Source organism: Lycium barbarum, chromosome 1 (genome assembly GCF_019175385.1).
Source record: "Lycium barbarum isolate Lr01 chromosome 1, ASM1917538v2, whole genome shotgun sequence".
NCBI classification, from domain to species: domain Eukaryota; kingdom Viridiplantae; phylum Streptophyta; class Magnoliopsida; order Solanales; family Solanaceae; genus Lycium; species Lycium barbarum.
This window is the reverse complement of record NC_083337.1, coordinates 100,896,957-100,969,045: the sequence shown is the minus strand read 5'-3', so window position 1 is coordinate 100,969,045 and position 72,089 is coordinate 100,896,957. Positions and strand designations below refer to the sequence as shown.

The 72,089-nt window shown below is 37.0% G+C and overlaps 2 protein-coding genes, 1 long non-coding RNA gene and 1 pseudogene across 3 annotated transcripts; 3 read left to right on the top strand and 1 right to left on the bottom strand.

The window, feature by feature from the left end:
* The first annotated feature begins 31,673 nt into the window (after positions 1–31,673).
* LOC132636410 (GDT1-like protein 3) lies at positions 31,674–39,144 on the top strand (annotated as a pseudogene).
* On the bottom strand, positions 35,773–37,737 carry LOC132636417 (uncharacterized). The gene is made up of 3 exons (XR_009581253.1): positions 37,238–37,737; positions 36,820–36,891; positions 35,773–36,064 (listed from the first exon to the last, which is right to left on the bottom strand). It is a non-coding gene; the product is annotated as an uncharacterized LOC132636417 (long non-coding RNA).
* Positions 39,145–58,113: 18,969 nt separating the features above from the next.
* On the top strand, positions 58,114–59,979 carry LOC132613025 (putative pentatricopeptide repeat-containing protein At5g37570). The gene has a single exon (XM_060327087.1). It carries the CDS (start codon positions 58,114–58,116, stop codon positions 59,977–59,979), a length of 1,866 nt encoding a protein of 621 aa, XP_060183070.1.
* Positions 59,980–65,150: 5,171 nt separating this feature from the next.
* Positions 65,151–71,708, top strand: LOC132613019 (uncharacterized). Its single transcript, XM_060327082.1, has 10 exons — positions 65,151–65,249; positions 65,419–65,510; positions 65,964–66,550; positions 68,406–68,651; positions 68,932–68,996; positions 69,108–69,227; positions 69,327–69,668; positions 69,761–69,985; positions 70,557–70,832; positions 71,388–71,708. Exons 1-10 carry the CDS (start codon positions 65,151–65,153, stop codon positions 71,706–71,708), a joined length of 2,373 nt encoding a protein of 790 aa, XP_060183065.1.
* Positions 71,709–72,089: the final 381 nt, after the last annotated feature.

The following is a 72,089-nucleotide window of genomic DNA, read 5'->3' as shown; positions in this document are numbered from 1 at the left end:
GATGTCCGTTTGACCCCCATAATATACCGTTGGAAAGGTATTTCAAAGCTCTACAACTTTCATCAAGGAAGTTTTCCCAAATTCCAAATACGTTTTGAAATACCCGTATTTTGAAATACGATCCGTATTTAACCATTTGACATCAAAATGTCAAATTCCAGAATGCTCAGAAATCCTTGGTGCCAGTTTACGACTTGAATTACGGCCCGTATACTGAAATACGGTCACTGTTCATGGGCGTAAACCACCATCTTACAACTGAAAAGGAAATTTCCAATTCCCACATTCTTTATCTGGTTTTCTAAGTCTATGATCATGGTCAAAGCTTAGGTTAAAGGTACGGGGTGTTACATTCCGAGGCCACGGGTGAGTCCGTAGGGTGTTTTTACATTAATGTGTTTGTTTTGTCTGTGCTTGTGAGGACTCTGATGAAGTGTAGTGTGGTAGAGTGAAAAACTTTGGAAATTAGCGAGCTCACTGATTCAGTGGCACCGCTGCGGTGGACGATGTACCACTGCAGCAGGGTCGCTGTAGCGGCAGACCTTTCGCCACGGAGGACAGATAGGAAATGGGGATGTCCACCATGGCGGACACTGGACAGCTGTAGCGCTTGCGCTATAGCGGGTCTGTGCTAGCCACAGCGAAAGTGAGCATTTAGTGAAGGTCCGCTATAGCGGGCTCTTGCCCTCTATAGCGAAATCGCTACAGTGATAGAATGACCGCCGCAACGGTCGACGAGGATATAATTCCGATTTTTAAACACTTAGTTCTGAACTCTTTATTCATAAAACTCCAAAATAATTCCCAAGGAGCACCTAGGGAGAAATTCTAAGGCTAGGGCAAGATTATTCTTGAGAGGTAAGTCTCAACCATTCCTTCCTTCATTACGCTTTCATCTCTAATATTATCATCATTTTAATGGGTCTACAATGGTGAATTGAGACTAGAAACCCTAGAACTTAGTAAACCGTTAATAGTTGGTGGGTTATGAATATTATTGTGTGATTATTATCTAAAGGCTTGGGTCATCACTTTCTAATCAAGAATTGAACCGTTAGAGACATGAACTAACTGAATTGAGACTTAGTGTTTCATAAAGTTGGTAGCTTGACCATAGAAACTGCTTATAATAGAGAACCTGATTGAATAACCTTATAAATTGATAGTTTATGGTTGTTAAGGCCAATGTTAGGATGATTTACACTTAGTAAGCATTCACCCATTAGAAGGGGGTAAAGTGGAAGGGATTTCATTGAATTGATATTGTTGACTAGAGTGATTGTGACTTATTTAGCATCTTAATTGCTAGACTTTGAGCGTTTAGAGGCATTACGGAAGGTAAAGGCTATAGCGGAGTGATTCGCATTGTTCCAGATCTACAGTTGAGGTAGGTTACGGTTTACTTGAGTGTCATGACTCGACTAAGGGTCATGACGGGTACCCGGGGCTAACCATCGAGTACCACTCATTCTATCACTCATCATACTCAAAATCATAAGAAAATCATTTCTCATTTGGAAATATAATCACTTTGACATACAATATTCCATACGAAAATGTAGAAAAAGGACAAGAAACATAAAGGATAGATAATTTGACACAACTAAAGACCCAAATTAGCAACCAAAGTTCTTGAATTAACTTGACCTCTAATTTAGGAACTAAAGAGCACCAAACTCTTAGGATGACCAATAGGGATTTGATACGCTAATAACCAATCCTCTCACAAGATTCACAATCTCTAGCTTAGCAAGCTCTCAACACTCAAAAGAGTTCACAATTTCAAGACATCAATATTCAACATAGACTAAGTCTTCCAAATGAAATAGACTACTACTTATACTAAGGTTCAAAAGAAGACAACTACACTATTACACTTTTACCCTTAATAAAGTAAGGGCCTTGTTTGGGTGTCTTCTTTTGGGAACAAAACTTGAATTTGCAAATCTTCAAGTAATAGTCACATTGAAAGTATGACCATCTTCCAACCTCTTCTCCAAACCATCCTCCCATGCTATCATGAACACTTGCAATCCCCGGGAAGGTGTTAGAGTGTATTCAAGTATGTCCCTCCTCATGAACAATGCTTGCATAGCTTGAAGTTCCCTCGCTTGGCTCCTTGTAAAAGGTCTTGATGCCATTCGAGTTGTATCATTCTCCCCTTCTTGAAGAGAATTTGTCCTCAAATTTAAGGGATCAACATCTTGCACCACCATAGGAGAGAGATCACACACATTGAAGGTGTTATGAACTTGGTATTCGGGTGGAAGATCAATTTTGTATGCATTATCATTGAGTCGTTCAAGTACTTCAAATGGACCATCTCCTCTAGGCATCAACTTGGTCTTTCTTTTGTTGGGAAACCTCTCCTTTCGGAAATGTACCCAAACCCAATCACCCGGTTCAAGCACAACTCGTTTGCGGCCCTTGTTTGCTCTCTTGGCCGTTTCTTGATTCTTTTTCTCAAGGTGAAGCCTCACCTTCTCATGCAACTTCTTCATGGCCTCGGCTCGTTTGTTTCCATCTAAACTCAACACAACATCTTGAGATAAAGGGGTTAGATCTAAAGGGGTTAGGGGGTTAAAACCATAAACGACTTCAAAAGGTGACATGCCAATAGTGCTATGAATGACTCTATTGTAAGCAAATTCAACCAAAGGCAATTGATCTTCCCAAGATGTTAATTTTCCTTTAACCATGGCCCTAAGCATAGAACCCAAGGTCCTATTGACAACTTCGGTTTGGCCATCGGTTTGTGGGTGACAAGAGGTAGAAAACAACAATTTAGTACCAAGTCGTCCCCACAATTCTTTCCAAAAGTGGCTAAGGAATTTTGGATCCCTATCGCTCACAATGGTTTTGGGAATACCATGCAACTTTACCACATGTTCAACAAACAAAGAGGCAACATGAGGAGCATCATCAACTTTATGACAAGCAATGAAATGAGCCATTTTAGAAAATCGATCAACCACAACAAAGATGCTATCTTTACCCCTTTTGGTTCTAGGCAAACCCAACACAAAATCCATCGAAATATCAACCCAAGGTTGTTGAGGGGTGGGGAGAGAGGTATACAAACCATGGGGAAGGAGTCTAGACTTGGCGCCGCGACATTCAATGCATTGGCCACAAATCTTAGCCACATCCCTCCGCATATTAGGCCAATAAAATTGTTCCTCAAGAATCCCCAAAGTCTTATCAATCCCAAAATGTCCCATCAATCCCCCATTATGTGCCTCTCTCACAAATAACTCCCTCCAAGAGCTCATGGGCACACATAGTCGCTTGTTCTTGAACAAGAAACCATCAAACTTGGAATAGGGAGTAGAAGACCTATCCCTAATCCACCTCTCCCTTTCCCATTCTTCGCAATCTAGAAAGATTTTGGCAAAGACGGGGTCCTCGGGATACAATGTCTTCAAGCTTTCAAAACCCATCAATTTGGAAGATAAGGTATTAATCAAAACATGTTTCCTTGATAGGGCATCCGCCACTACATTCTCCTTTCCCTTTTTATATTGGATTACATAAGGGAAGGTTTCAAGGAATTCAACCCATTTGGCATGCCTTTTGTTCAACTTACCTTGGGCCTTAAGATGCTTTAAGGACTCATGGTCGGTCCGAATTACAAACTCTTTAGGCCACAAGTAGTGTTGCCAATTTCCCAAAGCACGAATCGAGGCATACAACTCAAGATCATAGGTAGTGTAATTCAAAGTCGCTCCCTTGAGTTTTTCACTAAAATAGGCTATGGGCTTTTGGTCTTGCATTAAAACGGCTCCAATACCCACTTTGCTTGCATCACATTCAATCTCAAATATTTTGTCAAAGTCGGGTAATTGCAACAATGGTGCGGAGCTAAGCATTTGTTTCAAAGTTTCAAAGGCATTAGCTTGCTCCACACCCCAAGAAAAAGGTTTGTCCTTTCGGATTACCTCGGTCAAAGGAGCGGCTATGGTACTAAATCCTTTAACAAAACGCCTATAGAAACTAGCCAAGCCATGAAAGCTTCTTACATCTCCAATGGATTTTGGAGTGGGCCAATTTCTTATGGCTTCTACTTTGGATTCATCAACCTCAACCCCCCTTGAGCTCACGACAAATCCCAAGAAAACAACTTCATCCACACAAAAGGAACATTTATCAACATTGGCATAAAGTTGTTCTTGTCTAAGCACTTCAAACACACATTTCAAATGACTAACATGCTCATCCATGGTTTTGCTATACACCAAAATATCATCAAAATAAACAACCACAAATTTGCCAATAAAAGGTTTCATCACATGATTCATCAATCGCATGAAAGTACTAGGAGCGTTAGTGAGACCAAAAGGCATCACCAACCATTCATATAGACCAAACTTGGTCTTGAATGCGGTTTTCCACTCATCTCTGGGTTTCATCCGAATTTGATGATACCCACTCCTAAGATCTACCTTAGAGAATATGCATGAACCATTTAACTCATCAAGCATGTCATCAAGACGGGGTATGGGATGGCGATACTTTACCGTTATCTTGTTGATGGCCTGACAATCAACACACATGCGCCATGATCCATCTTTCTTTGGCACCAAGATCACGGGCACGGCACAAGGACTCATGCTTTCTCTCACAACTCCCTTTTCAAGGAGCTCATCCACTTGCCTTTGAAGCTCCTTAGTGTCATCCGGGTTAGCTCTATAAGCTGGCTTGTTTGGCAATTGAGACCCCGGAACAAAGTCAATTTGGTGTTCAATTCCCCTCAAGGGTGGTAACCCCTTTGGGAGTTCCGTTGGGAACACATCATCAAATTCCTGCAAAAGAGAAGAAATAGAGCTAGGAAAATAAGGGGTTAGTTCATTAGTGTGCAATGCATAGTCCCTATGCATGAGGAGAATCACCGGTTGACGCTCCCCCAATTCCTCCCTAATTTCCCCACAATTCGCCAAAAGCGACACCTTAGTTTTTCCTCTAAGCTCTCCTTTCTTTCCACTAAACTCTTGAGAACTACTCTCCTCTACTCCCTCGTCCCCCACGTTCTTCTTTTGCAATGCACCATGTCCCTTCTCCTTTAACTCCCTCATTTTTTTATAGATCTCACCCACTTGGGAGGGGGTCATGGGATTCAAGACATGTTTGGCACCATTGTGGCCAAGGGTGTATTGGTTAGTTCGCCCATTATGGTTGACGGACCTATCATATTGCCATGGTCGGCCAAGTAGAAGATGACACGCTTGCATGGGAACAACATCACACAACACCTCATCATGATACTTCCCAACCGCGAATTTGATGATAGCTCGTCTAGTCACCTTCAATTCACCACATTCATTGAGCCATTGAAGTTTGTAAGGGTTTTCATGGCGGGTGGTGGGAAGTTTCAAGAAATCAACAAGGGTGGTATTAGCAACATTGGCACAACTCCCACTATCAATGATCATGATGCTAGTGTTTTCGTTAATGATGCACTTGGAATGGAAGAGATTTTCTCGTTGACTTGGGTCATCCATTGCTTTACTTATCATGGTTCGTCGCACCACATATAGAGGTACAATAGGCTCATCATCACCTTCAACACCATCCCCTTCACTATCATGATGTTCATCCTCATGATTGCCCTCTTCATCCCCTTCCTCACATTCTTCCTCATCCTCACTATAAGTGTCTTTCAAAATAAACGCTCTACGATTAGGGCACTCATTTGCTCTATGACCGAAGCCATGACATTTAAAGCATTGAATAGGAGTTTTCGTACCTCCTTCTTTTGGAGCAAACTTCGGAGGTTGCTTGTCAACTTGCTTCTCAACTTGAGAATTCTTCACAAATGGTTTCTTGGCTTCTTGCATGGGGCCCTTATTCTTTTGCCAATTGGAGGAGAAAGCTCCTCGTTCTTTGTTATGGTTCCATGAACTCACATAGCCCCTTGATTTATTGATTTTGTCCTCCTTGAGACCCTCCTCTATTTCAATAGTCGCTTGAAGGGTTTCTTCAATGCTCCTATAGTTGTGGAGTCTCATTTGGGAGACAATGTCACCATTTAACCCGGCTCGGAACCGAGTCATAGCATTTAACTCATCCTCGTCAAAGTCGATTCTCATCTTGACAATTTGAAACTCATCATAGTATTCTTCCACACTCTTTTTGTTTTGCCTTAAGGTATACACCTTCTTGAGTTGTTCTTGTTTGTAGCGTTCGGTGACATACTTACGCCGCATGGCCTCCTTCAATTCATCCCAAGTAGGTGTGGGCGGGAGTCCAATAATTCTTCTTGCTTTCACTTGAGTTTCCCACCATGTGGAGGCATACCCCTCGAATTGAGCAATGGCGTAAGAAGCCTTTTTCACCTCGGACATGTCATTCGTCAAGAAGATTCTATCACAATGCATCACCCAGTCAAGGAATGTATCGGGATCACTACTTCCTTTGAAGGTTGGGAGAGTAACCTTGATGGAATTGAGACTCGTGTCTCGCCCTCCGCCATAACCGTGATTCCTATTAAAATCTCCATCGTCATCATAACCTTGATGGTCACGACCTTGGTACCCTTCACGAGCTTGGTACCCTCTTTGCCTACCCATGTGAGGGTTAGGACCATGCCTTCCCCCCCCCCCCCCCCTTCCTCGATAACCTCCTTGTGCTTGCCCTCGTGGCCTCCAACCTTGGTCACCATAATGTTCGTGCTCAAGTAGAGCTTCCTCTATCCCTTCCTCATTTGGTTGTTGGATGTTTGGACGGTTTTGGGGTGGCATTGGTGCATTTTGGTGGGGGTCATTTAGGGGTGGGTCATTTGGAGCTTGATCTTGTTGGAGTAGGGTGTTCCGTTGGCCTATGGGAATGTTGTTTGGTGGGGTAAGAGTCGTGTTTTGAGGAGTGTTTTGGGAAGTGGGGTTATATAGATGATGGAAGGTGCCGGGTGACACTGTAGGTGAAGTGCTTCGAGTAGCTCCACTTGTGCCACCTTGGTATTGCACTTGGGGCGAATACGAGACCTCCTTACTACCTCCTTCAATTGCTTCCACCCTACTTCCCAAGTTTTCCATTCGACCACGCATGTTTTCCATTCGACCACCCATACTATCCACTTTATCGTTCAAGGCTTGTAAGGCTCTCATTACATCAGCTAGTGTGAGTTCCCCGGTGGGAACTCGAGTTTCATCCTCCGTAGACATGGTACCTATTAAGACACTCAACAAAGCAAGCAAACACGTTAGATTAGTAAAATCAACTCACAATCGCTCAAGTATGCGCACCTTTGATTGCCTCACAAATTGCTTCCGCCAAAGATTGTGTGCTTGTTAATGTTGACTAGTCACAAAGGTTCAAATTCTACCCTTGGTCGGAATAGATTCTTGTTATCAAAAAGAACGAGGACGACTCAATAAAACAAACGCACTTGAGCCAAGAAATGACAACGAAGTAAAAAAAAGAGAAAAGCACGAAAGAATTGGCACGAAAGAAATGCGGACACAAGAACTAGCAACACAAATAGGAACAACTACTAAATGACTACTAGTTAAGAGACACAAGAAAATGGAATTGCAAAAATCGGGAAAATAACTAAAATTTCGGGTCCGGGTAGGTGATAACTTGAAAACACGAGCGGGAAGCCCCAATTGATCCAAGGTATCAATTTGAAATAATGAAAATTTTTAATTTTCTATACTCTTTTTTTTTTTTTTTTTTTTTTGTTCCCTACCAAAGGATTAGGGACACAATACCATCAACTAAGGATCAAGAAATTTTTGTTTTGAGAAATGAAATCAAAGAGAATTTAAGTCAAAAAAACCTGAAATGTGCAACCCGCGACGCCTGTGCAGCACCTGCGACTCGCGGTTCAACCTGCGATAGTGATCCGCGGCTCGCGGATGATGCAGCCAAGATGCCAACTCTCTGTCACAAGGTGCGACACCACCTGCGACTCGCAGGTGCAACCCGCGATGGTGTTCCGCGACTCGCAGATGAGGCACCCCAAAACGTTCAACTCTCTGTCACAAGGTGCGACACAACCTGCGACTCGCAGGTTCAACATGCGGCTCGCATGTAGTGTCGCATATGGGCCAATTCGATGCTTTTTTTTTTTTTCGCAAAAATCAGAAAACTTTGACAACTTTTGGATCAAATGGCCCTTTGGAGAGTCTTCTTCCTTATGAAGATTTGAAGGTGTTCAAGAACACAAGAACAAGTCAAAAATTCAACTACCCTCAAATCAACTCCAAATTGACTCAAATTTCGGATTTAAGTTCTCTTCAATGTAGAGAACAAAGCCCAATAGGTTTCAACCTTCAACTTCACCTTCTCCAACAAGACCCACTTTCAAGTTCTTGAAGCTTTGAAGCTCAACAATGGTGGAACACAAACCCTAACTCCCAATGGATTCGAAATTGAAGATTTAGACTCTAGAAACACTAAGAAACTCTAATCTAACACCAGATTCAACAAAATCAACAAGAAAATTCAAATTTTTTTTTTTTAATTTCGGTTTTTTTTTTTGTTGAATCAAAACCCAAGATTAGATTTGGTAGAACAAACCTAAACTAAGCTCTGATACCAATTGATACAATATTCCATACGAAAATGTAGAAAAAGGACAAGAAACATAAAGGATTGATAATTTGACACAACTAAAGACCCAAATTAGCAACCAAAGTTCTTGAATTAACTTGACCTCTAATTTAGGAACTAAAGAGCACCAAACTCTTAGGATGACCAATAGGGATTTGATACCCTAATAACCAATCCTCTCACAAGATTCACAATCTCTAGCTTAGCAAGCTCTCAACACTCAAAAGAGTTCACAATTTCAAGACATCAATATTCAACATAGACTAAGTCTTCCAAATGAAATAGACTACTACTTATACTAAGGTTCAAAAGAAGACAACTACACTATTACACTTTTACCCTTAAAGAAGTAAGGGCCTTGTTTGGGTGTCTTCTTTTGGGAACAAAACTTGAATTTGCAAATCTTCAAGTAATAGTCACATTGAAAGTATGACCATCTTCCAACCTCTTCTCCAAACCATCCTCCCATGCTATCATGAACACTTGCAATCCCCGGGAAGGTGTTAGAGTGTATTCAAGTATGTCCCTCCTCATGACCAATGCTTGCATAGCTTGAAGTTCCCTCGCTTGGCTCCTTGTAAAAGGTCTTGATGCCATTCGAGTTGTATCATAAGCTTTTCGGCTATCAAAATAATATATATACATACATAATAGCAACATCGTGAGACCATATAACCCACACCTGCGTATCTACGAGCCTCTACTAGAGTACTAGACATATGGATGGGACAAGACCCCGTCGTGCCCAAAATACATATACATATATATATACACAAAATAATAAACCAAATAGCACCTCCGGAACAATGGAGTGCTCTCAAGTCAGCTAACAGCTCTTACGAGTCTGGATCACCTCCCTGTCTACCTGTGGGCATGAACACAGTGTCCAAAGAAAACGGACGTCAGTACGAACATTGTACTGAGTATGTAAGACATGAATGAAATGAGCATAATAGAAGAATCATAAGTCATGGATGAAGATATAACCTGCGTGAGTTTTACGGGTGAATATATTTCATACATATATTATATATACATATATAGTCATAGTACATGTGTCATCATAGCGCATATATCATCGCATCATAATCATCATCGTTAACCCACGTCCGGGTAACCATCATACGCCGCGCACTAGTGGTGATCATACCCGACCCTCTAGGCTCGGTGTAAACATAACAGCCCGCCTTAGCGGTGACATGCCCGGCTATTAAGGCACGGTGGAATCGTATGCAGCCCGCCTTCGCGATGACATGCCCGGCCAACTAGGCGCGGTGGAATCGTATCGTCATACAACCAATCATAGACTCATCATTATTACTTATCTTATAACATATCATGACTCAACATCATTATACATTTATCATTAAAAACATACATTAGAACTTGAAGGCAACTATGGCTATGTCGGGGTGACATAAGGTCGTGAAACCCCGATTATAGTATGGAGTAATCATCAACATCGTATCTCACCTTGAAGGAACTAACATGTTAAGGTGAGTGTATACAAGGAAAAACATCAATGAAACCACACCTAGAATCATTAGCTTCATGGACATCTTACTTTACTCTAGGACTCTTTATACTTAACTCATCATCATCATTATCTTGCTCGTCGTATCTCTGTTCTTTACCTCATACATATAAAGCTCATTACAGTCATGGACTCATAGTTCCTTTATTTAGGAAGATTATGGAAAATTTAGAAGATGCATATCACAAGAGTCATGCCTTAGAAATAAGGGACTAGCCTTACATACCTCTTTCGTTTAACAATTTTATCGCTTGATCGTTCCCCTTCGATGCTCGCGTTTCTACCTTCAAGAGGATTCGCATCAACATTAGTTAATCGACTATAAGAACGTGTTACTATTTCTAGGGAAAATTGGGCAGCATTTCCTTTATTTATACTACTTTCTCCATATCATATAACAACTCCCAAACATCCATAACAACATTTACAATATAATAGGCAACAATCATCATTCATCTACATTATCCGCATTTCACAATTTCACTCCAATTTCTCCATAATCGTGGTTATAGTTCACTACCGCGTTTTCTCACATATAATACTCACTCCATGTTCTAAATGTCATTTATAGCGGACTTATAATCACAACATACCAATATTTATAATTCACCCAAAACTACTACTCAACAATGACACTATTCACACATTCATGACCTATTTTCTATATCTTTCTACAATCCAAGTGTTATACCTTTTCAACACCTTAAACAACATGGAATGATCATAAAACTCACCTTAGATAATGGAAGAATAATCCTTGAGTGGAAATTCTCTTCTTGCACAAAAACCCTATGTTACACCTTGAAAAATTTCCCGTTAACGTACAGTGAACAAGCTAGCGAAAGGCACGACGTACACGATGCGCTGATAAGTAAGAAATATCATTTGATGATTCTAATCGAGGTTCAAAGACATTTGACGTAGGAGGAGAAGGTTGTCAAGGAAAGCAAGGGATGTGTTGTGTGTCGGGTAAGAATTATGAACGGCAAGTTAATGATGGCTTAAAGATGTCTTGGAGAAGAGTGATAATGTCCCTTAGATTGGTATTGAGGTGTTAATCAAGTGTCAAAAAGGTTCCATAAGGATTGTAGATCAAACGAATCGACGAGAACGAGTTTCGGAGAACTGGCATTATACGGCTAGACATACTGGCCGTATAAAACGTACGGACCGTATGTCCAGCCATATGTCTTGCCCAGAATAAGGGTCCTCACTGGACCAAACATACGGCCAGACATACAGCCCGTATAAAATGTACGGACCGTATGTTGTTCCGTATGTTCTGGTCGGGACAGATTTCAAGTTAATATAAGGACCCCTCTCTCTCATTAATTCATTTCATTTCCACATTTCAAGAATCCTCTAGAACTCTCTCCATTATTCATCCACAAGAACCCAAGGGAAAACCATGATCAACTTCATCAAACCCATAAAATCAAGTGTATAAACCTATTAAAAGTTCATCCACATCAAGAAATCTCAAGGGAAGTGAGTTAGGGTTTTTGGTGCAAGAAGAGAAGTTCCACTCAAGGCTTATTCTTCCATTATCTAAGGTGAGTTTTATGATCATTCCTTGTTGTTTAAGGTGTTTAAATTTAAAAACACATGGATTGTAGAAAGATATAGAAAATGGGTCATAAATGTGGGAATAGTGACATTGTTAGGTAAAAGTTTGGATTGAGTCATTATTATCGATATGTTGTGATTGTAAAAATGTTATGAATGACATTTAGAATGTGGGATAAGTATTATATGTGAGAAAATGCAATAATGAATTATGACCATGATTATGGAGAAATTGGAGTGAAATTGTGAAATGTAGGTAATGTAGATGAATGATGATTGTTGCTTGTGATATTGTGAATGTTGTTATGGATGTTTGAGAGTTGATATATGATATGGGGAAATGTTGTATAAACAAAGGAAATGATGTCTAATTTTCTTTAGTTTTAGTAAGCACGTTTAAGTAATCGATTAGCTAATGTTAACGTGAATTCTCTTGAAGGTAGAAACGTGGGCATCGAAGGAGAACGAGCAAGCGATAGATTAGTTAAACGAAAAAGGTATGTAAGGCTAGTCCTTTCTTTCTATGGCATGAATCCTATGGCATGATTTTTCCTTCTTTTCCATGAATCCTCTACATCCCGGAAAGCTAAGAGTCTATGTTCATGAATAGCCATATGAGATAAGAGATACATTACGAGCCCAATAATGATGATGATGAGCTTAAGTCTAAAGATTCTAGAGTTCATGATACGATGTTCCTATAAAGTTAATGATGTTGTTTATTGTATACACTCACCTTATATACTATTTCCTTCAAGGTGAGGCAGAATACTTGTAAATGTTCCATAATGGAATCGGGGGCTCACGACCTTATGTCACCTCGATAAAGTATAGCTATCTTTGAGTTATTATGCATGCATTATGATGAGTACATGTTGATGATATTACACCGCACTTATATGGCCGGGCAGCACCGCTAAGGCGGACGGCTTATGGATGATTACACCGTGTCTATATGTCACGGGCAGCACCACTAGTGGGCGGCATGAGATGATACCCCGGACGCGGGAGGCCTGGACACAGGCTAATGATTATCACACCGTACCTATATGGACGGGCAGCTTATACATTTATGCATACATGATATGATGATGATTATGAAGTAAGCCAGCATGCATTATTTCTTTTATAATTGACAGTCAGTTACAGTTGCTCCTTATTTGATGCTTCATTTATCTCATTGACGTACTATTATTACTTATGCCTCTCATACTCAGTATAATGTTTGTACTGACGTCCGTTTTCTTTGGACGCTGTATTCATACCCACAGGTAGACAGGGAGGTGATCTTGATCCAGACTCATAGGAGCTATTAGCTGACTTGAGAGCACTTCATTGTTCCGGAGGTGCCTTTGATCATCCTTTTGTGTATATATGTATATTTTGGGCACGACGGGGTCCTGTCCTGTCTCTATGTTTAGTACTCTAGTATAGGCTCGTAGATACGCAGGTGTGGGTTGTATGGTCTCACGATGTTACTACTGTATACATATATATTATCATTTTGATGGCTGAAAGGCTTATGTATATAAAAGTATTTATGTTTCCAAATGAAAAATGATTTTCTTATGATTTGGGTATGAATTTGATAAAAGAACGCTTAATAAGTATGATGAGTAGTAGAAGGAGTGGTGCTCGGTGGTTAGCTCCGGGTATCCGTCACGGCCCCTAGTCGGGTCGTGACACCCTAGCTCACTTCCCTTGAGATTTCTTGGCTTAGATGAACTTTGATATGTTTTCTATGCTTGATTTTGTGGATTTGATGAAGTTGATCATGGATTTCTCTTGGTTTCTTGTGGTTGAAGAGTGGAGAGAATTCTAGAGGATTCTTGAAGTGTGGAGGAGTGAAAATGAAATGAATTAATGAGAGAGGGTCCTTATATAAACATTTACAATCTGTCCCAACCAGATTCTACGAACCAACATACGATCCGTATAATTTATACTGATTCGTATGTCTGGCCGTAGATCTGGTCCAGTGAAGACCCTCATTCTAGGCAGGACATACGGCTGGACATACGGTCCGTATGTTTTATACGACCACTATGTTTGACCGTATAATGCCCAGCTCTTCGAAACTCGTTCTCGTCGACTCGTTTGATCTCCAATCCTTATGGAACCTTTTTAACACTTATTTAACACCTCATTACCGACCTAAGGGATGTTGTAAATCTTCTCCAAAACATCCTTAAGCCATCAATAACTCATTACTCGTAAATTGTCTTCCGATACATAGCATATACCTTGCCTTTAGTGACAACGTCCGTCTCCTACCTCGAATGTCTTTGAAACCTCATTTAGAGTCATCAAATGTTATTTCTTACTTATCAAAATATCGTATACGTCGTGCTCCTCGCTATCCTATTCACTGTACATTAACGGGGAATGTTCCAAGGTGTAACATTCTTCCCCCTTTTTGGAACATTCGTCCTCGAATGTTAAACACTCGGGAATTTTACGAAAATTTCGCCAGAGTTTTCCTTGTAATATGGTACTACCATTCTATCACAACAACCCATAATAATATTTCCTCACAGGGCCACAACACAATAGCACTATAAATTGGCCACACACGACCAAAAGCATGAAAAGAAAGCATACATACCTCATAATCTTGGTGTTTCGTCGTGGATCTCTTCTGGGGGTTGGAACAAATGCGGGTATGTGGATTTCATTTTCTCTTTCGCCTCCCAAGTCATTTCTTCTCGGTTGTTATTTCGCCACAAGACTTTGACTGAAGCTACTTCCTTATTTTGAAGTCTCCGTACTTGCCTGTCTAATATGGCAATGGGAACTTCTTCATATGCTAACTTTTGTCACTTGAACATCATCTATTGGAACAATCCTCGTAGGATCTCCAACACACTTGCGGAGCATAGAGACATGAAAAACTGGATGGACCGATTCAAGCTCTGAAGGCAAGTCCAATTCGTAAGCTACATGACCCACCTTGCGGATAATTTTATAAGGTCCAATGTATCGAGGACTTAATTTCCCTTTCTTGCCAAATCTCATCACCCCTTTCATTGGCAACACCTTCAAAAATACCCAGTCATCAATTTGAAATTCTAAGTCTCGCCGGTGGTTATCTGCATAAGATTTTTGGCGACTTTGGGCTGTCAATAATCGATCTCGGATTACTTTGACTTTCTCTACTGCTTGCTGAATCAATTCAGGGCCTATTAGCTGTACTTCTCCTATTTCAAACCATCCAATTAGGGATCTACACTTCCTTCCATATAAAGCTTCATACGAAGCCATTTGGATACTGGAATGGTAGCTATTGTTGTATGCAAACTCGATTAAAGGTAAGTGATCATCTCAACTACCACCGAAATCTAGTACACATTCCCGTAGCATATCTTCCAAAGTCTGAATAGTACGTTCGGCTTGCCCATCAGTTTGCGGATAGAATGTCGTGTTGAGCTTCAATTGAGTACCTAGACCTTCTTGGAAGAATTTCCAGAACTTTGCTGTAAACTGTGCTCCTCTATCTGTGATAATGGATATTGGAATACCATGGAGTCGCACAATTTCTTTGAGATACAACCTCGCATAATCTTCTGCTGAGTACGTGGTTCTGACTGGAAGAAAATGAGCTGCTTTTGTCAATTTGTCCACAATCACCCATATAGAATCATACTTGCCTTGAGAACGAGGTAACCCCACAATAAAATCCATGTTGACCACTTCCCATTTCCAAGTAGGGATTTCCATTTCTTGCAATAATCCTCCTGGCTTTTGATGTTCAATTTTCACTTGCTGGCAATTTGGACATCAAGCTACAAATTCTACTATGTCTCTCTTCATGCCATCCCACCAATATATCAACTTGAGATCATGATACATCTTGGTTGCACCTGGGTGAATAGAATACCGAGAATAATGAGCTTCTTCTAGAATTCGGCGGCGCAATTCTGCAACATTCGGAACACATAACCTGCCTTGGTATCTAAGAATTCCATCCATGGAAATTTCAAATGGGGACTTCTCTTTTTCATGAGATGTGTCTCTGTAATGGCACAAATGAGGATCTTCATACTGACGCTCTTTCACTTCCATATTCAGGGACAAAACTGTGGGATCATAAATATTGATTCCTGCACCACCTGAATCAATTAAACGTACTCCAAGATTAGCTAGTTGGTGAAGCTCATGAGTCATTTCTTTCTTTCCCGGAGGAACTTCGCATAGGCTGCCCATGGATCGGCGGCTAAGCGCATCAGCTACTACATTTGCCTTTCCGGAGTGGTATAAAATGCTCACATCATAATCTTTCAATAACTCTAACCATCGCCTCTGCCGCAGATTTAACTCCTTCTGTTTGAAAATGTATTGAAGACTCTTGTGATATGTATAAATATCGACATGCACTTCATACAAGTAATGTCTCCACATTTTTAATGCATGAATGACTGCAACCAATTCGAGATCATGAGTTGGATAATTTTTTTCATGTTTCCGCAGCTGTCTCGAAGCATAAGCAATGACTCTACCATGCTGCATTAACACACACCCTAACCCAACACCAGAAGGGGTAGAATTACTGAATGCATCACAGTACACAACATAACCATCTAGCCCTTCTGGAAGTGTTAAGACTGGAGCTGAGGTTAATCTGTCCTTCAACTCTTGGAAGCTGCGGTCACAAGTATCATTCCACTGAAATTTAACTGATTTCTGGGTTAGCTTCGTCAATGGGGCTGAAATAGAGGAAAATCCCTCTACGAACCTTCTATAGTAACCTGCCAATTCCAGAAAACTACGGACTTCTGTAGGCGTCGTAGGCCTTGGCCAAGTCTTCACAGCTTCAATTTTCTGAATATCAACTCGAATACCATCATCTGAAATAACATGACCCAGAAATGTCACAGAATTCAACCAAAACTCGTACTTCAAAAATTTTGCATACAATTCTCGAGTCCGAAGAATCCCAAGAACAATACGTAAATTATCTGCATGCTCTGATTCTGTGCGAGAGTATACCAGAATGTCATCAATGAACACTATCACAAATAAATCCAAGAGGGGCCTGAATACATTATTTATCAAATTCATGAACACTGCTGGAGCATTGGTTAATCCAAACGACATCACCCGATATTCGTAACGGCCATATCTCATTCTGAAAGTTGTTTTGGGAATATCTTCTTCTCTAACTCTCACTTGATGATAACCTGACCTCAAGTCTATTTTTGAAAACCACTTGGCACCCTGTAGTTAATCAAACAAATCATCAATTCTTGGGAGAGGATATTTGTTCTTTATTGTCACCTTATTCAACTGCCTATAATCGATACACATTCGTAGGGAACCATCTTTCTTTCTCACGAACAAGACTGGTGCTCCCCACGGCGATGAACTGGGTCTAATAAACCCCTTCTCAAGGAAATCCTTCAGCTGTGCCTTTAGCTCTTTCAATTCTGCCGGAGCCACTCGATACGGAAGAATAGAGATAGGCTTGGTGTCCGGCAATACATCAATGGCGAAGTCAATCTCCTTTTCCGGAGGAAGGCCTGGAAGTTCATCTGGAAATACATCCGGAAATTCATTCACTACCGGAACGGACTGGAAAGTTGGTGACTTTGCTTCGGTGTCATGTACTCGGACTAAGTGATAAATATAACTTAGCAATCATCTTTCTTGCCTTAAGGCAGGAAATAAACCTACCTTTTGGAGATGTTGTATTACCCTTCCATTCAAGCACGGGCTCCCCCGGAAATTGAAATCGAACCACTTTCATTCGACAATCAACACTAGCATAACATGAGGCCAACCAATCCATACCCATAATCACATCAAAATCTAACATTTCCAGCTCAATTAAATCAGCTTTAGTCTGGCGATCGCATATCACAATTACACAATTTTTATACACTTGCCTAGTTATCACGGGATCACCAACCGGGGTAGATACCTCAAAAGGTTTTATTGGCTCAGGTTTCACCCCAATACGACCAGCAACATACGGAGTAATATAAGATAGAGTAGAACCCGGATCTATCAATGCATATACATCATGGGAAAATATGGATAATGTACCTGTAACCACATCCGGGGAGGACTTAAGATCCTGTCGTCCGGCTAAAGAGTACACACGGGGCTGAGTGGCACTTGAAGTAGATGCTCCTCCTCTGCCTCTACCTCGACCTGCTGAAATCTAGGGAGTCTGTCCTACCGGGCTCACTTAAGAAGAACCAGCTGTTGATCCTGTGGGCTGAACCCCACCTCTACCATACCTCGAGGGACAATCTCGCATCAAATGCCCAGTCTGTCCACAAACATAGCAAGCGTCTGTACCCTGGCGACATAGCCCTGAATGTAATTTACCGCAATGACTACATCGTGGTACTGGTGGTCTCCTTTGACTATGATCACCCCCAAACTGAGAACCCGAAGCTCTCGAACTCTGACCTTGTCCTGAAGGAAAGGAGCGATCAAATCTCCTACCTGTAAATCGTGTAGGTGCACTAGTCACCGACTGGCCTGAGTATTTAGAATGTGTCTGCCTTGATCCCCCTCTATAATCACTGCCTGCCCCCATAGACCTGGCCCTCTTGCTTTGCCTTCTATCAATATCACGATCACCTCTTTGCAGAGGTTGTTGTCCTTCTAAATTCTGGGCTTGGGCTTGTATTCGGGAAATATCCATCCCATCTTGTAACGAAGCCGTCAAGCAATCATTAAATAAATGTAGCCCTAAGCCACTCACAAACCTGTACACCCTATCTCCCATGTCGGCCACCATAGTCGGGGCATATCGAGCCAAAGAATTACACTGAAAGCTATACTCCCGAGCACTCATATTTCCTTGCTTCAAATTTAAAAATATATCCGCTCTAGCTCGGTGGACCTCGGGTGGCAAATAATGGCGGATGAAGGCATCTACAAATTCTTGCCAAACGGGAGGAGGTGCATCCTCTTTTCTTGACAATAACCAATTATTGTACCACAATACTGCCACATCTCGGAGTCTATAAGATGCCAACTCCACTGACTCAGTTTCGGAGGCATGAATAATCTTCAATGTTCTCAGTATCTCATCAATAAAACCTTGCGGGTCTTCATCCGGCTTTGACCCGAAAAACTCCGGAGGATTCAAACTCATGAAATCACGGGCTCTGGTACTGGCTGCTCGATCACTTGGACCCGCATTCTGCCACTGTACCTGGGCGGCAACTAACTGTGTCAATAGATGGATAGCCTCGGTCACTTGTTAACCCGAAGCAACCGGTGGAGGAACTAGAGCTGAAGCTCTTCCTTGTTCTTCTACATTGGGCGGGGCGGAGGAAGTATCAGATGGGGCCCTCTTCTACATTCATTGGCAGCTTCCTTTCTACCCGCCTTTTCATCGTAGTCTTGCCCTTTTGGGCGGCTGTAGCTTTTCCCTTTGGCGGCATTTCTGAAATCATAACACACTATTAGGGAGGAAAAAATCTTATAATACAGCTCTATCGCACGATCTCTTAAGATGAAAGATGGTCATTTTTCCTAAATGCCCTGTAGCCTCCTGTTTATTTGTGTGGCGCGCAACATACCATAAACAAGATTCCACTAGACACGGCTCGTAGAAACTTCCTAGGACTGAACTGCTCTGATATCACTTTTGTCATGACCCCACTAAGGGTCATGATGGGTACCCGGGGCTAACCACCGAGCACCACTCATTCTATCACTCATCATACTCAAAATCATAAGAAAATCATTTCTCATTTGGAAATATAATCACTTTGATATACATAAGCCCTTCGGCTATCAAAATAATATATATACATACATAATAGCAACATCGTGAGACCATATAACCCACACCTGCGTATCTACGAGCCTCTACTAGAGTACTAGACATATGGATGGGACAAGACCCCGTCGTGCCCAAAATACATATACATATATATATATACACAAAAGAATAAACCAAATAGCACCTCCGGAACAATGGAGTGCTCTCAAGTCAGCTAACAACTCCTACGAGTCCGGATCACCTCTCTGTCTACCTGTGGGCATGAACACAGCGTCCAAAGAAAACGGATGTCAGTACGAACATTGTACTGAGTATGTAAGACATGAATAAAATGAGCATAATAGAAGAATCATAAGTCATGGATGAAGATATAACCTGCGTGAGTTTTACGGGTGAATACATTTCATACATATATTATATATACATATATAGTCATAGTACATGTGTCATCATAGCGCATATATCATCGCATCATAATCATCATCGTTAACCCGCGTCCGGGTAACCATTATACGCCGCCCACTAGTGGTGATCATGCCTGACCCTCTAGGCTAGGTGTAAACATAGCAGCCCGCCTTAGCGGTGACATGCCCGGCCATTTAGGCACGGTGGAATCGTATGCAGCCCGCCTTCGCGGTGACATGCCCGGCCAACTAGGCGCGGTGGAATCGTATCGTCATACAACCAATCATAGACTCATCATTTTTACTTATCTCATAGACATATCATGACTTAACATCATTATACATTTATCATTAAAAACATACATTATAACTTGAAGGCAACTATGGCTATGTCCGGGTGACATAAGGTCGTGAAACCCCGATTATAGTATGGAGTAATCATCAACATCGTATCTCACCTTGAAGGAACTAACATGTTAAGGTGAGTGTATACAAGGAAAAGCATCAATGAAACCATACCTAGAATCATTAGCTTCATGGACATCTTACTTTACTCTAGGACTCTTTATACTTAACTCATCATCATCATTATCTTGCTCGTCGTATCTCTGTTCTTTACCTCATACATATAAAGCTCATTACAGTCATGGACTCATAGTTCCTTTATTTAGGAAGATTATGGAAAATTTAGAAGATTCATTTCACAGGAGTCATGCCTTAGAAATAAGAGACTAGCCTTACATACCTCTTTCGTTTAACAGTTTTATCGCTTGATCGTTCCCCTTCGATGCTCGCGTTTCTACCTTCAAGAGGATTCGCATCAACATTAGTTAATCGACTATAAGAACGTGTTACTATTTCTATGGAAAATTGGGCAGCATTTCCTTTGTTTCTACTACTTTCTCCATATCATATATCAACTCTCAAACATCCATAACAATATTTACAATATAATAGGCAACAATCATCATTCATCTACATTATCCGCATTTCGCAATTTCACTCCAATTTCTCCATAATCGTGGTTATAGTTCACTACCACGTTTTCTCACATATAATACTCACTCCATGTTCTAAATGTCATTTATAGCGGACTTATAATCACAACATACCAATATTCATAATTCACCCCAAACTACTACTCAACAATGACACTATTCACACATTCATGACCCATTTTTATATCTTTCTACAATCCAAGTGTTTTAAATTTTCAACACCTTAAACAACATGGAATGATCATAAAACTCACCTTAGATAATGGAAGAATAAGCCTTGAGTGGAATTCTCTTCTTGCACAAAAACCCTAGCTCACTTCCCTTGGGATTTCTTGGCTTAGATGAACTTTGATATGTTTTCTATGCTTGATTTTGTGGATTTGATGAAGTTGATCATGGATTTCTCTTGGTTTCTTGTGGTTGAAGAGTGGAGAGAATTCTAGAGGATTCTTGAAGTGTGGAGGAGTGAAAATGAAATGAATTAATGAGAGAGGGTCCTTATATAAACATTTAAAATCTGTCCTGACCAGATTCTACGGACCAACATACGATCCGTATAATTTATACTGATTCGTATGTCTGGCCGTAGATCTGGTCCAGTGAAGACCCTCATTCTGGGCAGGACATACGGCTGGACATACGGTCCATATGTTTTATACGACCAGTATGTTTGACCGTATAATGCCCAGCTCTTCGAAACTCGTTCTCGTCGACTCGTTTGATCTCCAATCCTTATGGAACCTTTTTAACACTTGTTTAACACCTCATTACCGACCTAAGGGACATTTTAAATCTTTTCCAAAACATCCTTAAGCCATCAATAACTCATTACTCGTAAATCGTCTTCCGATACATAGCATATACCTTGCCTTTAATGACAACTTCCATCTCCTACCTCGAATGTCTTTGAAACCTCATTTAGAGTCATCAAATGTTATTTCTTACTTATCAAAACATCGTATACGTCGTGCTCCTCGCTAGCCTATTCACTGTATGTTAACGGGGAATTTTCTAAGGTGTAACATTGAGTTAGACTTTGATTAGTTGATTGTATGCGTTATGAGATTGATAGGAGAAAGCATGTCTAGTCTTCGAGCATAATGTGTGGTTGGAATTCCTATATGCTATTGATTGAGTCATTATGTGGGCTTAATGCCATTATTCGATGTGTTGTGATCTATATTTTGATGACAATTGTGGTGAGAAATTAATAATGACCTTCTTGATGAAATTGAGATGCTACTTGATAATCGATCATTAAAAGTGATGTGACAATAAATGTATGTATATATGTGTGTGTGTGTGTGTGTGTGTGTGTGTGTGTGGAAAGGCACATTTGACAGGGGGTGAGGATGTGACCTAGATATGAAAAGGCACATTTGACCGAGGGTGAGGATGTGACCTAGATTATAGGCTCATGGTCCGAGGTTCGATCTAGAACGAGTGGTACATAGGCACCATAGGTCTCCTGCAGGTCATAGCTATTGGGCAAAGACACCAATTAGCATGCATGTACATGAGTGATCAGTGGCGGAGTAAGTGAGAATGTTGTTGGGAGGTGTATTTCATTGTTTGTTTCCGTTGATTTGATTGTCAGTATCATTGGTTTACTTGATTTGTTAATATCATTAGTTGATTTGTTGTGCGCTATCTGATTTTGTGTTGTTGACTGATCTGTCTATTTTATTGATTTTGTGATTCATGCATGATACTAATCTTAGTCGGCCTATGATATCTACCGGTAAGTGTTTGTACTGATACTACCTTGCTGGATTCTTTTGAGTGCAGATTGTGATCCAGAGACTGCTTCTCAACCTCACATTTAGTTTGAGGCCACTTGCTGACAGATTGAGGGTGAGCATCTATCCATGCCAGGCCGCCCGAAAATCTTCCTTTATCTAATGTCTATTTCCATTCCAGACATTGATGTTTATTTATTTCAGACAGTATGAATTCCTTAGACATGTTTTGGATTAGAGTCCTTGTACGGTGACTTTCAGATTTTGGGGTTGTAATAGTTAGGACTTCCGCATTTACATTATTATTTTATGGCATGGCTCCTTTTGATTAATCTTGCATTTAATTTGTTGTGAACTGAATGAATTGGCCAAATAAAAATGGACTTTGAGCGAGTAGATGGTTAGGCGTATTGGTTCGCCCACTAGGAGTTAGTGTGGATGCCGTCATGGCGGGTTGGGTCGTGACATATACATTATCAACTGAATTGAATTTCATAATAACATCTATGCGTTTCAATAGATCGTTCAGATTGATATACCTTGTACTGTTTCTCGTTATTATTTGTTTAGATTATATTATCTGCACATGTTGATACAGTAGGTATTCTGAAACCAACCCTCGCTAATCATTTGTTGGGGTCGATCGATCATACTTATTGGGTACACGTGATTTTTATGTACTCATGCTAAACTTCCTGTATTTTTTGTGTAGATACTGATTTGTGCGCCAATGGAGTTCGTGAAAGAGCGTAAGAGTTTGAATTAGTGACTTCAGGTGAGCTGCTTGACTAATCCGCAACACCGTGGATTCTTTCCTATTTTATTTACTACAATTCTATTTTTCAGACAGTACATACAATTTGCCATTTATGTACTGACTCTGTTGTAGAAGCTCATTGTTCATGCCGTCACTTATTGGGTACACGTGATTTTTATGTACTCATGCTAAACTTCCTGTATTTTTTGTGTAGATACTGATTTGTGCGCCAATGGAGTTCGTGAAAGAGCGTAAGAGTTTGAATTAGTGACTTCAGGTGAGCTGCTTGACTAATCCGCAACACCGTGGATTCTTTCCTATTTTATTTACTACAATTCTATTTTTCAGACAGTACATACAATTTGCCATTTATGTACTGACTCTGTTGTAGAAGCTCATAGTTCATGCCGTCACTTCTTGGGGTTACTTATGTATTTGCGCACTTTGGACTTCATGGCTTCATTTATGACTGAGTTACTATTTTAAAAAGCTTATTACTTTTTCTTAATAATTGAAATGAAATTTATGTTGTGTTGTTGGTTCGCGTATCAGATTGGGATTAAGTGTCATTGCGACTTAGGAAAAGTGGACCGTGACAAAGTGGTATTAAAATTCTAGATTTACGGGTCTTATGAGTTATGAGCAATATTAAGCAGAGCCTTGCGGATCAGTACAAAAATATCTGTGTACTTAGGGGATATAAGATTGAGGTCATAAGCAACACAATTATTTTAAACTTGATTGATCTTTGGATAGTGTAAATGTAATAAAAATAACGTAATGACAACTGATAAGTAAATAATCATATGGAAATAACAAAGAGAGAAAGAGCTATGTAAAGATTCTTATTGATTATTCTAGTTCGATTGATAAAGAGGTACTCATGCTAAACTTCCTGTAATTTTTGTGTAGATACTGATTTGTGCGCCAATGGAGTTCGTGAAAGAGCGTAAGAGTTTGAATTAGTGACTTCAGGTGAGCTGCTTGACTAATCCGCAACACCGTGGATTCTTTCCTATTTTATTTACTACAATTCTATTTTTCAGACAGTACATACAATTTGCCATTTATGTACTGACTCTGTTGTAGAAGCTCATAGTTCATGCCGTCACTTCTTGGGGTTACTTATGTATTTGCGCACTTTGGACTTCATGGCTTCATTTATGACTGAGTTACTATTTTAAAAAGCTTATTACTTTTTCTTAATAATTGAAATGAAATTTATATTGTGTTGTTGGTTCGCGTATCAGGTTGGGATTAAGTGTCATTGCGACTTAGGAAAAGTGGACCGTGACAAAGTGGTATTAAAATTCTAGATTTACGGGTCTTATGAGTTATGAGCAATATTAAGCAGAGCCTTGCGGATCAGTACAAAAATATCTGTGTACTTAGGGGATATAAGATTGAGGTCATAAGCAACACAATTATTTTAAACTTGATTGATCTTTGGATAGTGTAAATGTAATAAAAATAACGTAATGACAACTGATAAGTAAATAATCATATGGAAATAACAAAGAGAGAAAGAGCTATGTAAAGATTCTTATTGATTATTCTAGTTCGATTGATAAAGAGCAATGCTATGTTATATGATGAAGAACAATGATTTTGCTAGAATTGTAATAGACAGTATATTCAGTTAGGTACAACGATAGGGATATGAGTCTATTTATAAGGTAAGGTAAATGTAACGAATCTTGAGGATCACGCTTGTTACAATCGTTACAAGGAAAAAATTATGGGCATTAAATGTGATCCCAAATATCTGGATATTTGGCCGTTGTTGAGACACAAATGGTCCATGGTGGTTCGGGTATTACGATCCTCCAGATGTATCATTTCGGAGCATGGTTGTTTGGCGTGTGCGTATTGATCCGGGACTATTTTTAGATATTGGACGGTTCTTTGGTTTCTTTGTCTAGTTGACATTGATTTGCTCGGGGTTGATTGCTGTCTTTTCTGTGCTTGCCACACGTGGCTGGTCAAATAATCTTCGGTCTGGTATACTTTTACCAATATAGAAAGTAATATAAGTCTATCACATAACATTTGCCTAATATTAACATGAAATGTATTTTAATACTCCCTTTATCCCAAATTTTATGTGGCACAATTCGAATTTTGAGAGTGAAGCAATTTGATTTTGATTGTAAATTTGGGCATAAAATCTTTTAATTTTTTTAAATAAAATTTACATATATAGAAACTACATAAAAAGTACTATAAGTCACTAGAATTGACAGTTCAAAATATTTAAAAAATATATAAAAAATTACGATTAAAGAAAGACATGTTTGAATTTCGAAATCTGAAAGGTACCACATAAATAGGGACTGGAGTAGTATAGTTTAATGATATTTCATGTCTGCCAAATTTTTAGAATAATATTTTCCCAAATAATTTACGTTCAACAAATATGGTCAAATAAATAGCACTCCTCCATCCAAACTTAAACTTATGAAGGTGTTTAATTGGGTGTGAAGTTTCAAAATGAAAGTAAGATATTTGAAATTTGTAGTGCAACATAAGTCATAGATATTTATATGGCTACAAAATTACCTTATTAAAGTCTAATGGTAAGTTTAAAGTTAAATTATTATCAAATATAAAAAGGTATCATTTTCTTGAAATTGACAAAAAAGGAAAAGAATGTCTCATAAATAGGAACGAGGATGTATACTGGATGCAATGATTGTTTCGAAAATTAGTACTCCCACCATTTCATAATAAGTGGTTTTTTTTTTGGATAAATATATTTGGCACAACCACAAATGGCACAACTTGGCACAACTTCACCTTTTTAGGGGTATTAATGTAATTCCACATAGGCTTTAAGGGTGTACCAGTAAATTTCTCTTTTTTCTATTCCATTGATACCCTTCCTGAAAAGTTAGAGGAAAAAGTCAAAATATTCAAATTTTACTCTCTTTCTTCAAGACCATAATTATCCTTTTCTTCCCAATAATATTCAACAAGAAAAAACGTGCAATACACCTATTCCAAATCCATAAACAATACTAGTGAGACTTCTCTTTTTCTTTCTGTAGGTTTGAAAAATAGTCAATGAACATGAGCTCAATTTAAATCTATACGTACTCTCTGCACTACTACACTTCATTAAGCTTAATGAAGCAGATTCCGATAAAAAGTACATATTTGCATGTCTTTTTTTTTAAAATACAACTCCAAAAATATCTTCATTGGATAAATCAGATAATTATCATATGCAACATATTGTTGACATGTTCAAAAAAATTCAAGCTCAATCTAATGGCTAAGGAATTTTTTCTTCCTTCTTATAATAATCGTGGTGGTAATCAGATGGTTCGCACTAACTTTATACCGGTTAATAAGACTGATGGTTTTCAGTATAACAGAAGGGTATATATATATTTTTTTTTTTTGCTCTGATTAAAATTCTTTGTTTTTTTTTTTGGAAATTGATGTTTTTGCCTGTTTTGTTTTATGGGTCGATTCAAAATTGAATTAGTACAAATTAACTAAGACTAGATTAGGATTGAGTAAAAAACAAATTGCTAAGTGTTGATTTAATTTCGTATATTTTAAAAAAAATGTATGTAACAAGTAGTCAACACTGTGATTGAGACAAAAAAATGAATCAACTAAAACATAATCTAAACGTTCTCTTCTCTCTCTACACAGAGGCTTGAGGGCGTAGCCATTACTGCCACAGCTAGTTGACTTTAACTAAAACATTAAATTATCGCAATTTATCTAAGATTAGATATAATTGAGTAATAATTGGCAAGTTTTGATTTAATTCAATAACTTTTTTAAACAAAAAAAAAATAGTGGATGTAACAAGTGTTCAACACTATGGTTGGCTTTAATTGAAATATAGGATTGATTCCATTTAGCTAAGTACTATTATATAAGATTACGTAAAACAAGTTGATAACTATTGATTCAATTTCATCAATTTAAAAAAAATGGATGTAAGAGTTTGTCAACACTATGGTTGACTTTAATTGAAACACTAAATTATCTCAACTTAGCTAAGTATTAGATAGAATTAAGTAGCAATTACTAAATTTAGATCTAATTTAATCAATAAAACAGTGGATGTAACAAGTACTCAACACTATGATTGACTTTGATCGAAACATTGAATTGCTTCAATTCACCTAAGTATTATATAAGATTGAGTAACAATTAGCATCTTTTGATTTAATTCCATCAATTTTAAAAGAAAAAAGTATATGTAATTAGTAGTCAGTACTATGGTTGACTTTAATTGAAACATTGAATTATCTCGATTAGTTAAGTATTAAATGAAAAAAAGTAACAATGAGAAACTTTAGATCTAATTCAATCAATTATTTATTTATTTTTTAAAAAAAGTGGATGTAACAAGTAGTCAACACTACAATTGACTTTAATTGAAACAATGAATTATCTCAATTTAGCTGAGTATTAGATAGAATTGAGTAACAATTAGTAAGTTTATATCTAATTCAATCAATAAAACTGTGGATGTAACAAGTAGTCAATAGTACGATTAACTTTAATTGAAATATTGAATTGCTTCAATTTTAGCTAAGTATTATATAGGATTGAATAACAATTAGCAACTTTTGATTTAATTCAATCATTTTTTTTAAAGTAGATGTCGCAAGTAGTCAATACTATGGTTGACTTTAATTGAAACATGGAACTATCTCAATTAGTTAAGTATTAAATAGAATTGAATAGCAATTAGCAAGTTTAGATCTAATTCAATCAATTTAAACAAAAGAAATGATGTAACAAGTAGTCAACACTATGGTCGACTTTCATTGAAACATTGAATTCTTTCAATTTAGCTAAATATTAGATAGGATTGAATAACAATTTGCAACTTCTGATTTAATTCAATCAATTTTTTTTTTTTATAAAAGTATATGTAACAAATAGTCAATACTAAAGTTGACTTTAATTGAAACATTGAATTATCTCAATTAGATAAGTATAAAATAGAATTGAGTAACAATGACCAAGTTTAGATCTAATTCAATTAATTTAAACAAAAAAAAAATGTAAATGTAACAAGTAGTCACCACTAGGGTTGATTTTAATTGAAACATTAAATTCCTTCAATTTAGCTAAGCATTATATAGGATTGAGTAAAAATTAGCAACTCTTGATTTAATTCAATCAATTTTTTTTTTAATAAAAACGTAGACGCAACAAGTAGTCAATATTCCTTCAATTTAGCTAAGCATTATATAGGATTGAGTAACAATTAGCAACTCTTGATTTAATTCAATCAATTTTTTTTAATAAAAACGTAGACGCAACAAGTAGTCTATATGGTTTGACTTTAATTGAAAAATTGAATTATCTCAATTAGTCAAGTATTAAATAAAATTGAGTAACAATTGACAAGTTTTGATCTAATTTAATCACTCTAAACAAAAATAACGAATGTAACAAGTAGTCAACACTATGATTAACTTTAATTAAAGCATAAAAATTATCTCAATTTAACTAAGTATTCGATAGAATTGATTAGCAATTAGTAAGTTTAGATCTAATTCAATCAATAAAATAGTGGATGTAACAAGTAGTCATCACTATAGTTGACTTTAATTGAAACATTGAATTGCTTCAATTTAGCTAAGTATAGAATTGAGTAACAATTAGCAACTTTTGATTTAATTCAATCAATAAAAAAAAGTAGATGAACAAGTAGTAAATACTATCGTTGACTTTAATTGAAATATGAATTATCTCAATTAGTTAACTATTAAATAGAATTGAGTGACAATTAGCAAGTTCATATCTAATTCATTCAATTTAAACAAAAATAGTGGATGTTAAGAGAGTTAACACTATGATAATGGTTGACTTTGATTGAAATATTTAATTATCTCAATTTAAGAAAGTATTAGATATGATTGAGTAACAATTAACAAGTTTTGATTTAAGTCAATTATTTTTTAAAAATATGGATGTAATAAGTAGTCAACACTATGGTTGACTTTAATTGCAATATTAAATTATTCCAGTTTAGTTAAGCATTAGATAGGATTGAATAACAATTAGCAAGTTTTGATTTAATTCATTTTTTTTAAATAGACGATGTAACAAGTGGTGTCTCTTCGTAGCATTCGATAAAACTGAAACGATACAAAGAGACGTAACAAGTAATCAACACTATTTTGACTTTGATTGAAGTTGAATTATCTCAATTTATCTAAGCATCAACCATTATTAAGTTAAAGTTTTCCCAAGTGTTGATTCAATTCAATCATTTTTTTTTAAATAAGTGGATATAACAAGTAGTCAAACACTATGATTGACTTTAATTGAAATGTTGAATTATCTTAGTTTTCTAAGAGTTAGATAAATTTAAGTACCAATTAGCAAGTTTTGATTTAATTTCATCATTATTTTAAAAAAAATGATGTAACAAGCAGTCAACACTATGGTTGATTCTAATTGAAATATTAAATTACCTCAAATTAGCTAAGTATTAGATATGATTGAGTAAACCTTATTGGCTTTTAATTTAAGTCACTCAACTTTTTAAAAAATAATAATGGATGTAACAAATAGTTGACATGCTGATTAGCTTTAACTAACACATTGAATTATCTCAATTTGTTAAGCATTAGATCAAATAAATATTTTGTAAGTGCTGATTTAATTAAATTAATTTAAGAAAATTAAAAAAAATAGTAATGTAACAATTGGTCAACACCGAGTTGACTTTAATGGAAACATTGAATTATCTCAATTTAGCTAAGTATTAGATAGAATTGAATAACAATTAGCAAATTTTGATTTACTTCAATCATTTTTTTTAAATAGCAGGTTTAACAAGTAGTCACACTATTGTTGTAGGGATCTAGTAGCTCAGTTGGTTGGCTACTCTCACCTTGTTGGTGATGATTTGAATCCCCACATTGTAATCCACTTCCTCATTTTCCCTTCCCCTACCCCCTATGTAATAAAAATAATTTTTAAAAAAAGTCACACTATTGTTGACTTTGAATTAAAGATTTATTTTAGCAAGAATTTAGATAAGTATTAGATATAATTGAGGAACAATTAGCAAGTTTTAATTTAATTCAATCAATTTTAGAAGAAAAAAAATGACAAAAACTAGATGAAACAAGCAATCAACACTATGATTGACTGTAATTGAAATGTTGGATTACTTCAATTCAGCTAAATATTATATAGGATTGAGTAAATATTTTCACTAAATTTTGATTCAATTCAATCGTTTTTTTACGTAAAATAAATGCAATTTCATAAAAAAAAATTAGACAATTTTTGTACGTAATTTAGGACTTTTTAATATTGTTTAAAAGATATTTATAGGGTACATTAACTTGTAGTTTGTATTGATAGACCGTATATATAGGTTGACCAAATAACTAAATTAGCTGTATGTATAATTTTTTTAAAATATTTTTTTAAAACATTTTTAAACAAACCACTAAGTAGACTTAGTGGATATTTTATTAGGAAACCAAACAAAAAGAAACGTAAAACAAAAGAGTCTTAAAACAACAAACAAAAACAAATGTCAGCTAAGAAGCCTACCAAAAAAGCTTTCTAGGTCCATGCTATGTATGTATAAATTATAGTATAAAAATATTAGAGGGAGATAAATTTATGAGTTTTAGGTATTGGAAGAATGAAAAGCTTAAGTATGCTATGTGTAATAATTGAAGGAAATAATTTGGAGGGAAATACCACTTATTGGAACCAAATCTTCATTAAGGATAATTAGGATTTTTTAATAAGATTGTGCCAAGTTGTGCCATTTTGAGTTGTGCCAAATAGCAGCGCCTCTTAGAAAACTACCCTTAACCTTAACCACTTGGACACCTCTTAAGAAAACTACTCACTCCTAGAAAGTAATAAGTGTTTTTACTAACTTACCCTTAACCAAATGTCTTGAAAAGAAATGCTCCATCCATTTCTATATACAGTAATTGAATTTTTAGGGTGCGACACACCCCTCAAGAAATCTAATTAATATCATTAATGAAGTGGTTATTTGACTAAATTACCTTACGTCTTTCTCCAAACTTTTCTTAAAAATTGAAATAGTGAGTGTTGGGATATGAACATCAAAAAGAGGGGTAACTTTGAAAAAATATAATTAATAACCTCTTGAATTTCAAACAATTCACTTATTTTGGACCAAAGAAGAAGTCTAAAATATTTACTTTATTTTGAAATGGAGGGAGTAGCTCTTTAATGCTTTCTTGGTTATGTAAAATTTCACTCATTTATATAAGGGTAAACTTAAAAAAAGATTAATGTCTTTTTAGTTATGCAAAACATCACTTATTTTGAAACAAAATGAAAAGATGAAATAACAACTTATTATAAAATGGAGGGAGTATAATAGCAAAAACAAAGAAAAAGAAGAGGGCATGGCCTAGATAATGCATGCAAGCTAATTAGGACAGGCATGTTGAATTCATTAGACAATTGTTTCTCCTTTCCCGTAAATTAGAATAGGACTACATTCGGGGAGGCCTGTATTGGGGAGATTAATCCAATTGCCCATCATGCTCCATTCTTCTCCCTAACAACTCTTTTTGTGTAAATCCCAATTCCCTTTTCTCGATTACCCTATTTCTCGATTACCCTATTTCTCTCCTCAAGAAAAATCCCCCTTTCTCGAGAATTGGGCTTAAAAATCAATTACCACCATGGGTTTGCAATCAAACCCAAGAAATATGTTGACTAATTTTTCATTTCTAGTCCTCTTACTTCTTATCACTTTCCCGTTGATCTCTGCTCAGGTGTTGCCCAAACTCTCTTCACTGCTAAGGTTATATGCCTTTTTTTTTTTTTTTTAACTAATGTCTGCTTATGCTATACTATTAATTTAGGATGAAAATGAAAGAGTGGAGTCAGTTGGACGGCTCAAAGATCTCGGTAGGCGTAGTAAAGTGAGTCTACTATTCTTTCTTCCTCTTTAGCTACTGACATTGGTAAAATTTGTATATAGATGATCAGATTTTTGTATCCTATACTCTGTACAAATATTTGGGAGACAGCCTCTCTATCCCACATAGGTAAGGTTAAGGTCTGCGTACATACTACCCTCCCAAGACCCCACTTGTGGGATTACACTGGGTATCTTGTTGTTTGTTGTTACTTTGTACAAATATTGTGCCTTGGCTGGATTGCTAAATTTGCATAATTCATCGTAGAGCTTGTACACAAGTGAACTGTTAAGTGGTTGAGGTATAAGAGTGACAAGCTGGAGACCTTAGGTGGTCCGAATCACAGCTAAAACATTCAGTGTGAGCCATGTGCTCCAGCATTGATTGGAAAAAGAAAAGAAAAGAAAAAGAATTCACTTTAGATATGTCTGAAGAGTGCTTTAGAAGTCTGATAATCTGTTTCGGTCTTTCCCTCTAAATCTAGCTTTTGAATAACACTATATTGTGGTGGTGAATACTAATTTCTCTCTCTCTCTCTCCCCTCTGTAAGTAAAATCTTGATCTTTAAAATAGGACATCGAAGTAACATGTTTACAAAAATATAAAGGCATACCCCATTATACAAAACTAGGATTTTAGAAAAATATACTGTTCTTGCCTTCTTGGTATGTTGTAGTCGCATGTAATTGTTATTTACCCAGGTACACACACGCGCACACACACACACACATATACGTCTGAGCCGAGGGTCTATAGGAAACAACCTTTCTGCCTCCCAAGGTAGGGGTAAGGTCTGCATACACTCTACCTCCCCTAACCCCACTTGTGGTATGTTATATATATATACACATACATGCACGCGCGCATACACACTACATACATACGTGTTGTACAGTACTGCTCACATCATGCTTCGCTGGAATTTATTGTCCTCTGGCATTATCAACACTGTTAAAGCCTTCAACAAAGCTAAAACATTTGGAAGTTTTGAAGTTGCTACTTATTCTGTGGTTATTATATTTGAAAACAAGATCTTTGATGGGAAGATCGTTATGGTCTCTAAGCCGAACACTAAAATCTCAGTATGATGGTGGAAAGCTGCCATAATTAAGTGCTGGCTCCTTTCCCTTTAGAGTTCTTCTACGGTGACTTAGTTGTTACTAAAGACTTGTTAAGATGCTGGTTGACTATTATCCTAGTGATAGCACAATATGTTTGTTAATTTTTAATGAGTTTTTACATTTATTTTGTTTGGAAGATTATCGTTGAAAAACTTAAGACTGGTGTTGTAAGGGGTGACAATGATCTTGATTTTGTTGATGTTGCTCTGGACTTGGGATCTTTGATGCCTTCTTTGCTAGTTTTTCCATGATCCTTGTCAGTGAGGTTAGTGGCTCAACTTGATAGTCTTTTGTTAAACGTGTTTGATGTGTGCATTTTTCTGTTGATATTTGGATCTCTTTGCGGCTTATTTTTGGGGTCTTTCCACCATACAAGGTTTTTAGACTAAATGCTGCTTGCAATGGTTATTTTCTCCATGTAATAATGTTTTTGTATGAGAAAGAGTAAACGGAGGATATGGTTACTCACTGAAACATGTTTAACTGAAACAACTAGATGGTTGGCTATATTCACATGAATGTTTTTTCTCAATCCAAATGCAGTTTGGCAATGAAATATTCATTTTGGCAGTGTCTTTCCCGGATATTGCGTTACTGTCATTGATAAATATTTTATGAATGACTATGCTGCTAGATTGGTGATGAGACATTCATAATAGCAGCTCTGATGGCAATGCGTCACCCCAAGTCAATTGTTTTGTCTGGTGCACTCAGTGCCTTGTTTGTTATGACAGTAAGTGATTGAATCTCCTTCTTTACTGTATTGGTTCTTAGAGAAACTATTTTTTTTCTGTTTTATTATGTTCAGTCGTAGCACCTACATTGACAGTGTTCTGTTCTTCTTTATTCATCTAGTAGGATAATATATCATTGGAGGTAGTTCTAACTTTATGTTTTCTCTTCATGCAAGTAGATACTGTCTACTGGACTTGGTAGGATTGTGCCAAATTTGATATCAAGGAAGCATACAAACAGTGCAGCTACAGGTAGTTCATTTTACGTTTTATAACTTGCTTCTGTTGTGCTATAATTTTATTTACCTAAAATGTGATACTTGTCAGCTGAAAAATGTCTAATCAAATTTGTAATGTTCTTTGGTTGTTCTTAACTTATATTACTATTAAAAAATTTAGAATACTTCCCTTCAGGTCCCTCAATCTTTGTTTTCTAGACATCAATAAGATCTGCTTTGACTCATAAGACAAGGACCTTGAATTGTTTGTCCTTCGTGCTTATTAAAATAGTTTAGAACTAAGTCCTTTCTCTATGTACCATAAAGTTGTACTAATTTCTACCTGGACCGCTATACTACTATATTGTTGCGTTATTCCTTCTTAAGATGCCATTTTGTTTTCTTATCCTTTTGTTTGTGACTCTATCCTCTTTCTTATCTCCCCAATTTTCTGTTGAGATGAAGCTGATACTCTCCGTTCTATACTTTCTTTTACCTATACTAGCAATTTGTTCGATGAGATAGGTATGAAGTTTTTATTTTAACTTATGGCAGTTCTTTATGCCTTTTTTGGGCTTCGGCTTCTCTATATTGCGTGGAGATCAGATTCAAAAGCTTCCCAGAAAAAGGAAATAGAGGAGGTATATTTATCTTAGCAAGAATTCAATGAAAATTTTAGTGTCATCCAAGATTCTAATTGGACAACGTGGAGATTTCTCAGTGAAGTTTCATTTTCTCTATTCAAGGGCTATTCGGATCTTTGTTTTATATTTTGGAACTACTATACATGAACATGACAAACAGGTTGACCGCCGGGGGGGGGGGGGGGGGGGGGGGGGGGGGGGGGTTGGATATCTGCTATATGGCTTTTATGTCAAACTCTAGAGCACTCGTACTTATGATTTTTCTCTTGTCAGGTTTGCTGGAAAATTGGACCATTTGGTGAATGTGAAATATGTCAGGTTGAAGAAAAACTTGAAGCTGGACAGGGGAAAGCAGCAGTCAGACGTTTCTTTTCCAGATTTTGTACGCCTATATATTTGGAGTTATGTCTGTACTCTGTACACTTGAGCTTTTAAAGGAATGTCCTGATATTTTTGTATTTCTCCTATTTGGGTTAAACCGTCATGTAAGAAAGAAGTTTGGTATAGATGGGGTCTCTTTTTCCAGGTGAATGTTAATATATTTTCCTCCTTTCTTTGGATCAATTAATTTCGTCGGTTGCTTTAATGAGTCCTGGAGAAAGATGCTTTTCTCAAGGCTGTGCTCCCTAAGTAGGTAGGAAAAAGGAGGAAAATCAAAATTGTCAGATTTCCCTTGCTAGGAATTCTATTTGCTGATTGTGATGAATTGTCACGTCCCAAAATACCCCTAGACGTGATTGGCACCCAGCACACACCACCGGCCAGGCGAACCACATTTTCATATCTTAACCATTTACGAAAGCACTAAAAGAAAATAAGTGCAGGTCCAACAACGTTATTAATGATAAAAATGCGAAATAGTCGCCCACCAAATCCATAATCGATTTATGAAAACCAATCAACGCTACGATAAAAAAAATAATCTCTAGCCCACATCTCACACTAAGACCATGGAGCATCTAACAGAGTTACATGAGTTTGAGTATCGGGCATGTAAACCCAAAATAAAAGAAATAACTGGAAATAAACTAGATAAAGCTGAAATGGCTGCCTCCACGAACAATGCGGTGGCTCACCTCAGCAACAAAATCCACTCACGAAGTCTTCAATTACCAGCCTCGTTCTCAACGACAGTATCTGCATGGACATGCAGGTAAGGAGTGAGTTATACATAAATATAACCCAGTAAGATCCTCGATCCGCCACTTCAAATACTCCTGGAACGAGTGTTAGAAAATACAAACACACAACAAGCACAAAAAATATTATGCACATGAATATATCATTATATAATAGCAACCAAGGTTCAAACCACTGTTTATCAAATATATTATATATCTCAACACAATTTACACTACGAACCGTCATAAGTGGCAGTTAAATAATTAGTCAACACTATGAATCCGCGGCAACATACACAATGTGCCAAATATGTCAGGAAGCATACACAATGCTAAGGGAAGCATACACAATGCCCTAATATCATCAAGAAGCATACACAATGCTAAGGGAAGCATACACAATGCCCCAATATCATCAAGAAGCATATACAATGCTAAGGGAAGCATACACAATGCCCCAATATAATCAAGAAGCATACACAATGCTAAGAGAAGCATACACAACGCCCCAATATAATCAAGAAGCATACACAATGCTATGGGAAGCATACACAATGCCCCAATATCATGGCTCACAGCTATATCACATCACAAAATAATTTATAAAGAGAGTTTTAGATTATTTGAAAATAAAGTATATGCGGTTGGCCTTAAGGACCACCGATTCTGCCAAGCACACGATCGCCCCAACACATGGACCAGGCAGACAAAACATATTTTTAAAATGGGTTTTGAAAAGCAAGTACCCAAAGCTTAAAAAGTCTCACTTACCTCAAATTCACAATTCAAGCACACTTCCCAATAAATCAAAACTGCGTTCTCGAGTCTCCGGATTGCCTCAAACTACACAAAAAACGGATTTAGAATGGTTAAAACCCTTAGGGTAAATCACTTCTATATTTTTAGAGGCTTAGACGGTTAAAGTCAAATTTTAAAGGACGAAAACGCCCTCTGATCAATGTGTTCAAAACCCGACAAGACTTATGTTTTCGGAAAGGCCTTAACGAGAGGATTCCAACGATATATAGAAGTCCAAAATCCGACGCTATTTGCTCTTTCAAATCAACGATTTTGGTTAAAGAACCCTAGAGCTAAACTTTCTCAATTTCTCAAAATACCCCCATGTTTTCTCCACAAAAATTCACCCATAATTACTTAATAAACTTAAATAAAAGATTAGAAGCATTACCTTGATGATTAGGGTTGAAAATCCCTATTTTTCTCTTTTCTTTTCCTCTCTTTTTCTCCCTTTCTTCTACTGCGATTTTTATTTTTTTATTTTTTCCTCTGTTCGGCTTCTATTACTTTTGCTTCTGCAATTCACGTCCGACTCTCTTATTCCCTTTTACTCTTTATTTTCTTTTTCTTTTTTTTTTCTTTTTGTAGGCTTGGCCCACATCTCTTTTTCCTTCTTTTTTTTTTCCTACTTTTTTTTTTCCCTAAAGGACCCTTAATCCTCCTTTTCTTTTGTTTTGTACCACTTATTTCTTCTATATATTTTTTTTTCTATTTTGATTAAATGCCAAAATAACCCCTAATTTAATATGGGTTATTACATGAATACTTGTTTCTTCACTCAGTTGTTTGGTCGGAGGATGTTGAAGTAACAAAAAATTGCAAAAAAGGATAGGGAAATCATAGAAGTTTTATCTAGAGGGATTTAATAGTGGTCAGAAAGAGAGCTCTCAAATGCACTCAAAAGTTTCTTGCAAACTCTTTACCTTTCCACCTAAAATTGCCACAACTTCCCTTCACTCTCATTCTAACTTTACCTAGCGATACGCTAGATATCTATTCCAAGGATGTGAAGTGCAGAAAAACAGTTGGGGAGGGACTTAATCATTTGGTACTTTGGGGTCAATACAGTCTCTTACATCCAAAAGGTGGAGCATAGAACAGCTAATATATCTTCTCCACTCTTAGTTCCCTTCTTCTCTTACCACTTAATTAACCTGAATGTTCCTTCCATTTTTGATTTTGCTGCTCCTTGAGTTATTTGCATTGTGAGGTTATGACACCATAAGTTAGTTACAATCTCAAAATTCTTGACATTTGCAGAACAACTAATTTATGCCTACCCTTGCTTATGTTGTCTGTGCAGTCATTTATCTTGACCTTTCTGGCAGAGTGGGGAGACCGTAGCCAGATAGCAACAATTGCTGTAAGATATTTTCAACTCCTTTTCTTTGCTGTGGCTCGTAAAAAAGCTGGATGCTATGTCGGTTGTCATGTGCTTCTTAATGTCTCGGTTTTCAAGTGTTTCTTCTTCTTTCTTGTTTTTGCATTTGTGTGGGTCTTTTTTTGGATATTTGATTCATGACACGAGGAACAGAATTAGGCCATCTGTTTGTTAATAACTTTTCAGCTTAAAAAGCTTGAACATAGTGAACTTTTTTTGAAACGTTAATGTCAACCTTTCTACCTACGGTTGAACTATTAACTTGTGACTTTCTCTTCTGTGACTTGGTGCTGTTGTCTGTACGTTAATGAGTTGGTGCATAAGTTTGGGCACCAGGGATGGTCCTAAAACCTTCTTATATGCACCATTAGTCTTTGATCATTATAGAAGAGAACATTACAGCTTGTGTGGACCTATACCTATAGCAAATAGCAAGAATAGCATTCACATTCTATCTGTCTCAATCTTGCTTCGCATCATGTAGCTTTATCCTTTGCTCAGTACGTCGTGAGATGCGAAAAAAGCTCAATAAACTGCTTATAGATTTCGGGGTTTTCAATAAAAGTTCAAGGGCAGTGTTTCATTGATTTATATCCATTTCATTTTGCAGCTAGCTACACACAAAAGTGCAATTGGAGTTGCTGTTGGGGCGATAATAGGACACACCATATGTACTTCAGTGGCGGTGGTGGGTGGAAGCATCCTAGCATCCGGGATCTCACAGCGGACGGTAGCAACAGTTGGAGGCCTTCTTTTCCTTGGGTTTTCCTTGTCATCCTACTTCTATCCACCTCTATGATTTCCACTTCATAGATTAAAGCTAATTCCTTAGTGCTTGGTTCCCCCGATTTGTTTTTTTGCTTATTTTTAGGGGGTGTAAGAGCAAAATGAATTGTTTCAACAGGTTTTTCACCTTATTTTTTGTGTAAATGTAAGCATTTTGAATATTTACACGATTGGCAGCAATTTTTTTCGTCCTTTTAGAAAGAGATAGGAAGAGCAAGATGGCACAGTCCATATAAAAGGAGTTATCGTCTTCTCAATCGGAAGAACATGGATTGATACACCAGGCAAGTGCACCATATACCCAGCTACAGAGTGATCTTGTTGAAAGGAAAAATACGTCAGGTAGACATGGTTGATGCCATTTTTTTTTTGGGGGGTGAGGGTGGGTGTTTGTTGGTGGGGGAGGGAGGGGGGGGGGGGGTTGGAGAGCTTTGTAACAGCTTATTTTGTGCAAAATAGAGTACCTTCAATGAACTTTAAGGTTTATGAATATGGAAAGGAAGGTTTATGAATATGGAAAGGAAGAAAGCCTAACTTAAACTTTCTTGGTGGTATGAGGTTGTTTATCCTGCTATAAAATTTCTGGCCCTAAAAATATAAAACTAGGACAAATAAAAAATTAGAAGTATATTTGTGGAATACGTTGTTAACTCAAAGCCATACAAATTATTAAACATCGAGTTTAACGTTATTATAGAATCTAAAGATTTCGAGTCTTTGAAATCATAATTCATTGGTTGTTCAAAAGATGGAAGTTCACAACATAAAATCAGAAATTCCTAATCACACACTAATCTAAGGTAATGTTACTATCCCTTCTGACAGAGTACTTCTGACAGAGTAGTAACCCATTGTGATACTTGACGGAAAGACGAATTTTGATTTTCATTTTATTTCTTCTTAAGCTATAGTTTCTTAATTGAAGTAAGTAAAAATGAGGTATTAAATAAAATACTCATTAACTTGAATTTAAAAGATGATCCTAAGATTAATAGAGAAATAATGTCTTCAAGGATATTCAGATTTACTCCCTAAACTACTATTAGGTGTAAACGGCCGTTTACAAAAAAAATAATAATAGAAAAATCATATCGATGGTCTAATGGCCAAAGACTTTATACAAATGTAGGAGTAGATTATTCTGATACACATGAGGTTAGAATTACCTTAATTAAGAGTGTGGTTTTCTTTTTCATCAGTATGTGATTCAAATGAATATTAAAACAACACTATTAATGATAATCTTGATGAAGAAGTATACGTGGAGCAACCTGAAGTGTTTGTGCTTTCTGAAAATGAAAAGAAAGTTTGTAAATTGAACAAGTCATTGCGTTACTTAAAACAAACATCAAACATTGGCATGAAATATTTAATGATGTTATATTATCAAGTGGCTTTATACACAATGGTGCAGATAAATGCATTTATTGAAGCTCACAAAGGATAGAGTAATATGATGTTTTCATGTCGATGACATGCTACTAATTATAGGCAGGAGCAGGGCGGCTCGACTATAAGGTCAATAAAGCAATCGCTTGAGGTTCCAATTTTTTTGAGGCCTAATTTTTTCCTTAAAGATGTATTTATATCTAAACTATTGCCTCAACCGAGAGAAGTTTTTTCAAAATTAATATTGATAAAATCTTATCTAAGATCAACAATATCTCAAGAGAGATTGAATGGATTACCTATAGTATCAATTAAAAAGGAATTGATAGAACAAATCGATTATAAAACAGTAATTAATGACTTCGCATCTAAAAAATTTAGAACTTTAAATAAAAATATATACGACAATCTTCCCTTTTAGAGAAATTAGGGGCTCTGTTTGAAGTTTGGCTTTAGGCCCTGAATGTTGTTGAGACGACCCTGATTATAGGAAATAATATGCAGGGTACAAGTAACTAAGGATTAATTAACTTCTCAATTAAAAATGAAAGACTCGGAAGAAGTTAACACTATCTTAAGTATTAAAGTTACAAAATGTTGTGGGGAGGGGATTGCCTTATGTCAATCTCACTAAATTGAGAAGGTTCTTCCCAAGTTCAATCATTTGAGTATTGAAAATTCAGTCCTCCATTTGATGCTTCTATTAAGTCAATTGAAAACTCGAGAAGATTTGTTAATGAATTAGATTATGCTAGTGAAATAGAAAAATTAGTTAATATATGCTATGCATTGCATTTGACAAGATGCTGCCTTTGTTGTTTATAAATTATCAAGATATACTCATATTCCAAGTTGTGATCATTGAAAGTGTATGGTAAGATTACTCTGTTACCTTAACAATACTAAATCTTTTGCCTTGTATCATAAGATTCTTTTCAGTGTTAGAAGGATATTGTGATGATAGTTGGATGACTTGTGTAAATCACTATTAAAGTATCCTGTTAGTATAGATTTCTATCTCTGTGTATTTCCTATCCCGGTACAGTTAGGACTTGTAAGCCTAATTCCTCCTGATGTACGGCTACTACATGTATATATATTTCACATATGAATACAATAGAACTTGGGGGTTTCTATCACATCGTGTTCCTGGCAAAATACTAGCTAATATGGTATTATGGTATTAGAGCACAACAATTCGGGGGGGGGGGGGGGGGGAATCTCCTCATCGATGACCCCTGCGTCTCCCTCGACAACCAATGTCTCAAGCTCCAACCCCCTTTCTCATGCTCATCACTTTATCTCGCTCAAACTCACGTCAATCAATTATCTCTTTTGGAAAACCCAATTACTACCGTATCTTAAAGGCCAAAATCGAAATCTCCATGGCTTAATCACAGGTGCGAACCCATGTCCTTCTCCTATGACTACAATTGAAGGATTCAAAGATGTTCAACCGAATCCTCTCTACTTTCAATGGGTACAACGAGATCAACTTATTATGAGTTTGTTGATTTCGTCACGATCGGAGGAAACTGTACCTATCGTCATAGGGATGAATACGTCTAAAGAAATTTGGGATACCCTTGAAGATGCCTTATCGTCAACATCGAACACGAGAATTTTAAATCTTCACATGCAACTTCAAAACATAAAACAGGACGACCTTAGTGTGTCGCAATACCTTCATAAGGCTAAACTTCTTTATGATGAGCTAGCTGACGCAGGACGTCCTCTTAATTATCTGACTTCAACATATATGTGTTTAAAGGCCTGCGTCCAAATTTCAAAGATATAGTAACTACGCCCTCTGCACATCCTGATCCTGTCTCGTACTCAGAGCTCCATAGCCTACTGTTAAACCATGAATTTATTCATGGCCCGTCACTGTCACAATTGTCCATCTCATCATCGATAGCTGCGGATCAAGTGCAATACCCTGCTGCAAATTTCTGCCAGCGATCCAATTCTAATCGTAGGAAATCAATCCGTGATCTGTATTGATGTATGAAAGACATTATATACAAAATAGGTATCTAACTATCAGCATAATACTAGGCTAAATTATAGGACCTAATTACTATACATAAGGAAGAGATCATGCCTAATATACATTTGCTAATTATGAAAAGATTATCCTAATATTTACGTAGACTATTTCATAGTCTATCACACCCCCGCAGTCGAAGCGGGAGGTTGTCGTACGCTTAGACTGTATCTGAAATCATCAAAGAGCACGCGCGGAAGACCTTTAGTGAAAATGTCTGCGATTTGGTAACGGGACGGGACGTGAAGAACACGAACTTCTCCACGGGCAACTTTCTCACGTACGAAATGTATGTCCATCTCAATACGTTTAGTGCGTTGATGCTGAACTGGGTTACCTGATAGGTATATGGCACTAATATTATCACAATAAACCAATGTAGCTGTCCGGATGGGACAACAGAGCTCCAAAAGAAGGTTGCGAAGCCAACAGGACTCAGAGACGACATTAGCGATGCCACGGTATTCGGCCTCGGCACTCGACTTAGACATAGTAGGTTGCCGTTTGGATGACCATGAAAGTAGATTATCGCCAAGGAAAACACAGTAACCGGATGTGGATCGGCGAGTGTCTAGACACCTACCCCAATCTGCATCTGTATAAGAAACTAGAGAGGCAATGGAGGATTTGTACAGACGGAGACCAAACTCAATAGTACCTTGAATGTATCGTACTATGCGTTTAAGAGCATTCATATGTGCAACTTTTGGATCATGCATGTGAAGGCATACTTGTTGAACCGCATCGGAGATGTCTGGTCTTGTGAACTTAAGGTACTGCAACGCGCCGGCCAACTTACGATATTGTGTGGGATCATCGCAAGAAGGCCCGGCCGTGGCACCAAGTTTGGCTTTGGTGTCGACCGGTGTCTGACTCGGCTTACAGGCAGTCATGCCCGTACGCTCTATAATATCTGCTGTTGACACCCAATTTTGTCCCTCATTTATTTAATTTTTATTCACTCGGGCGTCTAAATTTACTGACGAGCTAAATACTTTATTTTCACTATTATTATTTTCGCTACTTTTATTTTCAACATTACGAGCATTACTTTATCACAAATTTTAAATGTTTGTCATCGTTTCATTTTCGGGTGGACTCGTTAAATTAATTACAAGACAACACTTTGTTAAATCCTTATTTTTCTACATATTAATTATTAATTGTCTTCACATAGTATATATTGTACTAGTTATTAAATTAGAAGCCCAAAATTATTTAAATGAAGGAGAAAGGATCAACAATTTTCAGCCAAATTAATGGCCCAAAATACAAATACAATAATCAGCCCACATTTTAATACCCAGTCCACATTTTCAGCCCACTATTCATTCAACATCAGCAGCCCATCAAACATTTCACCCGATCCAGCCCATTCCATCTACCCGACCCGGCCCAATTTTTATTTTTTTTCTAAACCTAAAACCCTTCACGCCTCTCTTCTCTTCCTCTTTCCCTCTCCCTTTCCTTTCTCTCTTTCTCCTCAATCCCTTCTCAGCCGCCCCTCTCTCCTCTCCTCACGCTCCTCTCCACTTCCTCTTGTCCCCCACGCCTATCTCCTCCACTTCCTCTGTCCCCCGCTCTTCTCTCTCTTTTCTTAAACCAAACGAAACCCTATAAATCTGGGGCGAATTGAATTGCAAAGGAGAGATCGAAAAAAGAGTGGATGATCTGGAAATAAAATCTCCCTACAAAACACAAGTTTTAACCACCTCAAATTTCCGAGAAACGGACAGTTTTCATCAACCGTGTTTAAAAAACATTTTCTTGAAATTCAGCCGAAAGGAGGGATTTTGAGTATTTGGAGGAATGATTCAGTTTTTGGAGGGACACAAACAATCTAAAACTTGATTTCTCCTTTCCGGTGAACTTTAGACGGGAATTACTCAGCGTTTTTAGGGGGAACGATTGCTCAACGTTTTCGAAAAACCGTTACTCAGCATTTTTTTAGAAATACCGAACTGTCTTCCAAATCTTGTTTCCTTTTTCTGGTGAACTTTAGCCGCGAAAAGATACTCGACTCACCCAACTCTAATTTCGAATTCATTCTTGAGAAGAGGGATTAGATTCGTGATCGTCGACGCCCCATTTCACTGTATGCAAAACAGGTCAGAAATCCTCCTTCCCACTCTGTTTTTTTTTTTTTAAGTTCTGTTCTATGTAAATTGATGTATTTAGATTCGCTTAATTTAGTATGATTTTGATTCGACGTGGTGATTAGCTATTTTGCGAAGTGGTTTCAGTAGTCCTTTAAGTGTTTGGTACTGTTTATGTAAACGTTGTCCTAGCATTTATGTTCAGCAGTTCTTTGGTTCGTGTGTGTTGAGTGCGTTGGCTGTATTTGCGATCCATGTTTGGTTCGGGTGTTTAGCTTACCGTTGTAATTTAGCTCAGTCATTATAGTTGCTGTTTCGAATTAGTGTTCAAATCAAGTATTTAGTCCGTCACCTTTCTGCCTCTGTTTTTGCCAAAAATCAATTTGTATGCGCCATCATTTGCTGATATCTGATTCAAACTGTCCTATTTTTCAAAGGAAAGCAAATCTGTGATTTGAGTACTTGCTTGGAAGACCTAAAAATGGCATGAACCTTCTTTTGTAAATTGAACATAGCATATCTGTTTAAATGAAGATTCAATCCTGTATTTAGCACAATTTGTTGCGTATTCGTTAGCATGCCTACAAACCTTGAGTTAACTTAGGAAGCTCTTGCGCATTGACAATCGTTATCTTCTTCTTGCCTCACCATCGTAATTCGTCGCTTTATCCTTCATTCATAGAGTTAGATGCTTCTGTTATAATATTCGCTAGTGTTAAATGTGGTTGGTGAAAGGAACAATATAAAATTTGTACCATGTGTGATTTCCAGTTGTAACATCCATTTGTACAATCCGCCCACTTTGTAGTGTTCTTTCTTAAGTTTGGATTATGCTAGTTGGTGATGTCCAAAGTTATAAACCACGAGACATACTGATTCTTCCTCCCAAAAGATTTGTCATTTTCTTCGCGATGATTTGTGCTTAACATCCTGTTTAGATACATTAATAGGGAGAAACAGTTGGAAGAATGCCATTTATTCTTGTGTGCGTGAATATTCCTTGATTTACCTGCTAAATGAAAATGTGTTCTTCCCTATAAGATGATAAGTCTAAATTCCAACACTTAAAATGTACAGTCTAGTAATTGGTGGTCGATGTCATTCGATAAAATATAACTTAATATGATGCTTTGTTTCTTTTAGTCTTTATGGTTTTCATGGTTACTTATTACTTCACCTTTAACATTGTTAGGCATGGTAATTAGCTCATTTAGGTGTACTTTAGCCATTTTGCTGTTGCATTTTGGAGTTGAAACTGCTGCTGCATTTTAGCCATTCCGCTGCTCTATGTTGGTCCATGAAGTGTTGCATTTTAGCCATTTCTTTCTGCTTTATTTATCGTCATGAACTGCTGTAATTACAGACACTTTAAAAAGAGTACCTTTTAGGTCTCATAGTTTGTTAAAACTTAATTTCCGAACACGTTTAAATGTAAACGAGAGTCGAGATTATTTGAAAAACAAAGTATATGATGATAGTGTATAAACCATGCTGATGAACTGTTGGGTTGTGACTGAGTGTTAACATATCTCGTGGATTGTTATGGTTCCCTTGGCTGATCCTATAAGCGTTTCTTTAGGCCATACATTTGAATGCCACTGTGTTCATGCCTGTAAATCACTATCTTTTACACCAGGAATCATTAAAAAAATTGAGGTCTTTGCATTACAATTTTTTGGCCAGTCGAATTGCTTTTGGCCATTATCCTTGTTGCAGACCAATAAACCAGCTTCATCTTATCATACATTCGATATCGATATTTGTTTTCAAGGCTCCACTGGTGCTGATAGAAGGGCGTGTTTCTGAGAGTCATTGAATATTTGTTATTTCTTCATTTTCTTTCCTCACCCTTTTTCGGCAGTACTTTATTTTTTTTTATATCTTTTGCTACTGTTATTAAGTAGCAGTAGTTTAAGTTCCCTTTGTTTTATCCGATTACATATGAAATTTGTCTCTTGAGGTGAAAACTTCCCTTGTCTGATGAAAACATTATTGTGGTTATTTGTCTAATGCAATCAGGTAGTCCTGCTAAAAGAAAAATCTTTCAGTTAGTAATTGGTTAGCATAAGTTCTTTAATTTTCTCCTTTATCTGCTATTTGTTTTAATCAGGTTTTCTTTCTAACCCTTTTCATTTCTCTTCTTGTTTTGCATGACATACCGGAGCCGGAGAGTTTCATTCTGAGACTCACTGCCAACCGCACGAGATCAGAATCCATGGCATTTCCAGAAAAATCGTGTCCAGTTGTCATTAGACAAAAGTTACAGTGGACGTCGTTTACTATTAATATTTGATACTTGTTTGCGTTTGAACATCTAACTGATTATATGTGGGATTATTTTTATCTTCTTGGTCAAAGTCTAGTCTTTACAAATGGAATATTAGCCCTTAACACAGCCAAGTGACTATAGGTAGTATAAGTTTGGGGTTCGGCTGGTTTCTAAATAAGAGTCCTTACTGGTTTGGTATTTTAATTCATGGGTTTGATGCTTAAAAAAATCGATCATCTCAAGTCACTTTTGACGCAATAGTACATTTTTTAGTCAAAACAATTTTCTTTTCTAAATCTGCTTTCTATTTAGATATAAGTAGCGTTATCTTAATTTCTTCAATGTCAATATTTTCAATAAGGATTAAAGGATGTCGATAACATCATTTTTCAAAATGAGAATTTGATTTATAAGACGATTTTAATGAGATTGATGAAAATATTTCTCTAATTTGATTAAATCAATTCCCTCTCGATACTTGGATTTTAAACATTTTTACACTCATACTCAGCTTTTTAAATTAATCCTACAAGTTCTATTTTAAATAACATCCTTATATATCTATCTATAACTTTAGCAATACTCACAAAGATATTTTCTTAAATATTGTAAAATGTTACACCTACATTTTTAGCCTAATTAATTATAAGTCCGGTCGGTTAACCATTGTTAATGGGTCTTAAAGGATGCCTAATACCTTCCCTTTAGACTAATTGAACCCTTACCTAGAATCTTAAGTTTCGCAGACCTTAAACAGAGCTAACTTTAGAAAATAACTTTGATAAACTTTAGGTGTCCTAATTCACCATAAATAATTAGGTGGCGACTTCTCAACTTTAATTAAGTCCTTAAAATACATAAAAAATAGGAATCACCAATATGTTGTACTCTACTTTAACCCAGTTAAAATGGGGTATGACAGCTTGGCGACTTCACTGGGGAACGAACCCAGAATCTCTGGTTTCGCAGACCTTAGACAGAGCTAACTTTAGAAAATAACTTTGATAAACTTTAGGTGTCCTAATTCACCATAAATAATTAGGTGGCGACTTCTCAACTTTAATTAAGTCCTTAAAATACATAAAAAATAGGAATCACCAATATGTTGTACTCTACTTTAACCCAGTTAAAATGGGGTATGACATCTGCTGCATAATCTTTCTGAGAGAGAAACATGCCGTGTGAAGTCCGGGTAACAGCAATACCCAGAAAATAGCTTAAAGGGCCTAAATCCTTCATAGCAAATTCGGCACTAAGCAGAGACATGATGGATTTTCTGAGAGCATCTGAGGAGGCTGTGAGAATAATATCATCAACATATAGCAGAATGTAAGCAATGTCAGAACCTCGACAATAAATAAAGAGAGAGTGATCAGATCGGCTATGTGAAAAACCAATAGTGGAGACATAGTCTGCAAAGCGTTGGAATCATGCACGGTGAGCTTGCTTAAGCCCATATAACGATTTCTTCAAGAGACAGACATGATGGGGATGCTTTGGATCCTTAAACCCAATTGGCTGATGCATATAAACAGTCTCATTAAGATTATCGTGTAGAAAAGCATTCTTGACGTCCAACTGATGAATGGGCCAAGAGTGTGCAAGTGCAATGCTCAAGACAGCACGAATATAGCCGGTTTGACAACCGGACTGAAAGTCTCGTCGCAGTCAACTACCACCTGTTGAGACCTGCCATCACAGACAAGACGGGCTTTGTGCCTCTCAAAAGAACCATCAGACTTCTTTTTATGACGAAAGATCCACATAGAACGAATAAGATTCACATCAATGGGACGTGGAACTAACTCTCATGTCTTATTTTTAATTAGAGCATTATATTCATCAACCATGGCAGCTTTCCAATTGTGGTCATTTAAAGCACTTACAGGATTTCGCGGGATAGGTAAGATGGAGGTAGTGGTGGAAGTGTGTAAGTTGAACGGTTGTTTGGGCTTATAAATCCCATGTTGGCTTCGAGTGACCATGCGAGTGGGCTGCTGGGCAGTGGTCACGGGTTGAGCAGTGGGGGGGAGGGGCTTCTGGGCAGTGATCGTGTGGGTGGGCTGCTGGGTAGTGGTCACAGAGGGAGCAGTGGGGGGGAGGGGGAGGGGCTGCTGGGCAGTGGTCACGGGTGCAGCAGTGGGGGGATCGGGCTGGACCGGGGGAACGACGGGTGGAGTGGGCTGCGACAGAAAATGCAAGGTGTATGGAGAAATCCCAAGGTCCAAAAAATCATAAGAAGTTGGGGATGGTGAGTGCAATTTGGAGAAGGGAAATTGAGTTTCCTCAAAGATGACATGCTTTGATATGATGATTTTGTTGGTTGATAAATCATAACATTTATATCCCATATGATTCAACGGATAGCCCAAAAATACACACGGGGTGGATCTTGCTTGCAACTTATTAATAGTTGTAGATGGGAAAAGAGGATAGCATAGGCACCCAAAAATCCGGAGATGAGAATAGGAGGGGGTTCGTTGGTAGAGAACGTGTGTTGGTGATTTATACCCAAGGACTTTTGTGGGAAGTACATTAAAGAGGTATGTGGCCATTTGGAGAGCATGATGCCAAAAAGAGGGGGGCATGGAGGAGTGGACAAGAAGAGTGCGCACTATGTTGTTAATGGATTTAATTTTTCTTTCCACCTTGCCGTTTTGAGGAGAGGTATGGGGGCAAGAAAATCTGAAATTTAAACCATTGGAGGCGCAAAAATATTAAAAATGCCCATTGGCGAACTCCCGCCCATTATCACATTGAATGTTTTTGATGTCTCTTTCGAATTGATTCCGTATTAATGCCTTAAAAGATAGAAAAGTAGAATAAACTTGGGACTTGTTAGAGATTGGAAAAGTCCAAAGAAAATTATTATAATCATCAAGAAAGAAAACATAATAGCGGTGCCCATTAGAACTCAAAACAGGAGATGTCCATAAATCACTATGAATGATATCAAATGGCATAGTAGTAAATGACAATGAATCATAAAATGGCAATTTAACGTGTTTCCCCAAAGGACAAGAGGTACAAAAAGAAGTTCGGGCCCTATTACATTTAATTAAGGCATTACTATGAAGAGAACTAAGGATAGCATTTCTCGGATGCCTGAGTCGGGAATGCCACAAGCTAGGTGATGCGGCAATGAAGGTTGATGGTGGAGTGGTCCGTTTTGTGGTAGTGATAGGATAAATTTCTCCGGTGCTCTCACATCTCATTAGGTGGCTCCCCGTCGGTAAATCCTTCACAGAAAATCCAAGAGGATCAAACTCAACAGAAACATTATTGTCCTTAGTGAATTTACGTACGAAAATAAGGTTTTTGATGAGTTTTGGAGCATGCAAGACATTTTGGAGACATAATTGGGGATTAGGTGGGGGTAGGGATGTATGACCATAGCCTTGAATTGGAATAGTGCTACCATTACCAACAACGATTCCATAATTATTGCTCAAATTTTAAAATAAGACGTGAGAGTACCTGTGTTGGTAGTCATGTGGGAAGTCGCTCCGGTGTCCATGTACCAATTATCATCTGGTTGATGCATGGACAGAGTGTGCATGGAGGCCTCCACGTCTGTTGGAGTGTACCCAGAGTAGGATGGACCATGCATGGAACGCCATTGCCGGGCCTTGGCGTCGTGGGACGCTGCTACCACGGCCTGGTTGGATACGGGCAGGGGGGCAGTGCCTATTGCTGGGGCGGCCAGGCAGGCCAGTAGTAGCCCTCTGCTAGTGGCTGGGCCGTCGGCCACTGGCCGTGGCTGGTCTGTCCGCCGCCGCCGCGGCCGGATTTCCCGTGGTTGTTGTTGTTATTCCCCTTTCCCTTGTTCCTGTTGGAATTCCTGCCACGATTATTATCACGACGGTTGGTTGAATTATTGGTGCCTCCAGGTGGCGGGGAGGGAGCATCATTATCAACGAGGAGAGCTGCGGGACTAGAATCGCGGGCACGTTCCTTGGCAGCGGCGTCTTCAAGCTTGAGTCTGGAGCACACTTCAGAGAAAGAGGGCAGCACATCCTTCTGCGCGATGGTAGTGACAAAGTGTGCATATGTCTCTGGTAAGCCCGCAAGGAGGCGCAAGACCATACGTCGGTCAGACACCGGCGACCCCACGTTGGCTAGCTGGTCCGCGAGTGACTTTAGCCTATTATAATAGGCCATAACCGAGCCAAAGTCGGCCATTTTTGTGGTGGTGAATTCAGTTTCAAGGTACGCTGCCCTTGAGTGCTTGTTTTCTTGGAAAAGTTGAGCAACTCGGTTCCAAGCCTTCTCCGCAACATCATCCGCCACGAGAATAGAGGTAAGAATATCATGGGATACGGTGGCGTATATCCATTGGAGGACCACCGCATCGAGCCGTTTCCAGAGCGGAAGATTAGCCGCCTTCGTTGCGTTGTACGCGGTGAGTTCGGTGGTTTCAGTTGGTGGTATGATGTGCTCGAGTATGGAGTGTACGTGGGCTAGAACTTTGAAGAGGGTCGCCCATTCGTGATAATGGCCAGTTTCCATGTCAAGGGTGATTGGTATTAAAGATTTCACATTCGTGACAGTTAAAGCAGAATGAAAATTTTTGTCAGCCATTGAAGAGAGAAGAGGGAGGAGGAAGAAGACGGTTAGGGTTAGGAGGGAAGGTGACGGCTAGGTTTTTGGGAGGTGAGGAAGGAAACCTAATCTGATACCATGTAGGAAATCAATCCGTGATTTGTATTGATGTATGAAAGTCATTATATACAAAGTAGGTATCTAACTATCAGCATAATATTAGGCTAAATTATAGGACCTAATTACTATACATAAGGAAGAGATCATGCCTAATATACATTTGCTAATTATGAAAAGATTATCCTAATATTTACGTAGACTATTTCATAGTCTATCACTAATTGTGATTGCAACCAGCAAAACACCTCGTTCCGAGGTCGTGGTCGCAACTTCAGAGGTCGTCGTCGCAACTCCTGCCAGCCGAGCTACTCCGGAAATCACTGGCAGTCCTTAAACAATTGGAACCGATCTCATATCTTGGGCCTCCAAGAAGCAGGGCACAATAGCTTGATCGTCGACGGATCGAAATACAAAGCTTTGGCAGAATTAACATGGACTCATTCTCTCCTTTCTGAACTTGGAGTTCACCCTCCTCATGCTCCGACTCTCTGGTGTGACATTATTGGTGTGACTTATCTATCTCTGAATTCTATTTTTCACTCTCGAACTAAGCATGTGGAGATTGATTATCACTTTGTTCGAGACAAGGTTGCCCGAAAGGATCTTCATGTTCGTTTCATTTTCACTAATGACCAATATTGGCAGATGTTCTCACTAAGCCTTTAGCTTGAGCTAGGTTCCAGTCCTTACGCAACAAACTTAAGGTGCAAGAGCCACCTTCAGTCCACAAGGGGAGTATTAGAGTATCTTAGTATAGATTTCTATCTCTGTGTATTTCCTATCCCGATACAGTTAGGACTTGTAAGCCTAATTCCTCCTGATGTACATCAACTACATGTATATATTTTTCACATATGAATACAATAGAACTTGAGGGTTTCTATCACATCGTGTTCCTAGCAAAATACTAACGCTAAGAATCACGATAACAAATCAACGTTTAAATACATTTTCATCTTAGGTGGAGGAGTTGTCTCATGGAGTTCTAAAAAATCGATTTGCATTACTCATTCCACAAGGAAATATGAGTTATTACATTAGGAAGTGCAGGTAGAGATGCTTTGTTAGATATAGAGTAGTGGTCATAATTGATGCTAATTGTTCTCTTACACTATATGATAATAAATCAACTTCCTCTAAGACATTTAGCAAGATATGCAATTAAAAATCTAGACATATTGCTTTAACACAAAGTTTAACAATCTCAACGAACAACTTTACCCTTTCTTAATGCCTTCGGATGCTCCGAATTATTCAAAAATCAGTTCTACATGATCAAATGAAGCCAACAAAACCCATATTGACATATAAGAACCGGGTCAGAAAGTCAACGAAAAGTCAAACTCAAGCCGCCAGGGTCAAAATAAAAAAACTTGAAAATTAGTTTACCCGTGACCTAAGGTTTTCACATCTAAAATTTCACCTCAAAATATTAACTAATCGACCTTCAAACCACCAAATTCTATCCTCTTAAGTTTAGGGAAAAACCCTCAAATTCCTCAACTAAAATATGAATTAATCTACCAATAAATGTGAGAAATCAAGTGTAAATACCAAAATTGAGATTAGGTTCTTACGCCTAAGCCGAATCGTGAAAAAGCCATAAAAAACGTCCAAATCCAAGCTTTACAACTCTCATATGAATTTTTGAACAATGAATTTGAAATAGATAAACTTTTAATTCACTGCCTACCCCTTCACCGCGAATGCAGGGGTCCTTATGCAATTGTGGCCACGCAGCCAGGGACAAGCCTGTGCGATCGCAGGCCATCGTCACACGATCATGACCCCTTGTGCCCAGTTAGCTCCACAAGATCGCGGTGTGCCACCATCCGACCACGAACCCTTACGCCCAGCTCGTTGTGCGATCGCAGCCCCTGCCACGCGATCGCGGAGAACACCAGACACCCAAAAAAGATAAATTCTCATTGCTATCCTTTTTGTGGTTTTAGCCTCCAAAACTCACCTGAACCCCTCGTGATGCAAATCAAACATGTGTATCACTCAAAAATCACCATATAAATTTGTTGGAACTCTCAAATCACCATTTTGAGGTCGTCTAGACACATATTTAACCGTGGTCGACTCTTATTCTTCAAAATCATTAGTTTCACATTAAGCGTTTCGAATCACTCCGAGTCCCTCAAGACCCATCCAAGTAGGTCCTAAATCATAATACAAAGCTATAGAACTTTCATACCTTGATTCCAAATTTTTAACCCAAAATATTGATTTTGGGCAATTCTTATGTTTTCAAACTTCTAGTTTTGATTTTTCTTCTAAAAAACATACCCAATCCATCAGCACACGTGCCACCTGTTTATGTTAGTCATAAAATAAAAAATAAACCTACGGGAAGTCTCAGAAAAAAGGGATTATAATACTCAAAATGACAGGATAGATCGTTACAGTGTCAAATAGGAGAATGAAGTCCTAGAACTCATAAAAACGATCGATTGAGCCATTGCAGTAAATTGCAGTAACTAAATCTTACTTTTAATTGCTTAGCGATACTAAATGTTCAAAAGATACCACAGGTTATAGTTCGTGACAGTTAACATGTACTAAGAGTTTTATTGCTTAAGAAACACGGTGAGTATAAAATTACTCTAAATGAAGAAACAAAGTTCGGATTATGAACTAAGTAAGTGCACACTGTGAATTGGTTATATCTTCACCTACATAAACACAAGCAGTGGTGTCACTTTGATCAGAGTTGAATTTTAGACTTTGTAAATGTCTATAGGAAGAAGTGCTAAAACTCACGGTCAAGTTTTGAAGTCGGTATAGTTTATACGTATAAAGTTTTTCTGTTTTTCACGAAGGAATTGTCGTTCAATAGGATATAATCTAACCATAAATTTCGTCAAGATTTTAAAGAGTTTATACAAATAGTAGGTTTAACTTGAAAGACTTATTAGATGCATAAATCTTATATAGGTATCATCAATTACTAACTAAGTGTAAGATTGTTAGGAGTTAGGTGCCGTTTGGTTGGTCTTTCAATAGAGTTAATCTATACATAAAAATCAGTATAATATAGTACATTGTTTGGTTTGTATTTTAGGGAAAATTAGTCTTGGTATAAATTTTTGCATAGCTAATACTATATTTTGTTAGCTTTTTTCTTTTCGAATTTACAGAATACCCAAATAAGTTAATGAGATAATCTATGTATTTTATGCAAGGTAGAATATAAATAAAAATGCATATGTTAAATAATACGTGAGTTAGAACACTAAAATGAATATGTCAATAAACAATTTTTTTTTTTTTTGCTAAAAAGTAAACAAATATTTTTAACACGAAATAATCTCCACATGCAATTCCTTCATTACGGATCCTTGCATAGCAACCTTTATATTACTAATCACTACAAAACTAATCTTCACATAATAATTTTGCATTGCTAATCCATGCATAATTTGTATTTAAATCAAACAACCTCTTAGTGTTTGATGGGCTAGTATTTGAGAGGAGAAAGTTTGTCCCTAATTGGTAAAATATGAAAAAGTAAAGGTGTTTATAATCACTTCTTGTTTTACTAAGTTTCGAAGTGAAATGAAAGTTCAAGTATATTTTTATATATAGTCATAGACACTTGGGCACTTGAGCCAAGTTGGGTAGCTGAAATTTTCCATATTTTCAATCATCTTTATAAGCTAATATTTAATTTACTAAAAATATTTTATTCATTATTCTAAAAAATAGTTTTAACAACTTTTAAAATGATTGTTGAGTTTAAAAGGTGTCTTTTAGGAAAAAAAGTTTGTTAATGTCGGGTTTTTAACCGGTGGTGCACCAAAAAAGGTTGAAATTATTGATTGAAATTATCTTTCAATATTAAGCATAGGAGGGCTTTAAATAGCCAACTTACAACAAAAAATCTGCATAATTGAAAATAAATAAATTTAAAAAAAAAAACTAAATATGTCAACAAACTAATCTATCCAATAGAAATTTAAAATTCAAAAATTAGATTTATCCTAAACTAAGAAACTTATTATTATGCTAAAAAACTATTGCAGTAACTGAAAGCACAGTTGCTGCAATCTAAAAAAGTTGCTCTTGCTCAATTTCTGCTTTGTTCGTTGGTGTTGAATTCTTTGAGTGCTTTTTGACTTCTTCTTAAAAAGAACCCTCAATAATCTTATTTTGTTTAAAAGTTTTTTTGGAAATGCTTTCATTTAGACAATGGATGTAAGATTTGTAAAATGTAGTCATAGAATTTTTCTTCCATCATAATGTCCCATAAGACATAGGTTTCAAAACCGACATAGGTTTCAAAACCGACATAGGTTTCAAAACCCGATTTTATTTTCACTGACCAATTTTGATAGTATTCGCCAGTGAAAATTTGTGGGCCATTAATAGAGAGACTGCTGCTTGTCATGTTTGAAAATAGGTTAAACATTGATATTGATTAAAAGTTGATATTGGTTGAAAATAGCCCTGCGCGTTGAAAATAAGCACGGATTAAAAATGAGCTGGGAATAGTTTTTGAATATGGTTCTTTAGATGAACTCAAAAATTCTATAAGATCAATGAGGCTCTCATACCGCTATGGATATTTCAAAAAGACAGTGCACAAAAAAAGGATAAAAAACATTGGTTGAAATTGTCTCTCAATATCTTTATTAAGCATATGAAGTTTTTAAACAACCAACTTAAAACAAAAAATTCACATAATTTAAAATTCAAAAAAACTAAATATCTCAACAAACTAATCTAACCAATAGAAATTTAAAATTCAAAAATTAGATTTATCCTACACCTAGACAAATTATTATTATGCTAGAAAATTACTACAGTAACTGAAAACAAATTTCAATAGTTAATCATAACAGTCCGGGTAAGGTATTTTGATACATACTTATCTATAAAATACAAATATAGTTAGAATTCTATATCTGTATTATTCTCTAGAAATCGCAAACTTCAGTCTTGTGGAAAAATCGAATTATTTTTATTGAACTTTGAATTTCTTAACTTTGTAAAATTTTGGAAAATCTCTGTGACAATTTGAACAAAAACGTAATGGAGAGCTTATATTTTTGTTTTAACGGTGATATATATGAACCTAATGACACAGTTAATAAAGCTTTATTTGATTTACATGAATATACCGATGCTTTGCAAACTCCACCAGTCCTGACTTATTTACCTAATAGAATTCATGATGCAACAATTATTATGCGACAAGATGGGATTGTTATCTTCCTAGATGCAGGTTTACAACTGGAAAATGAAAAAGCAACTATTGGAATGATGGCGATGAATAGCTGTGGTCACTTGCTTCATGCCCTTGGCACCCTGTTCAAGTTGTAGGGAAGACCATAATTGTCGAAGCACTAGTAATTTGAGAGGCATAGGGAAGAGAGCTACATAAGGTTTGGTCAAAGGTTCATATACTCAGATACAAAGAATGTGGTACAAATGTTACAAAAGAAGATGACAGTATCTTGAAAAATAAATACCACTTGTGAGGATATATGAAGGTTAATGAGTTCTTTGGAGATATTAAGATTGTATATATTCCTCGAACATGAAATGTACTAGCTCATAACTTACGTAAATTCTCATTTTCTACTTTATATTTTTGGGATTCTGCTTTACCTAGTTAGGTTGTAAATAATACAAAAGTGTCTTAGGAACATCTAAAACATATTATGAAGTACTCGAATGGAGTTTTTTACCGGAAAAAAAAGCCTTTCATTACTTTTCATATTCTGCAACTTATTTTAATAGAAGCAGCTCTGATACTTCACATTGCAATTTATTTACGGGTTAGTTTACCTTTTTCTTTTCCCTAACCCCCTGTTTGGACGATTGTTTCCCATGGTTTATTATTGTATTGTTTTCCTTGATACTATGTTTGTTTTCACCGTTCTTAAAATTATATTATATGGTGTTGTAAATTTATTGTCATATAACCATGAAAAAAGCTTAATTTCTGTAATAATGAATTTGATGATTTTTGCATGATTACTTATTTCATTTTCCCATTATACCGCACCCCACTCACCCTCTCCATCACACCCAAACCCACCCACCCCCACCCCACCCTGCCACCCACCTTCCCCACCCAGGACCACTCACCACCACCACTCGCCATCTCCTACCACCTATTTATTTTATAAATTTTTTTATTTTATCCTTTACCTTAATTTTATTAATATATAAAAATTAGTTTGTAACTAAGAATTAAATGTATTTTAATAAACTTACATGTTATTATATAGTACGATACAATCAAATCGAACAACAAAAATATTATTAAACCACAACAAATAATATAGTGTATTCAAACACAATATAGTGTATTCAAACATTGTATTCATTAATATAATACAATACAATACAATATGATAATATGCAATAGGATACTGTATATCATGAAACCACGGGTAACAGTGTAACACCAGTGTAAGTTATCAAAGTTCTCCAAAATTAATAGTTTGTATCAAGTGCTTAACAAGATTTAGTACTGCATACAGAATTTTCAGAATCAGTGTTTTAAAAGACTGTAGATAAAAATTGTCACAAGCAAAACTTGGAAATCTTCACAGGATTCTTATGGTTAAATAGTTTCTCACAGAAGAAGTATCAATGAGGACACAACATGAGCTACAATACAATGATATGCAAGAACTACATAGGCTTTGCTTTCCTTTACACTGATCAACTTCTAAAATCTTTAACTAATACTGCAAATCTAGTTCCCATAAAGCTTCATCATCTTCAACACTATGCACATTATTCTTCCTCACCCTTCCTTCCAGTATCCCAAATCATTGTTGAAGTAATTCATGCCAAGAAAATCAAAGATGGGTCTGCTCAGAACTCATCTATCAGTAACTACATTTTGAATCTTTGCACAAAAAGTAACCATTTAGCCTATGCACAGAAACTGTTTGATGAAATTCCTCAAAGAGATGTTCGAACGTGGACGATACTCATATCAGGTTTTGCTCAACTTGGGTGTAATGGAAATGCATTATGGTTGTTTATTAAGATGCAAAAAGAGGGTATTGTTATTCCTAATGAGTTCACTTTATCTAGTGTTTTGAAGTGTTGTTCTAGTGTTAGTAATGGGCTTAGATTAGGTAAGTCTATACATGGTTGGATGATTACTAATGCAGTTGATTTGGATGTTGCTTTGGAAAATGCTTTCCTTGATCTTTATGTCAAATGTGAGGCTTTGGATTACGCGAAACGGTTCTTTGAATTGATGGTTGATAAAAATGTGGTTTCTTGGAATATAATGCTGGCGGGATATTCGGGTACGGAAGATATGGAGAGAAGTGTGAAGCTATTTAAAAGGATGCCTGAAAAGGATGTTTCGAGTTGGAATACAATCATCGATGGACTTTTGCAACGTGGGTTTGAACGGGATGCCCTTAAGCTCCTACGTGAAATGACCTTAGATGGGCCCTCTTTTAATGAGGTTACGTTTTCTATATCATTAGCGTTGATGTCTTCGCTTAGGAATCTTGAATTAGGGAGGCAAATCCATGGTAAAGTGAGGAGATTGTTCATATACGAAGACACGCTTGTAAGGGCCTCGTTAATTGATATGTATTGTAAATGCGGTCAAATGGAGAAGGCTTCTAGGATTTTCCAAGAATTGCGTCAAGGTATTGGTGAAGTCCAACATTCACACTCTGTTCCGTGGAGTACAATTATATCAGGTTATATTCACAATGGCATGCTGAAAGATGCTTTAGAAGGTTTTAGCTCCATGGTACGTGATCAATTAGAAGTTGATGTTTTTACACTGTCAAGCATTCTTAGTGTTTCTGCAAATAGTGGACTTCCGGAACTTGGTAGGCAGATTCATGGCTATGTCCAAAAACTTGGACACATATGGGACATATTTTTGGTTTCAGCAATTATTGACATGTATGCCAAATGTGGAAAGTTAGATTCTGCTCGGTTGTTTTTTGAGCAAACCCAAATTCGGAATATTGTGGTGTGGACTACTATGATAAACAGTTACGGTATACATGGAAAAGGAGCAGACGCTGTTCAGCTATTTGAGTTTATGCTGAATCAGAGGATTGCACCGAATGAAGTAAGTTTCATTAGTGTTTTAACTGCATGTGGTCATGCAGGTTTGGTGAAAGAAGGATGCAAGTATTTTAGGTTGATGAAACAAGTTTCTGGAATCAAGCCTGGTGTTGAACATTTCTCTTGTATGGTTGATCTTTTTGGCCGAGCAGGTTGTTTAGAGGAAGCTTATGATTTCATTCATGAGAATGGCATCTCTAACATGTCTGAAGTTTGGAAGGTACTCTTATCTTCTTGCTTGGTGCACAAAAATGTAAAGATGGCGAGACATGTTTCTGAGAAATTGCTACAACTTCAGCCTAGTGAACACAGCCCTTACATCTTGTTGTCAAATACTTGTTCAGACAATGAAGATTGGAATGAAGCATCGAAATTAAGGGGTTTGATGCAGGAAAGGAAAGTTACGAAACTTCCGGGTCAATCATGGACTTAGTTGAAGAATGAAATCAAGAATTTCACACAGTTGTTATAAGGGAAAAATCAGCAGCAGAGTTAATGATTTATTGAAATAAGCTGCCATGCGACTGAAGACACCCAGCTCTGAGAATGAGATAAATTCAGGAATGTGAGATGCAGAAGAGGAAGAGAAGAGCAGGCACATATGGATCATCAGAAGTATCATTTGCATACTCAGTTTCCACTATTAGAAAAAGATTTTTTTCCACCGACATTCGGTGGGAAATTTGTGCCATAAAATATGATTTTCCCACCTAATATCCACTGAACTAGTTCAGTGGGAAAATGCATGGTGGGAACGAGGTTCCCACTGAAATGCTGGGAAACTTCATATTTTTTCCGTGTGAAAACCCTAGGGAAATCAGTGGGAAAATAGAGATTTTTTAGTACTGTTCCAACCTGAATTCTAGTGTCCTAAGTTTGATGCATACTTTACAGTTCTAAGGCTGCATTCGGAGATTACCAGAAGATCAAGCTGGGGATAGTTAGGGAACATGAATTGAAGTTTCTTTTTATCCTTCTTTATTTGATATACGATTGATCATGTTACTATTTATTTTTTGAGAGACCAAGAGCAATAATGATCAGTTATGACTTTGTTGAATGTGGAGTCACTGTTGCCTCAGATTGTCTGACTAACTTCAATTGGCATTGCAGAATCTAATCAGAGGTAATTATCTTTGAAATATTATGAAAATCTTTCGATCTTATGCTTTCTATTTAAAGTGTTGTGCCTTTAAATCCCTGCTAGTTGTATTTGTGGAGCCTTTTAACTGGTTACCTTGTTTTGTTGAATTGGTGTCAGAGTGACTTCTTTTTGGGGACAAAAGTTGGTATCCGGGTGTCTTTTACTATTCTTAATTTTCAACAGTAAAACATGCCCATGTCCATTTACATTAGGCTTCACCAATGATATTCAGAAACCATTTCGACAAATGATAAGTCCGCTTTTCCATGTAGCAACTCTCAGATTTCTCCAGCTCATTGGAAATTCAATGTTCCAAGTACATATATGTATAGCTCTTCAAGAACTGTAATTTCTTGATGATGTTATTTTTTCCTTTCACTACCAGTCGATGCTGTTAAGAGAGGATGCCCATGAAGATTTAAATTGAAGCCGAAGGGTTAGAAATTCACAATTATGTACAGTAAGTCATTTCTATCACATCTACACTAATTTCTAATTTCTCTCGAGAAATCTCTTATTGCTGTATGAAGGTGTTGATATATTTGGAGCTAGTATTTTATTTGGTGTCTACACTCGCAAACCATGTAAAATTAGGCAAAAGCTCTAATTGTTAAAGACTTCAACCCTTTGTTTATCATAGGTTCCTCAATACTCTGGTAATCCAAAAGTAATGCTGCCACAATTCCGCTGATTAAGGTCAACCCCAGGGCTTTGGTTCAGCTGTAAAAGTACGTACAAAGCGTGATGTGTGGGTTAGGCACACGTCACAATTTCCAAAACTGCTGTGGACTATGGTACTTAAGTGGAGCACGGTAGAGGGTCAGGCGCATCATCCACGCGTTCCGAACCGTGTGCCAGCTGTCCCTTGAGGATTTCTCTATTATCCCAAAAAAACCACTGATTAAGGCTAAGTTGAGGTAACTCTTCACTTTTGGTGCTACACCCGTGTCGCCACGACATGGGTGTGGGTGTGAGATCCGTACCGGATATGGTCAAACAGTTTTGGGTACTTTAACCAAAATCGATAGAAATATTCGAGACAAAAGCTAGGGAGAAATCATAATTTAGGCATATGTTTTATTTATCGTCGAAAGTTATTTTTATTGAAAAGTGAGCAACAGGAAGGTACTTTAAAAATATTTAAAGGTCAACATCATTGCTGAATGTGCAATAACTCAAGAAGTCTATTATGGCTTTTATATCATTTGCAATAGCCATGTTAAGCCCAAAAGACAGTAAAGAGATGCATCTCTACTTAATACTAATAATTACATATCCGAACTTGCTCTAAAAAATTCGTGCATTCCTTTCCTTCCAAATAAGCCACCATAATTTAGGCATATTTTTATAACCTATTTTTAGATATTTGATTTATTATTAGCCAAATCCCAACATCCGTATCCATACATAGATCCGTACCCCCGAATCTTAAAGTTTAGATCATGAAAGGACCCGACCTCTAGATCCGTACCCGTCTCAAACACTTGCACCCGAGCCCGGACAACTTAGGATTAGGGTACACCTCAGTTGAAGTGTCATTACTGCAACTCTTCCAAACCCTAATTCCACCAGCCATTTTTTTCATATATTCTGCCAGAGATTATGGTTTGAACTGGTCTTTACTTGATTCTTGATGGGTGAAATTAAGTTGAACTAGTTCTTATAAGCTAGGAAGTGTGATCAATTTTGAATGACTTCTAGTTTAGGCCAATTGAATGCAGGGTTCTTTTAAGTAATTTGGTAGTAGTAGGTGACACCTTATTAAAGTTTGAAATGCTAATTCTTATCATATACCCAAAAGTATGTACAGAGCTACAAATGTTACATTCCTTTTCCAGTTTTCCTCATTTGGATAATAAACGCGTCACTTTTACCAAATTATTATTCTCCAATGATTCTGCATCATCAAATTTCTTTTTTGTATGGGCTACATCTTTTTTGTCTCTATAATTAGGGTTCGATGGAAAGTTACATTTCTTAACCAAGTGTGTAGCAGTCTCATACATGATTTGTGACTGAACTAATCACCCACATACAGAGACAAGCAATTAAAAGTTCTTAATTTGAACTTAAAAGATTCTAATGATCTATAGTTCATCTTAGAAAAAAACATAGGAAATATCTAACAAAACTTTCAACTAAAATGAGCATAAGTAACTTCTTACAATTGACTGGTACATCGAAAAAACAAATAACGGCATTTTAATTGAAGAGTAATTTTATTTCTGTAGATAAAACCAAAATATTTCCCGAAAATTTACTGAAAGGTAGATTGATAGCTCCATGGGCAAGGATGGCGCTATAGAAGTCCTAAGAAGATCGTCGTCAAGGTCACAAGCTAAGAGATGCAAGCCAAGGTTGCTGGGCTTCAATTGGAAATCAAGAAGATGCTTATCGTGGAAGAAAAACTCAACAATGAGTCCAAGAATTATAGAAAAGAATGAGCTAAATGCTATACATATTTTATGATCCAAGTTCAGGCTCAGGAGGAGGAAGATTGAGGCCCACATGGACCCCAAAAGCTTTTTTTTTTTTTTTTTGCGCGGAGTGCCCTTCTTTTGGGCTGGTCTTTATATTCTGCCCCTCATTTATGCCTTCTTTAATTTTTGCCCCTGTCGGCTGTTTAATGAATATTTTTTGACGAAATTACCCTTACCCCATTAAAACCCTTTTTATTTCGTCATTTGCCCTTTTCTTTTCTTTTTTTGCTTCTTCGTTCTTCCTCTGTTTTGTGTCTATCTTATCTGTTCTAAAATTTAGGTACGAATTTGAATCTTTTGCTCGTTTCAATTTTTTTTTATGTTAAATTGTTGTTTGTTGAATTGATATCTTTGTCTTCATCGTTTTTTATATTTAATTGATCCTTTTTTATTTAAAATTATAGTGTTTTTTTACAGTGTCTGTATGATTTTTTGAACTTTAGTTTCGTTCCCCATGTATATATTTTGGTTTTTTGAATGTCGTATTATGAATGTCATAATATGTTTTAGTTAATTTTGATATGCGTTTTGATTTTCTGTTTGTTGAATCTTTGAAGTTTTGCCTGTGAACAGCTGTTTTATGTTGTTGCTGTTGTTTTTGTTTAATAATCTGGGTTTTGTGAAGAATGTGTTTGTCTGAGGCAACATATGCCGGGTCCGGCAGAGTTCTTGCTTTTTGAAACTGAAGTTATGCCGGTTCCGGCATAACTTCATGAATTAAGTTAATTTATGTGTGTCTTGGGTTTTTAGTGTTGTCTTGTTAATAATTTTGATTTTTATGCAATATTTATGTGTTTTGGTGTTGTTTTGTTAATAATGTTTGCTTTTTATGCAATCTTATGTGTTTTGGTTCTTTCTTCTATTATGCAGGTATTTGTGTACCAGTCTAGGGGCTGATTTTTTATTATGGTATATGTTAATTATTTTCATTCTCATTTTTGGTTTATTCTTATGTAAACTCTTGGTTTCTGTTGACATTAATTTTTCTTTTATAGGAGGAACATCCCTTGGTTAAGTTTGAACACTGGGTTGATGGAGGTGGCATATGGAGTGGCGATTTTCATTTTCGGAGTTTGATTTTGTCCTTTTTGAGTGTCTCTCAATTGGAGTTGTTGAAAAAGGGTGTGTTTGGACAGTTTATGGATTTGGTTGATGTCCGCCTGAGTGATAGTATTTTCCATTGCTTGATCTTATCGCAACTTTCATCTAGTAATGATAGTGCGTTAAAGTTTAAGATTTTTGATCGCGTGTGTGTATTTGATTCCGAGTCTTTCCGTCTTATTACTGGGTTGGATTCTTGTGTTGGCGATTTTAGTGTTGTGTCTAGCAGACCAAATAGATTGTTGAGACTTTATTTTCCAAATCAGGATAGAATAAGGTTGTGTGATCTCAAGAGTTTCTTACAGATCAAGTCAAGTAATCGTACTGGTGGTTTTTGGGAAAGATCTAGTGATCTTGTTAGACTTGCTAAGGTCTATATATTGGAGAGGGTTTTGTTTGGTCGTAACGAGAAATGTGTTGTTAAAGGTCATCTAATGAGGATAATTGACGATGACAGTCTTCGGGTGTCTTATCCTTGGGGTTCTCTTAGTTTTAATTGGTTGGTACGGTCGATTCGTGGTTGTGTGAAGACTTTCAAGAGCATGCCATCTACACGTTATATGATTAGTGGTTTCCCTTACGCTTTAAATGTGTGGCTGTTGGAGGTTTTCCCTATCTTTCGAGGGTTTTCAAGTTTTCATGGTCTGAAGTCTCCTCGTATGTTGTCTTGGGGTCCTTCAAAGCTAGTTGGTTATAAAGTTATTACTGATAATTTCTTCCATGCTGAAAGTGTTTCCCTTTTGTTGATGCTTCTTTTTCTTGATTTTTTTTCCCTCTTGTTATTTTTTGTGTTTTTGTCTAAATTGATATGTTTATATTGTGTTATAGAGATTCAAGAAATTTATTGTCCATGCTGTTGTTGTTGGTACGGAACAAGAGATGCTGGATTATCCAGTTGCACTTAAATTTCCTGATGATTCAGGCCCTTGTTCTTCCCGTGCGGTTTTGCCATATGAAGTTACTTCTCAGATAGTTGATGTAAGTTGTACTTTGCTTTTTGTGTTTTTGGTTGTTTAACTGAATTCTGAGTTAGAGGCCTTGTGGTATAGTATTTTAGTAGGAGACATTTTTGTAGTCTTTTCTGTTTTGGTTATGGAAATTAAAGTTTATGCCCCTTGAGGCATACTTTTTGATTTTGCAAACGTAGAATCTGCCCCTTCCGGCATACATTTCTGCTTTCATATTTTCAGTCCTGCCCCTACTGGCATACTGTTATCATTTTGAGACTAATTTTAGTAGGTAACACATTTTACAGTCTTCTCTGTTTTGTTTTTGGAAATGAAAGTTTATGCCTCTTGAGGCATATTTTTTGGTTTTGCAAACTTAAAATCTGCCCCTTCCGGCATACATTTCTCCTTTCATATTTGAATTCTGCCCCTACCGGCAAACTGTTTTCATTTTCAGACTTCAGTTCTGCCGGTTCCGGCATACTTGTTCAACATTAATTTAGTGACATCAAAAGTAATGTGTTGTTTTATTGATCTGTTATACAGGGTGTTTTGTCTAGTGTGAAGAAGCAACTTAATGATGAACGATCTACAATTGTCAATCAAGTAAAGGTATGGCTTGTTATTTTTTTTATTTTTGAGTTTGTTAATATGATATGTATACTTTGCATGCTGCATTCGTTGTTTTTGTTTATTCTCATTTTCTTTTCTTGTTTGTTTAATTTTTTTTTTCGTTTTTTTGTAGTCTCTGGATAGCCGTTTCGAAGAATTGGATAAAAATTTCGATTAATGCTGTGGATAACTTAGTTCGTGTACATGATGAAACAAAGTCATGTGTAGCAGCTTCTGAAAGTGCTAAAAGAACTTGTTTAGAAAGTAGACTTGACAGTTTGGAAAGTAAATTTGATTATGTGATGCATTGTGTTGAAAGTTTAGTTCGACTGCATAGCGAAAACAAATCTTGTAAAGCTTGTGCATCTGGTAAAAGAAGACAACCTGATTTGGGTTATTCAGTGAATGATGATGTGAAGTTAGATGCACATCTTGGAAAAGAGGAGAATATGCTTTGTAAATCAAGGTCTACAAAAAATGAGACGTCTCCCGTGCTCGATATGCTCTGTGATGCTGTTGTTTCTTCATCAAGTCAACTGTCTGATAAAACTCAAACTCTTTCTCAGTTTGAAAAGGAATTTGTGAAAGAAAATGAAGACCGCGTTAAAGAAATTGCTGCAATTAATAATGCTTTTCAATGCGGATATTATGTGTTTTCTTCTAATGAAGCATCACAAAATGTAAATGAAGCAGCAGCTACTGTTCAAGATAATAGAAAACGTCCGAGATGCGAAGATGGAAACAAAGAAGATGATGGTAGTAGAAAACGTCCGAGATGCGAAGATGGAAACAAAGAAGATGATGGTAGTAGAAAACGTCCGAGATGCGAAGATGGAAACAAAGAAGATGATGGTTATCCTAATTGGTATTTGCTTACACAAGCAGTACTCCAGTTGAGAAACGGTTGGGTTCTGCTGTTGAAGATATATACTGTACTGCAGAAGAGTTAGGAAAGTGAATTAATTTTTTTGTTGTTATTTACGGCAAGTGTTATGTTTTTGTGTTTCTCCCTTTTTCGAATGATGTATATGTAAATTGGTCTTTCATTTCTGTATATATAATGAAGTTTCACTTTTTCAAACTGTGTTCTGTAGTCTGCCTTAACCGGCATACTTTTGCCATTTTGTCAATAGATGTTCTGCCCTTCCGGCATACTTCTAAAATGGAAGTAACTGTTTTTCCTAAAAATAAAAAAAATAATTAAAAAGTGACTCTTGTTCCAAAACATCTCGAATAAGTGCGACAGTTACTTCCAATTAATGTATTAATTATTTTGTTTAAAAAAAAATGAAAAGAAAAACTGAAAAATTCTTTGTATTTTTGTCAATAGTTGCGACAGTTACTCCAATTTAAATTTGAGTAACTGTTTTTGATTTAAAAAAAAAAACAAAATCAATAATTTTAATCTTGCCGCCTCCGGCATAAGTTTACCCGTTAGGAACAGAAATTATGCCCCTTCCGGCATACTTCTAAATTAGTAGTAACAGTTTTTTTTTTCGCTAGAAATAAAAAAAGATAATGAAAAGGTGACTCTTATTCCCAATATCTTTAATAGGTATTGCTACATTTACTTTCAATTGAAAATGTATTAATTCTTTTTTAAAAAAAAAAAGAAAAAAGAAAAAATTGAAAAACTCTTTGTATTTTTGCCAATAATTGCAATAGTTACTTCAATTTAAATTTCACTAACTGTTTTGGTTTTTTTTTTTTAGAAAAAACTGCAAAACTCCCTGTATCCTCATTCAATTGAAATCCAATCGTTTCAACAGTTATTCCAATTTAAAATGGACTAATTTGAACTTCTATATAAAGCCACACAGTTATGCCTACAATGACAAACTTTTATTCCTAACACACTTACATTATGCCGCTTTCGGCATAAGTTTTGTCACGAGGTTAGCACGTGTGCAGTTTTAATTTTTTTTTTGTTCAATATATATTTGCCCGCTCTTCCTGTAATTTACTTTTTATTTTCGTTTGTTCACTTTAAAGCTTAAGAAGGCAGTTGCTTTGTCACGTTTCCTATATCATCTTTATCATTTATTGATTTCTCTTAGTGGGGTTTCAATTTCATCTGTAAGTTATTAGTTACTATTTTATTACTTGTTGATAAGTTATTTCCTTCAATTGTTTGTGTCTGTATTTTATTTGAATAGGGTTTTTTTTTCCTTTTACGTTTTTGGTAATGCATTGTGGTAATGTATTTTTGTTAGTAATGTTTTTTATGTGTTTTTTTTTCCTGATTGAATTTTATGTTTTGCTCATGTCAGTGTGCTAAATCATGAGACGACAATTTGGACAAGTTGCTGACTATTATATTCCTCCGGAAGAGTGGACGGACACACGCATCAGTGCTGTATGGCGAGGGGATGAAAAGTTTGTTAAATTTGTTGAGAAATTTCTTACAAAAGAACAGTTGGTAATTTTGAAGAATCGTCCTTTTGGGAAATTTATGGAATTACATAATATAAAAATGTCGGGTATCTTGGTGAATTTTATGTTGTTGTCGGAAGTTCAGTGTTCTGAAACAAATGAAATGCATTTTATATACAAGATAAACTTGTGACATTTACAGACCAATCATTTAAAAGAGTCACTGGGTTATCAATTACTGAACCTCCTAGATCTTTCTATACTAAATATAACAAAACCAATGATAGTCGTCTTTTGAGAAGATATTTTGGTGTTGAAGATGGTAAAAGGAATTTGGAAATGAGGGATTTGAAGAATGTGATGAGTGCTGAAAATGTAGATTTTGAAGATGACCTTGATGCGGTGATGCTAGCAGAGGTATACATTCTTGGTCGTGTTTTATTGGGCGGTAGAATTGATAAAAAGGTATTGTGGCAACATATTGTATACATAGAGGACAGTGAATTGTTTGAGCAGTTTAATTGGGGGTCTTTGTGTTTTGCCGAACTCCTGAGGTGTTTCAAATCAATATATAAGCAAGGGATAAACAGACATACCATTGAATATGGTGTTGTTGGTTTTGTTTTTGGCTTTAGTGTTTGGGTTTGGTCTAGGTTCAATGACTATCGCAAACAATATGTTGATATTATTGTAAATTGTCGTGAACCTCTAATGTGTTCGTATGTCAGCAATAAATCTCCACATTTCAATGGTGAAGAAATTGCTTGTATCCGAAGAGTACACGAGTGGAAAGGTAATGGTGTTTATTGCCTTTTACTTTTCGTGTCAACTTTTAATGTGGTTTTTCTTTTTCTGTTTTGATGTCATTATTTATTTTATTGTTGTATGGATTTTATTTCAATAGCGAGGTAAAGGGGTGGTTGATGAATCTCCAGACAATTCAAGTGGTGATGGAAGTGAATCTGAAGATGCCAATATTGCTGGCAAATCCACTGAAAGCTCTTCTCTAGAGCGTCGCATTGAGGTATTTCTCATGGGTCCTCTCTGTTTTTCCTGTAAAAGTTTTGTTCCTTTTTTTTTTCTCTTGAGTTTAACACTTTGCTGTAATTGTTTATTTTCACAGTTCCTGGAAAATGTTTGTCATGTTAAATTGGATAGGATTTTGAATAATCAACAGAAGGAGAAGGCCCGGATGGATCAGCTGATTTCTGCTTTGCAAAAAGTAGGGTTAAATTTTGAATCCCAAAGTGCTTCTGATGCTGAAAATGTTCGTCGACATGTTGATTCTCCTCGTCATGTTGAAAAGGGTAGGCGCAAGAGCACAAGATCTGTTCGTAAAAGTGCTGCTACTAAAAGGAAAACTAAACAAGCCATGTCTCGTAAAAATGTTGAGCAATCTTCCATTGGGCAACGAAAAAGATCGGTGCAATCTGATGTTGGGGAAGATATTGCTGATCTTGAACAGGTATTTTGGGAATCTGAAACTGCCACCGGAGACGAGGGGGCAACGGTGTTGATTTGTCTAATGTTGAGGCTGAAAGTAATCAAGAAATTCAGATGGAAGATGTGCAAGCCGGTTCTAGCGAAAGAACCGTTGATGAGACAGAGTTGCGAGGCAAAATCCAGTTTTACAAGAGAAGAAAATTACGCAAAACATTACAAGATGCAAATGCTTCTCTAAATGTGGCATTTGAAGATGTTTTTGGAGAAGGCCAAGCAAATATGACATGTCCCATGGAGACAAATGTTGAACAAGTTGAATCTCTAAATGCAACCGAAAATGTTGAGGCTGAATTGCCTTCGGTAATTTTACATTTATACTTTGTTGTTTTCTAAATCTAAGTTGCCTGGCACACTTTTCTGGTAGTTGACACTTTGTGTGCTCTTTTTTGTTTCCCTATATGCAAATGATAGTTTTGCCCGTCCTGACATAATCCCCTTTTTTATTGCAACTCATGTTCTGCCTACTCTGGCATACTACCTTTTTCGCAAAGTTATATTTCGTCCTACACTGGCATACTTTTACTTTTTGAAACTTAGGTCTTGCCCCTTCAGGCATACTTTCACATTTTATATGCAAACTCATGTTCTGCCTCCTCCGGCATACTCATCTCTTTTGGAAAGTTATTTTTTGCCCACTCCGGCATACTTTTACTTTTTGAAACTTAAATCTTGCCCCTTCTGGCATATTTTTCAAAACTTGTTCATAAATTTTCCTTTTTGTGGAGCTAACTTCTGCTTGTTTCGACATAATTTTCAATCTTTTACCACTTTCAGAATTTGTTAATTTTTTATTTTAATATTTTTGCTTCGATGATGGATGTTGTGTTTCTTAATTTGTTACTTTATGTAGGTTGTTGTGGAGGAACAATTTGCCAGTGAACAGTTTGGTGACGCCAATCGTGAAGAATCCAACGTATCTCCACCGAAAGAACATATGCTTGAAAATCTTGAGCAAATTCAAGATGACGTTGTGGTGGTTTCTGATCATCTCGAACGAGATTTATCTCCTGCCAGAGATGATAGGATAGAAGAGGGTGATACGTTGGTGTCGCCTCATCATGATGAATCCATTGTATCTCAAGCTGAAAGAAATGCAACTAGAAATGTTGAGGCTAAATTTCCTTCGGTAAATTTACATTTTACTTTGTTGTTTTTAAAACTTTGTTTGCTCTTTTATGTTTTGCTTATGCAAATGATAGTGTTGCCCCTCCTGGCATAATCAACCATTTTATTGCAAACTCATTTTCTGTCTACTCTGGCATACTACCTTTTTTCGCAAAGTTATATTTCTACCTACACTGGCATACTTTTAGTTTTTGAACTTAGCTCTTGCCCCTTCCGGCATACTTTCACATTTTATATGCAAACTCGTGTTCTGCCTTCTCTGGCATACTCATCTCTTTTGGAAAGTTATTTTCTGCCCACTCCGGCATACTTTTACTTTTTGAAACTTAAATCTTGCCCCTTCCGGCATACTTTTTCCTTTTTCAAGCATAAGGTTTGCCCCTTCCGGCATATTTTTCGGAACTTTTTCGTAAATTTTCCTTTTTGTGAACCTAATTTCTGCTTGTTTCGACATAATTTTCAATCTTTTACCACTTGCAGAATTTGTTAATTTTTTATTTTAATATTTTTGCTTTGATGACGGATGTTGTGTTTCTTAATTTATTACTTTATGTAGGTTGTTGTAGAGGAACAATTGGGCGGTGAACAGTTTGGTGACGCCAATTGCGAAGAATCCATTGTATCTTCACCAAAAAGAGATATGGCTCAAAATCTTGAGCAAACAACACTTGAAAATCTTGAGCATATAAGACGTGAAACACCTGAAGCTCAAGTTTCTAACGAGGGTGATGAACGCGTTGTTGTTCCTCATATTGGTGTTATGCCCGAGCCTATTAATGCGGTTGAGCCATCGAGGAGCGAACCAGCCAATGCAGACCTGCCCGAGCCTATTAATGCGGTTGAGCCATTGAGGAGCGAACCAGCCAATGCAGACTAGGTTCAAGTCAGTACTCCAAGGGAGTCCGCTGTTGTTGATGGAAAGGTTGAGAACTCTCAAGGAATGGAGGACAATTTTCGATATGTGTCCTTTGAAGATATTGTAAATGTCGCTTCTTCCGCTGTCAAAGAGAGTACTGTTAGTCAAACCCCTCCTATTCCTGTAGAAGAACCTGTTGTTGAAGTGGCGGAAGTGCTATCTTCCTTTAAGACAAGGGGCCAGAGGAAAAGGAAAGTAGTGGGTGATACCCTGGCACCCGGATGGATGCTATATTCTCGACGAAACGATCTTCCTTTTGGGTCACGGAAGGACGAAAGTGACTAGGATGAACAGTACAGAAGGATGTGCCCATTCCATTACTTCAAAAGCAAACTTGCCGTG

Bases quoted from the DNA above. Each gene is read 5' to 3' on its own strand.
- LOC132613025 (XM_060327087.1), top strand. From the start codon at position 58,114: ATGATATGCAAGAACTACATAGGCTTTGCTTTCCTTTACACTGATCAA.
- LOC132613019 (XM_060327082.1), top strand. From the start codon at position 65,151: ATGCTGGATTATCCAGTTGCACTTAAATTTCCTGATGATTCAGGCCCT. The intron at 68,997-69,107 runs GTAATGGTGTTT...TTATTTCAATAG, and splicing joins AAGAGTACACGAGTGGAAAG to CGAGGTAAAGGGGTGGTTGA. The intron at 69,228-69,326 runs GTATTTCTCATG...TTATTTTCACAG, and splicing joins CTCTAGAGCGTCGCATTGAG to TTCCTGGAAAATGTTTGTCA.